Source organism: Miscanthus floridulus, chromosome 16 (genome assembly GCF_019320115.1).
Source record: "Miscanthus floridulus cultivar M001 chromosome 16, ASM1932011v1, whole genome shotgun sequence".
Lineage (NCBI taxonomy): Eukaryota > Viridiplantae > Streptophyta > Magnoliopsida > Poales > Poaceae > Miscanthus > Miscanthus floridulus.
In genome coordinates, this window is record NC_089595.1 from 111,063,379 (window position 1) to 111,133,622 (window position 70,244).

General features: G+C 44.3%; 5 protein-coding genes across 6 annotated transcripts; 1 reads left to right on the forward strand and 4 right to left on the reverse strand.

Annotated features, from left to right (window-relative positions):
- Positions 1–333: 333 nt before the first annotated feature.
- LOC136512693 (protein REDUCED WALL ACETYLATION 3-like) lies at positions 334–5,873 on the reverse strand. Its single transcript, XM_066506670.1, has 16 exons — positions 5,494–5,873; positions 4,473–4,564; positions 4,107–4,235; positions 3,955–4,011; positions 3,787–3,859; positions 3,408–3,566; positions 2,767–2,916; positions 2,401–2,656; positions 2,192–2,313; positions 1,933–2,019; positions 1,723–1,811; positions 1,564–1,626; positions 1,420–1,476; positions 1,104–1,200; positions 842–1,000; positions 334–763 (listed from the first exon to the last, which is right to left on the reverse strand). Exons 1-15 carry the CDS (start codon positions 5,524–5,526, stop codon positions 842–844), a joined length of 1,623 nt encoding a protein of 540 aa, XP_066362767.1. The 5' UTR covers positions 5,527–5,873; the 3' UTR covers positions 334–763.
- Positions 5,874–16,035: 10,162 nt separating this feature from the next.
- Positions 16,036–28,400, reverse strand: LOC136512719 (RNA cytidine acetyltransferase 1-like). Of its 2 annotated transcripts, none has more exons than XM_066506718.1 (26): positions 27,150–28,400; positions 26,159–26,663; positions 25,606–25,777; positions 25,390–25,512; positions 25,015–25,188; positions 24,707–24,817; positions 24,491–24,624; positions 24,320–24,413; positions 24,128–24,226; positions 22,770–22,906; positions 22,599–22,693; positions 22,374–22,497; positions 22,207–22,294; positions 21,969–22,068; positions 21,829–21,881; positions 20,715–20,891; positions 20,594–20,631; positions 19,817–19,904; positions 18,899–19,078; positions 18,690–18,798; positions 18,413–18,482; positions 18,193–18,340; positions 17,918–18,046; positions 17,701–17,826; positions 17,454–17,519; positions 16,036–16,926 (listed from the first exon to the last, which is right to left on the reverse strand). In XM_066506718.1, exons 2-26 carry the CDS (start codon positions 26,353–26,355, stop codon positions 16,684–16,686), a joined length of 3,075 nt encoding a protein of 1,024 aa, XP_066362815.1. In that variant the 5' UTR covers positions 26,356–26,663; positions 27,150–28,400; the 3' UTR covers positions 16,036–16,683. The 2 variants fall into 2 exon arrangements, with proteins under 2 accessions (XP_066362815.1, XP_066362814.1); XM_066506717.1 differs by having other exon boundaries at positions 26,990–28,400.
- A 2,543-nt stretch (positions 28,401–30,943) lies between these two features.
- On the forward strand, positions 30,944–44,257 carry LOC136511281 (mitogen-activated protein kinase 10-like). The gene is made up of 17 exons (XM_066505407.1): positions 30,944–31,387; positions 31,527–31,663; positions 34,032–34,159; positions 34,248–34,351; positions 35,218–35,345; positions 35,443–35,988; positions 38,537–38,684; positions 39,599–39,627; positions 39,936–40,344; positions 40,547–40,674; positions 40,758–40,817; positions 41,476–41,625; positions 41,718–41,873; positions 42,014–42,225; positions 42,342–42,440; positions 43,241–43,413; positions 43,661–44,257. Exons 1-17 carry the CDS (start codon positions 31,219–31,221, stop codon positions 44,041–44,043), a joined length of 3,159 nt encoding a protein of 1,052 aa, XP_066361504.1. The 5' UTR covers positions 30,944–31,218; the 3' UTR covers positions 44,044–44,257.
- An 11,568-nt stretch (positions 44,258–55,825) lies between these two features.
- On the reverse strand, positions 55,826–57,355 carry LOC136513833 (uncharacterized). Its single transcript, XM_066507808.1, has 4 exons — positions 57,229–57,355; positions 57,090–57,167; positions 56,719–57,030; positions 55,826–56,646 (listed from the first exon to the last, which is right to left on the reverse strand). The coding sequence occupies exons 3-4, from the start codon at positions 56,881–56,883 to the stop codon at positions 55,951–55,953; spliced, it is 861 nt and encodes a 286-aa protein (XP_066363905.1). The 5' UTR covers positions 56,884–57,030; positions 57,090–57,167; positions 57,229–57,355; the 3' UTR covers positions 55,826–55,950.
- Positions 57,356–62,948: 5,593 nt separating this feature from the next.
- LOC136511282 (uncharacterized) lies at positions 62,949–63,389 on the reverse strand. The gene has a single exon (XM_066505408.1). It carries the CDS (start codon positions 63,387–63,389, stop codon positions 62,949–62,951), a length of 441 nt encoding a protein of 146 aa, XP_066361505.1.
- Between the last annotated feature and the right edge of the window lie 6,855 nt (positions 63,390–70,244).

Genomic DNA, 70,244 nt, shown 5'->3' on the forward strand with positions numbered 1-70,244 from the left:
GATTTGAAGTTGGGTAGGGTTGCACCAACAATCCAAGATTGTCTCGCTCCATGATTGAGGCGATGGAACCTGCTACCAACTCCCACTGGCATCTGCCATAGCATTACCGCAAGCTGACCTTGATGCCCCGTCCGGCCGGCGTTAGGCGCGTGAGAAGCGGCGCCGGGCGCGACGACGACCACTACGCCACGGGCGGCTGGACTGCCTCGCCTGCGCGCGACGGCACCACCGAGCGTTTGAGCCGTGCCTACCACCGTCCACCGGTCGACTGAGCCCGGTCCGCACATACAGGATGAACAGACTGGATGGTCCAAAGCAAAGACGACGTAACAATTGGGAGAAGGAAGGGCTCTGCCTTTGTATTTTTCTTTTCAAGAAAGAGGAAAAGCCCGTCGTTTTTGTACAGCATCAAAATACCTATGGTTACAACACGGTGCAGTTCTACAGGATAACTCTTGCACGAGGTTGCATCAACATAGGCTAGCGAGCAGTTGCTACAACTTCCAAAAGAATGCGGGGATTGACTACTTGTTGTATACAGTAGTGTTTTGAACGAACAAAAAGATCAAAAATTGGACTTCTGTATCTGCAGCATCTGGTAATTCAATTTCCCAATTCCCATATGTCCAACTTAGCCGCTTCTCCTGGCATCCCCAACTATCTCCACAACAGCAGAAGGGAATCGAGGCCAGAGCTGAACATCCTATCAAGCAAACGTTTTACAAGAAACCTTCTATCAAGATTGCTTGGTGTATCTTCATCCCTGCAGATCCAAACAGCTATATCTGGGTTACAGGAATCACAGAGGTAACTGCAAACATTGTAAGTTTCAGATGTTTACCTATACAACAGGAATCTTCAGAAGAATAAGTGAGCAGAGATACAAGCACACTGAGATGGCGATCCCAGCAATGAAATTTTGGTATAGACGGCTATTATCCCTACTGGGTATAAAGGCCGCCTTCAACACGCCTGTGATCTCAAACACACGGTATGATAGCTGCATTTATTGATAATGAAATGAGTATCCTTTTTATGACTGTTGAATGAAATGGTTTTCTTTCCCGATAAGTAATGAGATGGGTTTGAAGTTGGCAACTTACAAGAAGATAGATCGCCGTAGTAAGCATGAAGTTAAGCATAGGATAATCTGGTATGAAACAAAGAAGCCATTTTGGCTGTCCATTTGGCATGCTAGACCTGCAAAAGAAGCTTGGTCACAGTGTGGCAAAGCAAAGGTATTTGAGCAGCATTTTTAGTTCAGTTGAATAGACTACTGCTATATGAGAAAAAAGATCGAAGTTGATCTTATATCCAACATGCTATAGGAATATATGCTATTTACCACAAGGCTAGTGAACTGGTAGTACCTTCTAATTAGGGGGAAAAATATATGTAGCAGTAACACAAGAGTCATACCTAAGCCAAATATGGATCTGAGAAATATAAGTCTCTAGTGTAATCTTGCCAAGCCATCTGTCACAAATATAGATTAATACTTAGCCACCAAGTAAGCCAAGAAAACACATGAACAACGTAGGTAGTAAAAGTTTTAATGCTTACGCAAAAAGAACCAAAGAGGCACTCCTCAACTGCTGAGTGCAATTACGCAGGCAGATATAAACACTGTAAGAAACAAAGTTCATTGTCAACTGCAACGAAGCATGTTGCTGGCACATGCCACATCGATTATGAATACATGCTAACATTTCTTATACGTACGTTATAGGGATCCATGACGTGTAGGGATGGTACTTGTTGTATGTAACTTTGTCTAGCTTGTATATATATTCGTACCACAGAAAGCCAGCCTAGAAGAAGAAACATGCACCTAGTTAGTACAGTAGTATCAACACAGTGGTGTCAAGTACTTGATTTAAAGAAATCCAACCTAGTTAACACAACAACAAAGGTAAGAATGGTGGAACTTACCGTCAACGAAAGAGTGACAATGGTTCCCTTGATTGATAATCTAACCTTAGTCTCAGATTCTTCCAGCTTCTCCATCCATCTTTCAACCTGTTTAGGATAAAAGGTTCCATGTTAGATTAACATGATCTGAACAAAAGGAACGATGCTTAAGGTATAAGAGAGATGGAGGAAGATATATATAGACGTAACCAATAAAAACTCGCAGATACGGTCTGAGAGGGCAATCAGGGTAATATAGATCCATATCTGAAGTACTTACATTAGGATGGAAGTAAGCATAAATCATTCCAATAATCCATATGTATCGATCGAGGCCAGATCGGAAATGCCACTCATGTAACAGGGGTAAGTGTGCCTTGGCCGGCGATGGATCTTTATAGCCTGAATAGAGAATAATTAAGGTTGGTCCTGAACTCCTGAGCGTGACTGAAAGGGACAATGTCATACAAAACTACAACAATAACTTACCTAGTACAAACGTAAAGGGGGCCCACAATAGTTCAAACACCCCAGGAATTTCCCATATCAAAATTACAGACAGGAAGCAGCAAGCAATCTTAATAGCCATGATTGACGGTATCTCATTGTATTTGTTAAACAGACCAAGTGATCCATATACCATAAGAGTAAATAGTGTGTGCATTGGGCAGATATAATAAAGCATGAGATCATTGTCAAGGACAATGCAACAGAATGACACAAAGAAATTCAGCCTCCACATCATCTGCATGAAAATTATAGTCATTGGTCAGTGTTTAAAAAGTGGTAACATGAAATACATGAGACTTAACTCATTGGGACATATCAGTAAGACTGATGAGGTAGCTTAGGCACCTGAGCAAATCTTGCAATGCTAAAATCTTTCTTGATATAGTAATATGAGAAATTCCCAAATCCAGTCATCCAGACATAGCAAGCAATGAACACACGGATTGCATTGTATATCTCCGAAGCAGCAAAATAATGGTACATCAGAAATAAGACCTGGCAATACAGAATGAATAATTAGTACACTCTTGCAACCAGAATGGATTAATACCAATACCTGTGTAAGGCAGACACCAAAGAGAATGCAAAAACGCTACTGCAGTAAGTACATTTTGATGGCATTCAGTTGTTGAAAACTTGAAATATACAAGTGAGAAGAAAACTATTGCAGTAGTTGTCACAATAAAAATATTCGGTTGATATAAGGTAATAGGCTTTTAAGTAAAGTCTGTGTACATAACACCATATTGTGACTAAGGATAGAAGGAACACCATAACAATGGATATATTATCTATATAGCAGAAGATGGATGCAAATTTACCAAAGGAAAAGCAGAAGACGTAGCATGCATGTCGTACAAAATATCAATGCCTAGCGAGTGCATTTTACATGTCATCATACTCACCATCTCTAAAATCTCAAATGATATAGATGCCTAAGCATCACAATATCAAGAAAAATAAACAAGTGAAGTAAAAGCACTAACCTGCATCCACCCTTTCCATTCCTCAGTCTGGTGGCGATTAAGATAGAGTATTGACTTTCCTGAAAATGCTGATTTTTCATGATGCTTCTTAAGTGAAGTAAGCGCTGATGCTATGATGAGAAGAATGTACAGAAACAGAAACAGATCACGGTTGTAGCTCTGTCAAATAAAAAACAAGGATTACAATGCAAGTAAAAGACATAAAGAACATATAAGAAACAGGTCATAATAGATCATAAAACAAGAAGTAACAAGGGCAATCTTCAGCACAGAAACATTATATAGTTACAGTTTAGCTAATCAACAGCTGCTGCAGTTTACATGTGCCGCTTACTGCAGTGCTGAGTGTAAGACTAACTGGCAGAGGTAACATCATTACCTTCTTGCTTTCTGGAAATATGTTTGTCCGGTCACAAATGTAAAAATAAACCAGGACAACGCCAAATTCAGCCCTGCAAAATGGTTACAAGGCAGAAAAGTATCAGCAGATGATCACATAGCCAGAAGGCTGAGAGTGCATGCCATTATTATTAGTAAATAATCTTACATGGCTCTCAGTACAGCACGGTTTTCAAGCAGAAAAGACTCGTCCATAGTTATAAACCTACAGTTCACAACCACAGGGATATCAATATTTCACAAATCACAAGTGTATGAGCTATAATTCCAATGTGGCTTGTGTTGGTCTTTAAACGGTACCGTAACAAATTTGCTTTGGTAGACAAATTCCTGAACTTTGTAGATGGTGATTTCAACTGTCCTCCTTCAAGTAATACTGACTTGTCATCCTCCTTGATGATTCCATTATCCAAATTAGCGTCTGAATGACTGCAGAAGACAAAACAATGCAAGAGCAGGGTGACACTAAAACACTGTTTTTCAATTTCTTCGTGCTGCATCTACTGCCTGCCTGATCTAAAAAAGAAAATTCCAATTGCAGTCTAGAATAATTTGGAACAGCAGTATGCAGATGGCTATAAACATTTACTAGTTAAGATCATTTACAATACGAATCTGTAGTCCTAATGCTAATTTCAAACTAAAGTTTGTGAAGAGAAATCTTACACTTTCCCATGCGACAAAGATTTCTTGTATTCGAGGATTTCAGAGTAGATCCACGCGATGAGGACAGGGAACAGACCTAGCAAAAATGACACCTGCAAGAAAGCAAAACATTTTGTTGCATAAGTCCATGCTACCATGAGTCCATGACAAATAAGCCTAGGTAGAAGTTAGTACATAAAAGCACCAAACTAAGAAAACTAAATTAAGATAGCTTTTATTTCATGGAGGTTGTAGCCACACTCAGATCCAAGTCACCAGAAATATGTGCTCTTAATTTGATGGTTTTGGTCCAGGAAATAAAGTTTTATCCCTATACATCCTGTCGTAATGGATTGAAAACAAAGGCAAATCTGTTCTATATCAGTAGTTCTCAGCAGACAAACAAACATCCTTGTTTCATATCACAGCTCAACTCCACACCCTTTTTCCGGTGAAGAACAGTAAAAAGAGTACAAGGACCATATGCCCAATGTTAGGTTTCTTCCCTGTGGTCTGTACTGTAGCCATTCCAAACCACAACCATAGAGAAAAAATTATGTATGCTTCGCGTATAAGTCATAAGTATACAACGTCAATGCTACTTGCTACGAAAGCTCCTCCTAGGAGCAGAAGTCCACCAGACCACCAACCCACCAAACTGGTTAGGTACGGGGATCATGTGCAGGGGCATTGCTTAGCGGGCACTGAATTCCCCCTCGAACCCTGGAGCTACCTTAAACCATGGCATTAATACTGCAACTACTACTTCGCTTCAATCCGACGCCAGCGTGCACAGCAGCCGGCTGCTTGAGTTGAGGAGTGCACCCACGTGCACGAACTCTGAGATTATGGCCAAATTTGGCCGGCTTGGGATTCAAATTGCGCTCGCGCAGGTGCACCTACTACTCCCCAGAGCAGAGCAAAGCGAAGCGAGGCAAGCTAGGGAGAGGGAGCAGCACGGCAGGGCCGGATCCCGCTCCCATGACGCTAAGCAAGCAAAACGGAAGGAGGGCGTGGAATTGAACTCGCCGCGCGCACGCACCTGTCCGGGCGTGACGGGGCCGAAGACCTCCATTCCGGCGGGCACCCCCGAGGCGAGATCCCGATCCTCCCTCCCCGCTGACGCGGCCGGCGACCGATCAGCCCAGATCCAGGGCCGCCTCACCGACCGCGGAGGGGACGTGCGTGCTGCGCAGTAAGGGCGCGGCGCGGGCGGGGAGAGGCGAGAGCGATGGGGATGTGGGATTTATATGCGCGCGCGCAATGGCGTGGCGAGCGGGCGGGGAGTATCCTGGTGCGGAGGAGCTGGCTGGTGCTGCTGGGGCCTCGGGGTGGTGGAGGAGGAGATCTGAAGCAACCGCGGGCGGGGCGGAGACGGTGGCTGGTCGCGGTCGTGCCGGGCGGGCGGGGAGAAATGATGGGGCAGGAAGGCAAAGGAAGGGGAACTCGGAAAAAGCGAGCGCTGCTGTGGCCTGTGGGTTGGTTGTTGGTTGGGTTGACGGGATCGTGGTGGGTGCGTTTGCCGTTTGGTACCAAAGCCCCACCCTTTCGCTCTCTCGCTCGCTTTTTTGGTCGTTTTCCTCGCGTTTCGGGCGAGGTTTTCAGAGTTTTCAGAGACCCCCGTCGTCGTGCGGCCTGCCGTATTGGCGTGTGCTCTCTTCTCTTCTCGTTCGTCTCCTGAGGCAGGCAGGCTCACAGAACAGTCAGGAACTGCAGGTGCACCTAGCCTGGTTTTGTTTTTCGGCTGTGGATCACACTCACACTCAACCACACACGGCCTCAAAGGAACTTTGGATGGATTGATTGGTTATTCTTTTGGGCGTTTGGTGAAGTGGTGTGGTTCACTATGTCATTCTCGAATCTCCATTTGAAGAAATCAAACATTTTCAATTTAAATATATATAAGAACTAGAAGAACGCTCCGCGCGCGTTGCTGCGAGAATCACGGGTGAAATTATACTACTTATATTTACTAATATTATTAAATAAATATAATAATAATAATAATAATAATAATACATTATATATATATATATATACACACGCGCGCGCGGGGCAGCGCCAGGTGTAAAATTTCTACACCAGAAGCCAAAATTGACCAAACAAATACTGAGTAGTACTGAACCGCGTTCAGTATCGGTCAGTACTACACCCAGTATCCTGAAATACTGAACAATACCAGAATAACAGCTTGGTGTAGAATAATAGAGTGTAGAATAGCGTGTGTGTATGTGTGTGTGTGTGTATATATATATATATATATATATATATATTAGTGCTTGGTGGAAAAGGAAAATGATAGAGCATGATGGTATTGGTGCTTAGGAATTTTAGAGGAGTGACATAGGAGAGAAAGCTAGCGACGTGATTTTCATGCATATCTTCTGGGCATTCTTTTCACAAATGTATCGCGCTTTTTACTTGACTGGGGCACTTTCGAGGTGTGACCCTTATTTTCGAAGGTGATATTCGGAAGAAATTATCTATAATTTAGACTTTAGCATATATTAAATGAACAATTATAAAACAAGCTATATGCCGTGCTCCTAAACAATTTAAACCATGTAGGTTTACTCCAAGGGTTAAGAGTGGAACCGAGCAAGCCTACCATAGAATATACCAGTGTATGCATGATAAAATATTAAACATGCAAATACACTCACACTCAATCACACACGGCCTCAAAGGAACTTTGGATGGATTGATTGGTTATTCTTTTGGGCGTTTGGTGAAGTGGTGTGGTTCACTATGTCATTCTCGAATCTCCATTTGAAGAAATCAAACATTTTCAATTTAAATATATATAAGAACTAGAAGAACGCTCCACGCGTGTTGCTGCGAGAATCGCTGGTGAAATTATACTACTTATATTTACTAATATTATTAAATAAATATCATAATAATAATAATAATAATAATAATAATAATAATAATAATAATAATAATACATTATATATATATACACACACAAGCGCGCGCGGCAGCGCCAGGTGTAGAATTTCTACACCAGAAGCCAAAATTGACCAAACAAATACTGAGTAGTACTGAACCGCGTTCAGTATCGGTCAGTACTACACCCAGTATCCTGAAATACTGAACAATACCAGAATAACAGTTTGGTGTAGAATAATAGAGTGCAGAATAGCGTGTGTATATATATATTAATGCTGGGTGGAAAAGGAAAATGATAGAGCATGATGGTATTGGTGCTTAGGAATTTTAGAGGAGTGACACAGGAGAGAAAGCTAGCGACGTGATTTTCATGCATATCTTCTGGGCATTCTTTTCACAAATGTATCGCGCTTTTTACTTGACTGGGGCACTTTCGAGGTGTGACCCTCATTTTCGAAGGTGATATTCGGAAGAAATTATCTATAATTTGGACTTTAGCATATATTAAATGAACAATTATAAAACAAGCTATGTGTCGTGCTCCTAAACAATTTAAACCATGTAGGTTTACTCCAAGGGTTAAGAGTGGAACCGAGCAAGCCTACCATAGGATATACCAGTGTATGCATGATAAAATATTAAACATGCAAATACAAACCTAGGCATGAAAGAAACTAGATGCTAATTGAGATTGCAAGAATTTGAATCTTGATACCAATTGTAAAGAATTAAATCTAGTTACCTAATATGGAAAGAGGAATTTGGATCCATAGTATTCATTAGCCCATTTGGCAATTACCTTGTCCATAATGATGCACCCCATGAAATGCACCCATACTTTGCCAAGTCCCCAAATTCCCCGATATCCATCAGACTTCTCACTCCCCTTTCGGGATCAAACCTTTTTGGTACTCTTTATATTTGAAATAATTTTCTTTGGCACCCAAAAGTGTTTGACCCCATTGTTGAGTTGCTTGTTCACCTTGATGGCCACCACCTTGTCATTTTTCTTCTTCTTTAACAAGTATGGTGTGGAGACTTTCTTGTCCACCTTTGTTGGTGTAGGTGTTAGAGAGCTTACTTGTTTGCTTTTTCTCTTTCTTATTTGCTCCTCCTTCATTCTTCACCTTGCACTCATAGGACTTGCGACCTTCCTTGTGGCACACGTAGCAAACCACGGTTTGTGCTTTATCAAACTTCTTCACTCACTTGACGGTGTTATCTTGATTAAGTTGGGCTTGCTTCGTTTTTGCTTTTACTTGAGTCAAATCCTTGGTAAGGCGAGCCACTTCTTGCTTGAGTTGTTCATTCTTCATTGTAACATCTTGTGTGCATGTATCTACAATAACTTTCTCAATACAAACTTGGTTGCACAAGGGTGAGTCTAAACATAAATCATTGCAAGAAGTAGAGGCATCCTTTTTAGGCATATTAAAAATTAAATTTTTCTTTTTAGGTGCCTTGGTGAGGGTTGTATCGACGGCATCAAGATTAGCAACTTTATTAGTTAGCTCATCATAATGTTTGCATATGGTTTTCATTTTAGCAAGCAAACTTTTATAAGCATCATGTGAGCTAGCTAACTTTTATTTTAATTTTTTATTTTTCTTTACAAGTTGCTCATCATTGATTGTGCATGCATTTGTTGTTGCACTAGTCTCAAGTTGCTCAATTTTAGTAGATAGTTTAATACTGAGATTAGCAAATGTCTCATATTGTTCAAGTAAGGTTTTGTATGCTTCTTGTGAGATGTCTAGCTTTTCTTTTAATTTTTCAAGCTTCTTTTGTTGACTAGTGCAAACTTTAGCAAAGTTAAGATTTTCTTGCACAATTTCATCATAAGAAGGTAGCTCATCATCACTATCACTATCATTATCACTATCACTAGGGATAGACTTTTTGTTACCTCGTGCCATAAGGCACACACGTGAAATGCTTGATGATGAGTGTTTGTGCTCTCGCCTCTTGTTGTGGTCTTCTTCTTTAGTTGAAGAATCATTCAATGACCTTATTGATGTAAGGGCTTTGTCCTTGCACGTCTTCTTCTTTGTCTTGGGTGTGGACTTGTTTAGACAAACTTTCACAAAGTGCCCCAACTCGCTACATCCATAGCATCATTTCTTTCATTGCTCATTTCTTTGATTTATGAAGATGAAATCTTGAATTTGGATAGACACACCCTTGATATTGAGTATTCGGATCATCTTTTCCACCTTGTTGATAAGCTTGATAGATTCTTCATCAAGATTGGAGGTGGAAGAGGAAGATTGATCATCATCACTTGAATCTTCATCATCATCATCTTCTTTTTCTTCTTCTTCACTTGAGGAGCTTGAGCTTGAGCGTGTCTCAACTTGCTTGCCCTTCATCTTCTTTTTCTCACTACATGTGAGAGCTTTGCCTTTGCTTGATGAAGAGGCTTCTTCTTGACCCATCTTGCGTGACATTTTAAATTCCACTATCTTGCCAATAACTATGGACGTGGTCATGGTGCTCAAGTCCTCCATATTTGCGAAGGATGGTGATAATGCTTGCATTTTTTTATGGTAGCACGGAGATGATCTTCCTCACGATGTCCGCATCATCTAGCTTGGTTAATCCTATTAAATGGAGCTCATTGATAATTAGATTCAAACGAGAATACATATCACGAATAAGCTCATCATTATTTATTTTAAATGAATTATAATTTTGTTTAGCTAGATAATATTTTTGCCCACGGACATTAGTTGTGCCGTCATGGAGCTCTTGGAGTTTTAACCAAATTTCATGTGCCGTATTTAAAGTGAACACTTGGTTAAACACATCCATGCTAAAAGATTCAAACAGATAATTTTTAGCTCTAGCATTGAAATGAATTTCTTTTTCTTCACTCTTTGTGGGTTTATCGGGATTCTTAATGGGTTTTATCCCGTCACGAGTGACTCTCCAAACACCTAAATCTACCGTCTCAAGATGACAAGTCATTCTAGCTTTATAGTAGGAGAAGTTAGTGCCGTCAAAGTGCGGAGGCCTAGAGATATCCATCCCAACCACTTTAAATAGCATCGGCTCAACGGTAGTGAAGCCAAAGGTTCAAATTGAGCCAACCGGCTCTGATACCACTTGTATGGGACCATGACGCCTAAGAGGGGGTGAATTAGGCAACTTAAAATTTCGACTCTAAACTAAGGTCTTTTTTTATCCTTAGCAAAACCTATGCAAAGGATAAACTATCTAAATGTACAACTATGAATTTGCTAGTGTGTTGATATCTCTACTGCAAAAGGAGTTATGCAAACAATGTAAATGCGGAAGCTAAAGAGTAAGGTAGAGATATGCAAACTCCCGTCGACGTTTTCGGTATTTTTACCGAGGTATCGAGAAGCGCGTAAGCTTCCCCCTAGTCCTTGTTGGAGCTCCTCGCAAGGGCCAAGCTCTCGGTCGGATAACTCCGTGGATAGCCCCAGACCTTTCCCACACGCAAGTAGGTCTCTAATGTGCCTTTCGGCAAGCCTCTCCCGGACCGCTCCCCGCCGTCTTAACTATTAAGCTTCTAGCCAAACCGCCGCAGATCTTGTTCCCTCCGGTACACGGTGGCGGCCACGCCACAAACGCGGTTGGTGTGATCTCACAAGACTATAAGCCCTCCGATGTACAACAATGGTGCGCGCAAGCACCGAGTGATAAGAGGTATGCAAACCTCACTAAATACTAGGCCTAAACCTAGAGCAAGCGCATAAGCGGTGGTCTAATCAACCTAAGTACTTCGCAAAGCACCTACGCTAATCACCTAATGAATCACTAAGCAATATGCAAGTGGATATCACTAAAATGATGTATCAACACCCTTGGTATGTTTCCTCAGCTCCACTATACTCAAATGGCCGATAGGGGGGATCTATTTATAAACCCCATGGAGAAAGTAGCCGTTGGGGACGAAACCCACTTTTCTGCTACTGACCGGACGTTGTTATCATCCTGATCGGACGCGTCCGGTTGTCCCGACCGTTAGAGCACGCGCATTGATCGGACGCACTGTCGAGTCCAGTCACTTTTGATTGGACGCGTCCGGTCACACTTTCGCTGCTCTGGAACCTCTCTAGACTCGATCGGACGCTGCAATTCCTACGTCGGGTCGATCACCCACCAGCGTCTGGTCAGTGCTGAGCTATTGTCGTGACAGTGAATAGTGTCATCATCGTGTCCAATCACTTTTAGTCCTCATCGTTGAAAGGTCCTTGTGTGGTTTTGGTAATTGAGTGACAACCTAGGTGGACTAATTGTGTTTATGTGAGATACACAGGTGATTAGTCCACAGGTACATATGTGTGAGCAACATATGCCATGAAGGTGAAAATGGCTTGGAGATGTTGCAAAGCTCACACATGTGATGATGAAGGAGCTCATTGCACATGAGACATGACATTGAGTCATGTGATCAAGGTGGAGAAGATCAAGACAAGGCTTGGCTTGATGGATCGGTTGCAAGCGTGAAGGGCAAGTCGGAGGCTTTGGAGCGATGGACCGCGTGGCAGTGAAGTTTGAGCAAGACTTGGCGCCGATGGACGAAGGCAACGGTGAAAAGCAAGTGATGTCAAGATTGATGAACCAATATGATCACGTGATGATATGAAGTCGATCATATCATTGTTGATCATGTTGGTGCATGTGTTGCATCAACATTGGAGGAGATGGAATGGAATGCGCAAGACAAAGGTATAACCTAGGGCATTTCATTTCACCGGTCATAGGTGTGTAGAGAAGTTTATGACCGAGTTTAGGATAGATGGTCGTACTATCAAGAGGGGTAAACTTGTTTGCATATCGGTCATCTAGTGCCACTCGAGTGATCTAACTTTGCATCGTCGCTAGGATTGAGTGGCGTGGCAAGTTGAGTGGCTAATCCTTTGAAAAATGATTGTGAAAATGCTAACACACAAACACATATTGGTGTACACTTGGTGGTGTTGGCACATTTACAAAGGAGATGAAGTTGGAGTTGATGTGGATCAACTCGGCGATGGAACGGAGGTGAGAAGGGTTCGGAACTCCACCGGCGCCCTATTCCGAAAAGATAGGGTCTCACAGAGTGGACCGGACCCTAGTCACGTAGTGACCGTACACTGGGTTCCAGCGTCCAGTCAGTAGTGGCAGTCAGCGGGTAGGCGTCGGTCTTTGACCGGACGCTGGCGCTGAAAGTGACCGGACGTTGACAGGGTGCGTCCGGTCAAGGTGACGTGTGATGACGCAGGCAGAGCAGTGTTGCTGGAGGTGACTGGACGCTGGTGCTGCGTCCGATCACGACCGACTGGATGCGTTCGGTCATGTCTGGTACCTTACTGGAAACGACCGGACGCTGGGGTTGCTGCGTTCGATCGGTTCAAGCTGCTGCGTTCGGTCGTCAGATGACCTTTGAGATCGGATGAACAACGTTTGAAGAAGGGGACAGGTGACGTGCATCGCACGACCGGACGCTGAGGTCTAGCGTCCGGTTGATCGGACCGGAGCGTCCGGTCGTCCTGACTTTTGCCTAGTGAAGGGGTAACGACTCTATTTGTTCGTGGGGTTATAAATAGAAGCCATGGTCGGCCTTGGGCCAGAAGTAGAGCACACTAGAGCCTTGGTGGCTTGTGTAGTAGTGCTTGGGAGCCCTCCATCTCACATATACTTGATAGTGATCATTCGATTATTTGAGAGAGCGATTCTAGTGCGATTGTATCATGAGGTTGCATTGAGTGGCACTAGGTGATTGAGTTGCAAGCCGGTGGTGCTTGTTACTCTTGGAGGTTGCCACCTCCTAGACGGCTTGGTGGTGGTCTCCGTCGAAGCCCGCAAGAAGCTTGTGCGGTGCTCCGGAGAAGAGCTTTGTGAGGGGCATTGTGCTCGTCCCGCGGGAGCCGCGAAGAGCAACTCTAGTTGAGCGTGTCATTGAGCTACCCTCACTTTTAGGGTAGGTTCTTGCGGTGCCCGATGTGCGGGCTTGACGGGTGATGCCAATTAGCCGCCAAACCACCAAGTGAGCGGTCGACACAACGGGGACTAGCGTGTTGGTAAACACGTGAACCTCAGGAGAAAAATCACCGTGTCAACCTTGTTCTTCCCGTTGGTTTGCATCCTCATTACACAAGCTTGTAATTACTTTTGCATACATTCTGCTTGTGTAGTTGCTCTTATAATTAGTTAGTTTGTGTAGCTTACTAGTTACCTTCTTGCTTGTGTAGCAAGAAGTAGCTCCCTTGCGTGGCTAATTTGGTTTGTGTAACCTTGTTAATCATATTACTTAGTTTGTGTAGCTAAGTAATTGCACTCTCTAATTTGGCATTGGTTGCCTTGTTATTGAGCATTGCTAGTGAGCTTAGGTGGCTTTGTGCTTTTACTTACTAGCTTGTGTAGGAGCTTCCTTGTCGCTTAAAGTACTAGTGGCATAGGTTTGTGTGACCTTACTCCTAGAATTAGTTTGGTGAGCTCTAGCTAGCCTGGCACCTTTATTGCTTAATTAGTATCTTTGCAATGTGCTAGAGAACATAGATAGAGGGGTGTAGTCTTGACTAGACCGATAGTTTTAATTCCGTATTTGTTTCGGCTAGCCGACGCGATAAATTTTAGAAATGACTATTCACCCCCTCTAGTCCGCCATCTCGACCCTTACAAGCGTCCGGTCGCTACTGCTGACGCCTGCAGTTGCCGAGCAACTGATCGAACACGTCCGATCGATCACCTTCCAGCATCCGGTCACCTCTGTGAAGCTCGTTTCTTCGTGATCTTGCGTCTGGATTGGTTCCTATCTTCATGCTTGAACTTTGCTTGATATCTTGGGTCTTCTCTTGTGCTTCTAGGGTCTAGCTTAAGGTGTTGATCATCAGATCGTGTCACATTTGTCCAAGTCACGTCTTGCACCCTATTGAACTACAAAACAATCACTTGCAAATTTATTAGTCCAATTTGGTTGTGTTGGTCATCAAACACCAAAATCCAAAGTAAATGGGCCTAGGGTCCATTTTCCTTACACACCGTCAAACTTTGTATTCAAACGGACACAGAGGTCGTTGAAGCTAGGAGGTTCATCAAACCATTCTAATTCTTCTTCCATATCCTCAAACATACCATTTTCTTTCCTAACACTTCCTCCATAAAAAACTCGGACACAACAATCAATCTACAAAAGCATTTGAGGAAACTTCATCAAGTCTTCTAAATCGTCGTACGTACTATCTATAGTAATATCAATACCTATACTAACTATAAATATACTAACTAATCCAATATTAACACCTATACAAGACTAACTACAATAACTATTTATACTAATTACACTAACTAACTAAACTAACTAACTATACTAACTAACGTCACTAACTATACTAACTTACTGTACTAACTATACTACTAAAACCTGTTGGACAACCTAAATAATCTCATCTGATTGGGACCCCAACTAATTATAGAAATCATTTCTCATTAAAACTAATTTTGCATCTTAACCCTAAGTAACAACAGTTTCAATTCAATCAACAAATAGACAATGGGAGTACCTTGACAACGAGAGGGAGATTGGGGCTGAACCAAATCCACCAATGGTGACGAGGTGGCCGCCGGCGGCGGGCTTCTTCTGGGAGTAGGAGAGAGAGGGAGGGGTGTGGCACACCGCCGGCCGGCCAGGGGAGGGACAGGAGGGCGCAGGTGAAGGAGACAATGGGGGGGAGAGGCCGGCCGACGGTGGGGAAGGGGCCGCCGCGCCGGCAAAGGGCATAGCTCCCTGGAGCGGTGGGGAGACACTGAGACAGAGAGAGAGAGGGAGGGAATGGGGAGAGAGGGTGGCGCGGGGGCGGGTGGTCGCGGGGGGAGGCGTAGCGACGACTGGCCGCGGGCGGCAGCGGGCGCGTCTCCTCCTCGATCCGATTCGACTGGAGTGAGAGAGAGAGTGAGGGGAGGGAGGCCTATCCGCAGGCCTGTATTTGGCCTTGTCGGGCCGTGCGCGATGGCGCGGCAAAGGCCCGCCACGTTACCGGTCAGCGGCCCGCCTATTGCCACGTCAGCAGCGTTGTCGCGCCACCTTGCATGGCACGGCAGCGTTGTTTGGCCGCGCCGTGGCAATAGGCGCGGCCAAAAGTGTTAGATTTAAAAATAAAAAACAGTGTCAGATTTGGAAATAGGTTTAAAAAAGGGTTAGAAATAAAAAAAATCTCGGCTATCACCCATCAAAACGGCCAGGAACTGTTGGTGCAGTGGTTTTGATTTGAGGCCTTTAGAGTCTGCAGTTATTGGTGCAAAAGGGAAACGATGGTGCGTGTTGACAGACACAAACATTGCAGCCTGTGTGCCATCAAGTCAAGCGGTCGCTCGATCGACATGTTGCTCTAGTATCACGAATTATGGATCGAATTTACAAGGTGTTTGGATCAGAAATGGTGATGCAAACGCAAACGTAAATAGAATACGGTGGTAACGTTAACAAATAGCCAACAGTGTTTTTCTCTTACACCAAACCAGTCAGCAGTAAATAATCTACGATCATTTACGGTCTTCCGAACAGGCTGTTTGTTTGTTTCACTTGGTGTAACGGTAATGGGGAAAGCTGGAAGCAATCAGAGAATGGGAGTGGCAGAGATAGGGATGGACGAGGAAGTAGATAACTGTAGCCTGTAGGACGCCAGCATGGTATGGAGGCATGGAGCAGCGAGCTAACCACCGGCGCATCGGCGGAGTTGCTCCCAGTGCTCCACCGGTGAAGGCGGAGCCGCCGGCGCAGGGTCGAGGGGAGACGAAGACAAATCGCGATCTGATTACGCTGGGGAGAGAGCGGTAATTACTTTTTTATAGGCCGGTATCCGATAACGGTGGGAGTTGATTACGGAAGGGCTGAAACAAACAGGTAGTAAAGGGATCGGTTACCATCGTAATCAAATCACGTTACAGTTTCCCCAACCAAACAGCACCTCAAGTCTTCGGTGTTGCATCGTTGTTGCTGCTTACCAACGACAGCGACATACGATGGCAACACACACACAAACGCCACTCTTCTTCCTCAAACCTCACCATAGGTCCCAGGCACACGTTAGGAACATCAGCAGTTGGTTAAACTAGGAAGTAGTAAGTTGCTTCTTTTCTCCAACAAAAATGAACTGCATGATAGTCAGCATACAGCAAAAACTAGGAGTATATTCTATTGAAGAAATGTTACATCAAAATTTGTGGACAGCGACCGGTCATTGGAACTTCGTCAGAAGTGCAAACCCACAACTAGCCACGTCGTTCAACCAACCTCTGCTGGGTGTCTCCTTTCCTTTGATCAGAGCTGGACCAGAGCTCCAAGACACAGGAAGTCAAATGTGTGACAGATACAAATTCAAGGGATAGCTTAAGACCTTTTCTTTTTCGACTCGGATCTGCCACCGTCTGCTCCTTCCCTTTTCGATTTGCCTGATTCCTTGTGCTTCTCTTTCTTGTCTGCCTTTGTTTTGTTGGACTTCACACTGATGATGCCGCTTGCAGACACCTTGGTGTTCAGCAGGGCTTTCTCCATCTCATTGTCGTCACCAATTGCATACTTTTGCAGAATCTTTGGGTCCACAGCAGCTTCATTTGCGGCTCTTCTCTGTTCCTGAGATTTTGCCCATACGGCGTTGACAGAAGTGTCAATAAGGGGTAAAACCTTCATGCTTGGCTTCATGAAATCAATGTATAGACCAGCCAAAAAACCTAGCTGACACGATTGCCTCTTTATATGAGATGGAGTAGATCAAAATCATATACACAATTGTAGGTATACTGAAGCTAGAATTTGATTTTGTGCACAAGACGATCGAACTGGCTATTCACTGGGTTCTTGAAGAAAGAAAGGGCAGCCCCAGTACACATAGCTCCCGCTTGCGCAGGGTCAGGGGAAGGGTCCGACCACTTGGGTCTTTTGTACGCAGCCTTTCCCTGCATTTCTGCAAGAGGCTGTTTCCAGGTCTTGAAGAAAGAAAGAAAGAAAGAAATAATCTATCTCTTACCTATTATAGTAACAACTAAGTATTTGCATCTAATTAGGATCCCTCAAGGTACATGGAATTCTTTGATCGTCCTTGTTACTTAGTACCAAGCTCAGAATTATAAGTATTTATTGATGGCAGTTTGAATTCTCACCTCAACTTCCTTGGCTGCTTCTGCAAGGTCCTCATCCATTGATTTGCTAAGAGGGGGCATTTCAATCTGGGTATAGCAACATAGTATGAGCAAGTCAAAGCACGACGCTTGCGAAAAAAACAAAAGAATAAAAAGGTGTTCCAGAGTATGGTCATACAAATTTCATGTGACTACAGTAATGCACTAGCTAGCATGCAATGTTTTATGAATTGAAATTTACAGAAAGAAACTAAATATATTTTCTTACCTCTTTCAGTCGAGGTAGGGTTGCTTCAATTTCTTTTCCTGCAATGTTATGAAGATAACCATACAACTTCTTCATTGTCTTGATGAAGTTTGATAGAACCTGTTCCCTTTCTATCCCGAGTTCTTCCTGTGATTAAATAAATTAGTGAAGAGCTGTGAGAAATCTTGATGAGAATGCCAAGTACTTTGGACTTGCTTTAGATTAAACATGAGCTTACCTTTACAGTGCCTATGTCTTTGTCCTGCAGACCCATACAGAACAAAACAGCTGCTTGGGCACCATGCAATGACACTGGAAGCCTCTCCGAAAAATACTGGTGTGCAAGGATGGGTACAAGGTCCAGAATCTGGAATACCAAACGCATTGAAATTTGGAGTAATGATTTAGATGCAAAAGACAATTATTCTCACAGCACAGCAGAAAAATATACTCTGCAAATGCATCAAAACTACATACACCTTATCTTCTGGATTGGATAACTGTGTTTCTTACCAGATGATAATCGACTAAATTGTTTGAATATGCTTCTAGCCGTTTCATGTCATGTGGTGATAACATGTCTCCCAATAACTTTGAGGTGCTATTATTATCGTATTCTGAAGGCTCATGGTTTGAGTAATCAATCTTCGAAGCCAAGACACTAGAAAATATACAAAACAAAAAATTAGAATGCGGAAAATTTACTGCGCTAACGTAATTTGAATGTTCATACCTCATTGCAAGCTTAAAATTGAGATGCCGGAAAGAAGTTCCCAAAAGCCGCCTGAATCTTTGTCTGAAATCTGAACATAGCTTTCAAATTTAGCTAGAGCACCAAAAATAAGCCTTTTACGCAAAAGAATGATGTAATAAGAAAAACAAAACACCATCTGTGCATCTAAGATTAGGAAGATTAAAACCCTTTTTTTTACTGAACTTGAGGTAAAGCACACTAAGCAGCTTCAGCTAGAAATGTAAATGAGATCGAGCAAAACGTGAAAAATTAGTACCTTGATAAAATGGATCAAAAAATCCACATTTGTTTGGCTCACTAACTTCAATATCATCACTATTTAAGGGCCTCAACACCATACAAGTATGCTCACCAGTAACAGCACTCTGGGAAAAAAAAAGATATAGCAATAAGCACAACAGAAGGTGAAACTGAAACACTAAGTTCTGTCAATCTGTTATGGCAAGTCTGGTTAGATATCATTACTGGAATCTGGCCAACATAGAACGGATAGAAGTTGTGCTTCCGCCAAAAGCGGAAAAGCTCTTGCGTTAGTCCAAAAGATACACCAAGATAATGGAGCTTCTCACGACGACGATCACGAAGATGAACAAGGAGTGGCGGAAGATTTGCTCTAGGTTTTATGTTCTCTTCTAGCAGTGAAGCCTGAAACAACATATACCAAGTTAAAAGTTGTTATACCAGTAAGGAAAAGAGCTGTACCAATGTAAGTGATAACATATTTATTATATGTTAAATCCTTTTTACGCCTTTATTTGCCAGCAGAAGAATAATAATAATGTTATAGACTATCCGTGTAACATACGCCTTCCTGGACGTATCCGTGTAACATAGGTTATAGTTGGTGATACAATCAAACAGAAGGGCATATGTAATGCTAAATATCCAAAGGAAGCGCATATAACAAATTCACTATTCATAACTTTCATGAGGCAAAATACAAAAAAATCAACATATAATTGAGATCATTCAACAAGTGCATTGTTTAACTCAAAATTGAGGATGAAACTTGCATAAAAATGGACAAAGTAAAGGAATGCGACTGAATTATAGTATGGATACAACCAAATATATCCTAAATAGAAAAGGCTGTATTGATAGTTATACGCCTGGACCACCTGGTAAACAATCGTATACTCCATATTATACAGTAGAAAACAAATGAAAACATGTGTTATTTTTCTACCAAATATTTAAGCTGTAATAGTAGTGGATATAACAATATAATTTTCCCTAGTTAGTGTCGTACGGTTTGCAAAAGTTAAAAATAAATTAGCAATAGTAATAGAAGGTATGGGAAATATATCCAAGTTCCTTTGTAAGCTTAGTTCCAGCTATTTTCTTTGAGCGTAATATTGAGTACAAATAGCTTTCCATTCGAACCTTCTCTGCAGCTTCAGTAATGTTCACTTCAGGCTCTTCTGTTTCCTCCTCATCGTCATCAAATTTTATCATTTGTCCTTCATAGTACCTTCAATTTTTTTTTAAAAAAAGGTCACGGTCAAATAAAATAAAAACAGCTATAGTTGAATTAGGTAGTTCAGTTATACAGTCCTTTTCAGACATGTGACGGATAAAAGATAAATTATGAATATATTTCCAAGAAATACTTCTGTACAAAAGTTGCGCATGGGTGAACAAGTGCCACTATGGTTGGAAAACATTTAATACAGGAAATCAGGGGGGTTTAATATCACAGCGATGGTTAAGACTGTAAGGGTTGTGTTTGCTTTAGAATAAAAAGCGAAGCACCAATAATCCTATATATCAGGTGCAAAGTAAAGCAGCGTAAAGAAGAGTAAAATTTAGAATCAGAAGCAAACCACCAGTAATCACTATATGCCATAAGGATACAAACGGAAGCAGCCAAAGGGCCTCTAGTCCAACTGGTTAGAGCGTCCCGGCGGCACTCCTGGATTCGACTCCCCGTGGGAGCGAATTTCAAGCTGGGGTTAAAAAAATCCCCTCGTCTGTCCCACGCCAAAGCACAGGCCTAAGGACCGGCCCGTTCTCACAGGGCGACGGTGCCGCTGTGTAAGGGTGGGGCAGGGGTTCGGGCCTGCGTGAGAAGGTCTTCTTCTTAATGCAATGCCTGGGGGTGGTCATACCCTCGCAGGTCCAGTTTTTTTATACAAACGGAAGCAATGTAAAGAAGAGTACCTTGTTAGAAGGTCCACGGCAGCTGAACCATACCCAAGCTACATTAGGCAAAGAACATAGAATGATATAGGATGATGTCAACATACGTAAACCAAGTCACATAAATGTAAAAAGAATGTACCCTCAAGGCGCTAGGATGGACAGCAATTCGCACTATACGAGCTCCTGAGAGACTTGGAAATACATTGTCTTGGAACTGTTCACAAAATTTCCATGGTATTTGATCGCCGGAAGGTGAACGGCCCTCACTTAGGCTTTTCATAGCTGACTTTCGAGATATTTGTCCTTCCAAACAAACCTGAAAATACAAATTAAAATTCTACATCTTATACGTAATATTTCTGTATTACATGACGCATATAGTATGAAATAACCTTAAAATAGGCCACAGACAATATGAAACTTGTTAGTGGCTTTGGTGCTTGATTAGAATATCTTAGACTGAAGCCAACAGCTAAGAATGCTAGTTCTCATGGTGATACAAAAAGAATTAAAAAAAGGGCGCACCCAGTGCAGAGAGCTCCCGCTCTGTGCGGGGTCTAGGGAAGGGTGTCGGTGGCAAGCCTTACCCTCGCCTGTGCAATGCGAGGAGACTGCGACTCGAACCCGGGACCTTCCGGTCACATGCGGTAAGACTCTACCGCTTGCACCAGGCCTGCCCTTCTTTTTGTTTTTGATACAAAAAGAATTAACTCAAACAAAAGTCAGTTAGGTCAATGACATATAACTTTAATAAAAAAACTAAGTACTGGTGCACTTGGTGTCTATGTAAGGAGAAATATTATGCATATATGTGGCAATGGTTCATGTGACCCGGTGCTGTACAATTGAAGAACCTAAAGGCCTCTCCAGTGGCAGTGAAAAGCGAGCCTTGAGCTGATGTGGAAGCGAACCATACTGAATAAAATTACTAGAGTATACGATGCATGAAAAGGCGAGAGAAGAACCAGCTCTTGTTTGAGTCGGTGCAAGCGCATTGAATATTATATTTTGGCTGCCAAGGCTTGTCCATAGGGCTACTTGAAGACATGTTGCACTATTTTCTTTACTTGCGTAATCTTGTTGTGGGGACTACTTGTGGAGTGATTGCCCTAGAATAACTTTTTATACCATGTCTGTGCGGTGGCAATGAATCGATGCAACCAGTGCTGATTCTCTAAAACAACAACGAGAAGAACCAGGAGCAAATTTCAAAATAACATCCAAAGGAATTAATTCAAGAAAGTTATCAGAACCTGGATTACACACAGGATATCAGGGAGCTGGTTTTTGGACTCATCAACAGGGCCTATCAAACATGGAAACACAAGTAAGTACTGCACAATTATAGTATCATATTGAACATCTATAATGGCAAGAGGGTCAGTCCATATACCAAGCAATACAAACAAATGATGTGCTGGTGCATCCGCCATTAATTGCAAGTCATTAGGCGAATTTTTGTAGTGGGAAGCAACATAAAGTGCCATCATCCGCTGAAAATATTAATGAGACCAGTATCCATTTAGGAAGATGAAATACATTCTCCTTAAATTTATATAATTGTTTTAAATTTAGCAGCCTAATTTTCCAAATATATGAACGGAGCATGCAAAAAGGAATGTTGCTGATACCTGTAAAAATATCTCACTCTCCTTGTGATATGAGAAAAGTGTGTCCCGGTTGACATAATACAGATCACATTCTTTTGGGTGAGGTAGCCTAAGAAGAAACCATAATTCTTTGTTTAAAATACTGCAAATTTGGACAGCAAAAAAGTAGGTATTCGGATGATGCTCACCTGCTGATATTTGGAATGGAGTTTGCAAGGTCCAAACAAAGTAAGTCATTAAGCCAGGTCTCAATAGGGTCACCAGAGGCATATCTAATAGATTCGTTCAATTCAATTTTCTTAAAGAGCCTACCTACATGACAAAACAGAGTAGACTATAAATGCAAAACAAGAAACATGGAGATTTCTTCCAAAAAGTAGTACAATGAAATTGAAAACTTAAACGACTCTTACTGGAATTAGATCCATTAGATTGAGCAGATGGCTGGCTTTGGGATTCTAGTTGCTGGAGAAGCTTCAGAGACAATGATCGACCTGTACCTTCGTACCTACAACACAAAATCATCATGGTCGATTACATCCATGACTGAATTATGATACCATATAAAGTAACTGAAAACATACCCATTGACAGTGGAAGAGAGGAAAACAAGGTATGGACCAAGCATGGACTTAACAATGGGCAATGGAATAGCAGCAGCTTCATCAATAACAAGGAGTTCAACTTGAGAAAGCTTTCCATGATCATGTGGTCTCAGAAACTGCAGACATTAGCAACTCTAAGAGCCAGGTAAACTCATATTAAGCAAGGTGAGTAGTCGCAAAGCAGTTTTCTTCATAAGTACATATATTCAATGTAGATGGAGAAATATAAGCTTTCCAAGGACAATGCATTTTTCCATTGGGATGAAATAAAATATAATCTACATTGCACAATAAAAAAAAACTCGACCGGTGGGGGAAAGACTGCCCTGACGATTTTGCACTAAGAAACCTCAGCCAAACCGGCCGAGAAAACCCTCGAACCCTGGCCTCACCCTATAGGGCCGCACCGTAACCTAGGCTAGCGACCACTGCCACTACCCCCAGGTAGGACTGTACCGTTACCACAGGCTGGCGCCCTGCCACTATTTTTTAGGGGCGGCACAGCAAGGGGATTTTTTTTTTTTTTGAAAGCCAGGATTTTAACCCTGGCTGGCTGTTACTACAACTCGGTGTCCAACCACCGTGTTACTAGTATTTTGATTTACGTAAATCTATTCTTTCGCCATTTACATTATTCAATGATAGGATACATATTTCTAGATTCATAACGAATTAGTGATCAATTGTTCAAGTTAGCACTATAAGTGTAGACTCCACATTCATATGAGATGCAAAGATAATAAGACGATACAAGCATTTTTACGTTATTGATTGCCAAACGAAAAAAGCAGATAGCATAGTAAACCATAATCTCAAGTCTCAACCAGGCAGCAGGTAACCATAAAATATATATCTTGAGTAATTAAAATTGAATCGATTTGCTTCCTATTAACAATCCCAGTGTATGTTCACACCTAACCATCCGATCAACCGCATAGGCTTAATCTTGAACTGCCTTCTGCCTCTCTCTAACAATTAATAATAACAGAAACACCACAACTATGGTCCATAATGATCATCATCACGATAGTTAAAAATGTGCATTGCGCTTGCTTAAACAGCATCTAAACAAGTTATTATTTTACAACATCTTGAGAAGTAATTACTGTTTGCCCTTCCCGAGGAAACTTGAGACTAAGTAATAAAATTTAAGCCCTCAAAAATGGGAACCAGCCCCAAAATTTCACAGGGGAGGCTAAGAGTCTTTAGAACGCATGAGCTGAAGTCGGTTTCCAACTTATCTGCGAAGTGAGCTTCAGGATGGAGCATCATCGTGGGTGCTTTGGATAGGACTATCAAACACAAATGGTAGGCTTGGCAAGCAACCAAGTAATTACCTGGATTGTCTGACGATGTTGCTTATAGACATTTATTTGAATTGTTGCTTTCTTCAGTTCTGGATCGGCACTCTTCACCACATCATAATGCAAATGCTCCTGAAAGAGGAAAGAAGATGCATTAAAAATTTAAAAGCACATGTAAAGAACACAGCTACACTTTAACAACAAAACCAAATAGCAGAAAAGCACCTTGTACTCCAATGCATTTATTCCCTTGCACACAAAGTCAAACAGAGTTTTTAAGTTTTCTGGACTTGGAGCGGTGACAAATATATTTGAATACCTAAGAAATCAAACAATTAGCACTAAGAATATTAGCACATTCGACTAAATATTGACTTCCATTGGATTGAGCTTTACCCAGCTGTTACGGCTCCAGCAATGGCAAGACCAAGGGCTGCTGATTTACCACGTCCACGAGCAGCAAGCAAAGCAACCGTACTCCTCAGGGACTTATCCAAAATAGAGTCAAGAAAGTTGATGACAGCTTTACCCTGCAAGTGACTTTAAGTTTCAACATATGGCACAAAAATCTTTTTTTGTGAAAATATTGATGGAATTAGCATCGAACTGCACCTGATCCAGTGTGCAGCACTTTCCAATTAAAGGACCAACAGGAAAGTCTTCACGAAATTGATCCTTGAGGTCTTTCAACTCCCTCTCTCGTTTCGACAATCCCTCAGAATCCTAGGCACATGATAAAATATGCACATTGCAGAGGAATCAAATGATATGAATTACAGAAACAAAATATCCAAGGGATTCACCAGAACATGGAAAACTCAGCAAAGCCATTCATCATAGGATAAAAGAGAAGAAATCCTATTAGGAAAAAAAGGAATGCTTAACATAACAATAAAGGAAATGGAATTAAGCACCCATACCTCATTGTTTGTAACTGGTTGTATGAATTTCATGTGAGATGATATCGGCAAAATGTTAAGTTCATCGTCCATCACAACACATGCTTTGCATGATGCTATAGACAGCAAGAACCTCTCATTGAACCTTGCGGCCGCTTGAGTATGAGACTCTGTTCGAAACCTTTCATGGACATCCTGTTGGCACAGAAAGAACCAAACTCAAAAATCTAATTCAGCACGAATGGGGCATGGGGCAGGTGGTATAGAGATTCTTCATTCTTAATAGACAACATGTGGTACCCAAAAAAAAACTATCGAAGCTATCGAGTTCCTTACTTAATTGAGTGTGTATGGGTGAAAGAGAAGTGAAATGCAGAGAGGATAAACGAAACTCACCATGACCATTGTATAGAGGCTCGTGAGCGAGGACAGCGAGCGGAGCAGCAGGATTATCAAACCACCACCCTCAACTGTCTCAATGGTCCGTGCAAGAAGGTTAGGCGTCAGCGCCTCAAAGTCCTGAAGCATCATCAACAAAGAAAATTCAGCAACAAGGAAGCCGAGGATGGCAGCCTCAACCAAATGTAATAGAAGAGAAGCTTCAGGCAGAACCTGTAGTATGCACATGCCGAACGTGTTACCAAGGACCCGCTCAGAGTCTCTGTAGAGGCAGTATGTAATGTCCGAGGTCTCCATGAAGAGGGAGAACGGGTCGGCCTTCTCAGGGTCCAGGAGACCCCGCTGCATGAGCTTCTTGATCTGCTTGCCGCGCTTCTTCTTGTGGCTACGGTACAGGATGAAATGGAGGACAAGTAGGGAAGTAAGTAAATACAGCACTGCACAATGCAAGCCGTGTCGTCTCAGCCAATTCATCCACCAACCGAGCAGCAAGTTAAGGGTCTGTTTGGATACACATGGCTAATTACTAGTTGGGGCTAAAAATTAGCCCAAATTAGCTATGGTTGGCTAGCTAGTTGGCTAATAACTAGTTGATGACTTGGCTAAAAAAGTAGCCCACCTATTAGCTCTCCTGTTTGGATGCACTAGAACTATTTTGGCTAATTTTTACCTAGCTAGCAATTAGGCCTTGTATCCAAACATGCCCTAAGTAAAGCAAGCGTGCGGTGGAGGAAGACGCGGCCAGTCGCAAGGGCATCACCATCACCTGCTGATCTCGAGCTTGTCGCGGTAGCACCAGAGGACGGAGGGGCGCGACTTGACGCGGAACTTGGTGAGCATGTAGTTGAGGTTGACGATCTTGTCGCGCGACTTGTCGCCGACGATGACGAACATGGAGCGGTGCCGCTGCCGCACGCCGTTCTCGATCAGCGTGCGGATGCGCTCGTCCACCTTCTTCCTCATCCTGCCGCAGCTCCTACCTGCTGTCGCCGGCGGCGGCTGTTTCCGAGGGGGGCGGTGGGGGGGGTTTAGCTAGGGTTTAGCCGCCTCGCAGACGCCGGCCTGAATCGGTGAAGGCGCGGGCGGGAGGACGGAGAAGGGGACAGGGGATGATGTGTGATGGGAGCGTGGACGGCGGGATGGGGGCGCACGTTTGAGATTGCCCCCTAGTTTTTATTAGGGAGCGCGATACTGGGCTGTAGATTGGGCTGGGCTTTTTAAGAGCAGAGCAACTCCCAATTCCTGTCTTTCTTTTTGGCAGCGAGGTAAGCCTACAACAGAAAAAATAAAACAAGTGCTCAAAAAAAAATACAAGCCTATTTGCATGTCTATTTCTAACGTGGATGTTAGCATGGCTATATTATTATCGGTGCCCAAAAGGCCATCGAGTCAATGTGATCGCTAGCTTTGGAATTGCGTAATAATCCCTATTTGCATGTCTGACATTCCATAAAAAGGACGTAAACACCGCTTTGCTGAAAAAACAAGCCGAAATACTGTTCCGGCTGATTTGTTGGGAGAGAAAAACGTTGTTTCAGCTGAAAAAACAAGCTGAAAAGTACGGAACGGGGGAGAATTTTAGGGGCTGTTTGTTTACCTAGCCCATGCCCTCCGCCAGGCCCAACCCATGCAACACGTTTGTTTGATCCTTGGCCGCACGAGCGTTAAAGCACCCACGGGCCTGGCTCCAGAGTTTCGTTTCTACTGGCCCTGGGCCCTGGCTGGCTTGAGCGCTGACGCGTGAGATGGGGCTATACCTCCTTTCAGCCACGGCCCCTTCTGGACTTCTCGCGCACCACGACCGCTACGGCACCGCCGCCTCCACCGCGCCTCTCTTTCTCAGCTCCTCTTTTATCTTGGCCGCCGGACGGACAGGGCTGGCATGCAAGGAGGATGAGAGCGCTCGCCATGGCCGTCGCCCTCGCCATGCTTCGTGTCCACGGGCTGCACTTGGGAGCGCCGACGCGGAAGCTCGACGCGGAGCGCATGGAACGCCGCGAGCCCGAGCAACGCCTGTCACGCCACGGCGGCGATGGGGCGCTCCCCCATCGGGCGGCCCAGCTGGCGGAGTAGGCCCACGAGGGAGCCCCCGGGCATGAGCTCCAGCTTAGAGACGCACAACGTGGGGGTCGTTCGCCGCGCCGCGGCCGTCGTGCTCGCTCTGCGTCGCCACGGGGCTAGCTACCGCGCGCGAGCTGCGGCTCGAGGGCCACGCGCCCATCGTGTTCGAGCGCGCCCACGCTCGTGCCGGTGGAGTTGCTCAGGCCACGGTAGTAGAGTGTTCGATGAAATGGCTTGAAGGGTGAGGTGGTAACATTACCAGAATTTCCTATATGCATCTGTGCAGCCAAACAAACACAATCTCTATTTGGCTCGGCTCATTTTGGTTCAGGGAAACAAACGCGAGAGGTTGTACCATGGGAGCCGAGCCTGGCCAGCTGGCCGTGTTGGGCAGAACCTGCATGTCTGCATCCGGCCGTTGTGTTGCGGCGACGCAGAAATTCCGTGCCGCGACGGCGAACTACTGGTCTGTTCTTCGCCGAGGAAAAGAAGAAGACACGGCAGCTGGGTCGCCTGGGCCCCGCGGCGGCGACGTGTCTGGCCAGCGTCCCGGCGCACACACATACCCGGCCAACCATCTCCGTTTGCCCACGTCGCCCCTTCTCCCAGCACACGTTTCTGATTCATTCATGTTTGGCCCCCGCCTCCCCGCCCGTGGCTACTGAACTGGTGTATGCAATTTTGAAATGAACTCACGTTGTTTTTTTTTAAATTGACTAATTTATAATGCAGGTTTAGGCAGGAATGGAGATAGTTTGAAGGCATCTGCCCCTGGTAGCGACTAGTGTGAAGACAGAAGAATGGTCGAGGAAAAGACAGGAAGCAAAGGTGCTCGCACACCACTCGGAGCTCAAGGAGTGTGTACCATTCTCAGACACTAATCCCAATCCCATACGTCAATTTCGAAAATATCTTATGTGGCATTTTTGCCGATCCGGCCCCTCAGTGGCATGCGAAATTCGTTAGTTGTGTTGCGTCACGTTCTTGTACTATGATAGGAAGAATTGTGTTCTTGCCATTGTTCAGTACTTCAATTGTGATTTTGCCCTTATTTTTTTAACTTTGTGTTTTTGCCCTTGTTATTTTGAACTGAAGTGTCCGTATACCCCTACTTTGGACGTCCGTCAGATGGCCATCGAATAGATGAATTAAAAAAATTCCAATCCTGAAAAGGAAAGTCCAAATGCCAACACTGCCCCTTATCCTTTCTGGCTGTTTCTCGACTCCATCGGACCGCATCGGAGAGGGAGGGAGCGGGCGGCGCAGTTCCAGGCGGCGGAGCGTGCGGTGTGGGTGCGGCGGCTCGAAGCAGCGTCGGCATTAGGGCGGGCGGAGCAGGTGCGGCATCGGGGCGACGTGGGCGCGGAGCGGGCCGGGGCGCAGGGGCGGGCGGAGCGGCATCAGGGCGGGCGGAGCGGGCGGCGCCTGGCCGCGGGTCTCCGCGGCGCCCGTCTCCGGCTCCCGACGGGTGAGCGACCGCGCCCGCCTTGAATTGAATCCTTCCTTATTGGTGCGAGATAGGCGCGTGGCTTAGGTCTGCTACGTGGATGGCGCCGATGACAGCTTAACGCACGGGATCTGTCATATCGACCAACATGGAAGAGCAAAGGTGGTTTCAGCAAACCCTAACCATTATCTACTGTTGGGTTTTTTTTGCCAGAGTGAGTGCATTGTTGATGGTTTGAGTTGGATAAACTAACCGCATACTACTTCTGTGGTTTGTAGGCCAAATCACAGGGGTATACGAGTTGTAGTTAGAATTCGATATTTTTTCAGCTTGTCAGACAATGGTCCAAAGTCATGGTAGCAGGGTAAAACTTTGCCAACTAAAGTTGTTGATGACATACATAGCTTTGGGCTGCTGCAGTTGGTTGATTTCGTAGCTGAGCATTGCATGTGGGGGTCTAAGCAATACATAACCTTATGGCGTGATTTAGAAAATGATTCATTTGAGATGAAAACTGATGAACATCTTTTAGAGTGGTTTGTACTCAATGTAGACAAGGGGGTAGCTTGCATCAATGCCCAGATAAATGATTTTGAAGGGCCACTGCAGTTTCACCAACCAAACGTAGGTGTCATCCTAATGTGAGGAGTAGAATACACCTAATTGAGGGGAGCACAAATGAGGTAGCCACCACAAATGAGGGAGCAACAAATGATGATGATGATGATGAGGGGGTAGGAGATGATGATGAGGGGGTAGGAGATGAGGAGGAGGTTGGAGATGATGATAAGGGGGTAGGAGATGAGGAGGAGGTTGGAGATGATGATAAGGGCATATTCTCTGACAGCAGCTATGACACTGATTTAGGAGCATCTTCCGACTCTGATGATGATTACTCTGATCCAGAGTTTGATCCTGATGGTGAAATACTTGATGATGTAGATGAGTATGATGCTCCCATGTTTTCGTATGATCCTAATGATCCATGCATTGATGTAGATGTGGTGTTTCCAGATGTTGATCAGTGCAAGTCTGCAGTTACACATCACGCTATCTTGCATGACCATGCTTTTAAGGTTGTCAAAAAAGATCAAGAAAGATTCAGAGCCATATGCAAGAGAGCTGATGAGGGTTGTAAGTGGTCTTTTTCGCGTCTACAAGCAAGAAGTACGTTTGATGCAAGGTAATTTGATCCTCTTTCCATAATGTAGTGTATTGACTTGAGATGTAATTTGCTAACAAAATGTTGGATTGTCATTATTATGTTGTAGGTGAAGACAAGTGGACCAAAGCACACTTATGGTTCTTTCAACAAGTGTGGTCAGTCCATGGCCTCAAATAGATGGGTTTGTGATAGAGTTGTGGACTTACTGCGGGATGACCCTGAAATGGGTCCAAAGGGATTGCAAGATGAGTTAAAGAAGAAGTACTCAGTGGATGTTCCATATGATAGAGTCTATAGAGAAAAGATGAGAGCACTTGATATCATATATGGGAAGTGGGAAGATTCTTATGACTTGATTCCTACTTATCAAGCTAAGCTTCTGAGGTCAGTGCCTGGCAGTGTGGTTGAAATGGAGACTGAAGAGCACAATGGCCATGTATGTTTCATGAGATTCTTTGTTGCTCTAAAGTCATGCATTGATGGGTTTTTACAAGGATGCAGACCATACATTGCCATGGATGCAGCTCACTTGACAGGCAGGTTAAGAGGTCAGTTAGCAGTAGCTGTTGCAGTAGATGGTCACAATTGGTTATTCCCAGTGGCATATGGGGTGATTGAGACCGAGTCCAACTAGGTTAAAACTCTATTTTCTACGCTACTAGTGTCTTGATCTCACTTTATGACATGACATTGAAATTATTATCATGGGTCAAGCTGTAAAAATGTTGACGGTATATAGAGAAACAAAGATACAAAGAACAGTTTCTTCCTGAGCGAATGACCTCATGCAAAACCCCGGATCCTATGGCCAGCATAGATACACAAAGCCCCCTTTCTACCTTAAAAAAAAGAAAGAAAGAAAGAAAAAGCCCCCTTTCTCCTCCGCATACTCCATCCATATTTAAATGGCGCAGTGCGTGCTCCGTGCTGTGCTGCCTTGGAGCTCAGTCCGCCTCCACCTCGAGGAGACGGAGAAAAAAATCCCAACCACCTGATTGATTCGCACACGAAATCTATCACAGTCAAGTATCATCTCAAGGTCCAAAGATTTTGGTATCCCTGGTCCTGGGAGCTCCAGCTCCAGCTCCAAGCGCTTTAGCTCGATTCAATTCCTTCTTCAATTGCTGTGTGGGCGTCTCCATCCCTGCCCGAGATGCTGTCTCTGAGCTGCCCAGGGGTGTCGTCCATGAGCAAGACGGCGTTCGACTTGGGGCAGCTGGTGCCCCCCTGCGGCAGCCGCTGTCCCAGCGCGCGGGCGGCGCCCAGACGGCGGCGCACGCCATGTGTTTGCTTCGTTGCCTCACTGGCCACCGCCCAGCCTGGTCTGCTCCTCGCCTCCTCTCCTCTCTCGTTTTCTGCTGCTTAAGCTTGATTGCCTTGCCGTGTAAAATCCGAGTGCTTTAGCTTGGTTTCAGTGGCAGTGCTGGACTGATGTGCTTACCGACCGGTGTGTCTGTGCAGGAACTGCGGCTGTTGATGTGCCGGCACGGACGATTCCTGCTGTGACAACAGCAAGCGCCCCTGAACGCATTTCTGTTTCTTCTCTGCTCGAGGTTGTCTCGGACGACTTGCTCAGCCTCAATAACAATCTCAAATCGGTGAGCTTATTCTAGAAGCCATATAGTTTAGGTTCCTTTTTCTTCTCCTTCTTTTCAGAATTCAGAGAACGCATGTTTAGGCTATGCGCGCGTGAACTGTCAAATTTATCTTTTTTCGTGATTGCAATTGATAACCATATATAGTTATGATTGTGACTTATGGGGAAGGCCATTAATGCATACTCATATTCTACATTTGGCTGCACATTTGCTTTGGTGTTTCTTTAGAATGTGTTTTCAAATCTATAGCCATCATGTTAACAGGCTACATCATTCGAAATTACCTTTGTCTTTAAGTAAAATATTCCAGTAGAATGTGTTCCTCAAGGGTTCCTAGTTCATGGAATTTCCGGTAAAATATTCAATGAAACTCTAAAGTAAAATAAGTAACCATCATATGCTCACCGTGAGTGTGCATGGTTGCACCTGATCTTTGAAGTGCCCTGCAAGATGACAGGAATACAGAGATGACTAAAGGCATTAAAAGCCGCCTCCATCCCTTTCAAGGGGATATGTGTTTCTTCATGTATTGGTCTCATATTTTGATGACTTGGAGCTTAGAGCACCAAGAGTGGGCTGAAGGATTTTGCAGTTCTGCTCGCTCTAACTTGTCATTTTTTTGTGGCCTCTGTAACTTCCACCACTGGGCTTTTCTGTCCTTTTCTGCAAACTTCAGTTTATTTCTTGAATTTTGACATGCTTCGAGAACTTATATATTTTTTAAAGTTTCATGGATCCATCAATCCAACTAAAATATCAAATAGGGCTGATTTTTTTTTTTGCTCGAACACGTATAGTATAGAACTGAAAATAAGAAGTACAGTCAATACTTGAGCACTTTCCCAGTCCTCATGATTCCTAGGCTCCACCAGGCCTCAGAAGTTTTTTCTTTGACATGTTCCTCAAGCGTTCCTAGTTCATGGAATTTCTTTAAGACAAAATATTCTCATGAAACTCCAAAGTAAAATAAGTAACATCATATGCTATCAGCAACTGTCCAATTCCATGGTTGCTCCGGGTCTTTGAAAGTGGCCTACAAAATGACAGGAATGCATATATTATTAGACATTAATAGTTTCTTCCATCCCTTTCAAGGGGACATGTATCTTCTTCATGTAGTGGTCTCATATTTTGACAAGTTGGAGCTCAGAACACCAGAAGTGACCGGTGGAGTTTGCAATTCTGCTTGCTATAACTTGTCAATTTTTTTGTGGCCTTCATAACATCTTCCACTGCCCTTTTTGTCCTTTTCTGCAAACCTTTAGTTTCTTCAATGTTAACATGCTTCGAGATTTTTTTTGAAGTTTAGTTTCAGGCATCCATCTATACAACTAAATCTCAAGTAGGGCTGAAAGTAAGAAATACACACACTCATACTTCAGCGCTTCCCCACTCCTCATATAGTCATATCTAGGATCCACCAGGCCTATGACATTGACTCAAAGTGAGTCACAATTAGTCAATTATTATTTTCTAAAGTTGTGATGTCCAGTGGCGTTAGGACCAAAGAGGGCCATGGCCACCCCTAAGCTAGACAAATTCTTAATGGAGTATTTATTTTCATTCATTTAAGCGCTGACAAGATACTAATCTGTCCCCACTCTACTTCCATTTCATGATATATTGTCCCCACTCTTTTCTTGTCCAAGCTCTACCACTGGTGATTGCCATGTCTTGGACTAAGACCTTGAGCTTTGACAATATAATAAGTTTCATGACACAACAATTCTCCTAAACGCTTAAGGTTTTGGGAAAGGTGGACGATATACTCATACTACACATTTTTGGTTGGGCGTACCCAGTGCAGAGAGCTCCCGCTCTGTGCGGGGTCTGGGGAAGGGTGTTAGTGGCAAGCCTTACCCTCGTCTGTGCAATGCGAGGAGACCGCGACTCGAACACGGGACCTTCCGGTCACAGGCGGTAAGACTCTACCGCTTGCACCAGGCCCACCCTTCATACTACACATTTTTGGTTGAATGCAAAAAATATTTTCCTTAAGAACTTCTTGGACTAAGGCCTTGAGCTTTGACAACATAATAAGTTTCATGCACACAGCAACTTTCCTAAACACTTAAGGTTTTGGGAAAGGTGGACGATATGCTCATACTACACATTTTTTGTCCTGAATGCAAAATTTTTTTTTCCTTAAGAACTATATGATGATACATCGCAGCTTTACAATCCATCTATAGATCTTTGTTCTTCATATAAATAAGGCCTAAAATTTCAGAGCATTAAAATCAAATAACATGCCTGCTCTAATTTGCAATCTGCAACAGCTGTACACATGACTGCTGAAGATTATTTTAGCACTTCGTGCTTAATGAGCTCCTATCTGCCACAGTGATAACTGATATAACTTCAACAGCTTGTTGGTGCAGAAAATCCAGTTTTAGTTTCTGCAGCAGAACAAATTTTCGGTGCTGGTGGAAAGAGATTAAGACCAGCATTAGTTTTTCTGGTGTCCAGAGCAACTGCTGAATTAGCTGCTTTGTCGTAAGTTCCTTTCTCTGCTATAGATGTACCACTTTGTATCAGGATTTTTTGATATTGAACACACAGATATTTCGGTTTTGCAATCCAGGGAGCTAACTACAGAACATCAGCGCTTGGCTGAGATCATAGAGATGATTCATACTGCAAGTCTAATACATGATGATGTCATAGACGATAGTGGGATGCGAAGAGGTATGTACAATGTTTTTTTCAGGAACAAGTCAGCTGTATTGTCAATAGAAAACCATTCTTTCATCATGCTCTTTTCTATTTTTATTTTAGATCTCTTAGAAACGTTTGTTTAATGTTTTCTGGGCATGGCTGTGCATGGTTGTACTTCAACCTTCTATTGTTTTCTTTTTGCGTTTGAACTCTGGAGACATATGTTACATTGAAAATTCATTTGTCATTTTTACACCTCTCTTTAGTCTTTGCTATTCCTTGTTGCACTCGCAATACCGGAAGCTTTTTTTTTTCTTCTCGAAAATCGAAATGAAGGAAGCATATTCCTTCAACACATTGACATTCACTTCATCATAATGTAATGGTTTTGTGAGGGTATCAATAAGTTGACCGGTTTATTCTAAATTAGATTGGATCGTTTGCAAGAAAAGAAACAAATCCATCAGCTTTTCTACGTCACAGGGTAGCTGTGCTTACTAGTGATCTTGTGTACAGTGTTTTTCATGAGCAAATCAGCCATATTGTCAATAAAAAAGCATTCTTTCATCACATTATTTTTATTTTTTAATTTAAAACCTCTTGGAAGCATTTGTTTAATGTTTTCTGGGCATGGATGTCCATGGTATTTCTAAATTCTATTGATACTCTTGGCCCTTGTACTTTGGAGACATAGGTTAGTTTGGAAACCCGTGTTTCATGTTTATCTCTCTTTACTAATTACCTTGTTGCATTCGTGATACAGGAAGCTTCATCTTTGTTTCCTTTACGCTCAATGCTATTCATCTTCATCATACTTCATAATGTAATGGTTTGGTGTGGGGACCAAGGCCAATAAGTTGACCTATTTATTCTAAACTAGATCTGATCGTTTGCAGGAAAAGAAACAATCCACCAGCTCTATGGCACACGGGTGACTGTGCTCGCTGGTGATTTTATGTTTGCACAGTCTTCTTGGTTTCTTGCAAACCTAGAAAACATTGAAGTCATCAAGCTCATCAGCCAGGTACTAAAGTATCCGAGCAGGCTATGATCTCTTCATTTAAATAAAAATGACCGTGCTCTGTTTACCTAAAGTGGGGAAAAAAACGATGTGCTAACAGGTAATCAAGGATTTCGCCAGCGGTGAGATAAAGCAAGCATCAACACTCTTCGACTGCGACGTCACCCTCGATGATTATCTGCTGAAGAGCTACTACAAGACTGCTTCTCTGATCGCGGCAAGCACAAGGTCCGCCGCCATATTCAGCGGCGTGGACACCACCATCTGTGAGCAGATGTACGAGTACGGCAGGAACCTGGGGCTCTCCTTCCAGGTGGTGGACGACATCCTCGACTTCACCCAGTCAGCCGAGCAGCTCGGGAAGCCAGCGGGGAGCGACCTGGCGAAGGGAAACCTGACAGCCCCCGTGATCTTCGCGCTGCGAGACGAGCCTCGGCTACGTGAGATCATCGACTCCGAGTTCAGCGAGCCCGGGTCCCTGGCGGCCGCGGTCGAGCTCGTCCACCGCAGCGGCGGGATCAGGAGAGCCCAGGAGCTCGCGGAGGAGAAAGGTGAGCTGGCCATACAGAGCCTGCAGTGCCTTCCGAGGAGCGAGTTCAGAAGCGCCCTCGAGAGGGTGGTGCACTACAATCTCCAGCGGATTCAGTAGGTATACTTACCGGCTCCACGCGGTTTCTCTAGTTCTCTGAAAGATCCGGGGGGCTCCATGTGGATGTAGAGCAACTCCTGCCGGAATCCATGTTGTTTAGTGGCACCATGTTGGCTCCGGGGAGATGATTGGCGCAGCAGCATCACATGCGAGTGTGCAACCGACACTGCCGCGTACCCACCAACTTCGTGGGAACTGGAGCATTTTGTTTCTGCAGCTGGTGTCATTTGTACGTATAATGTATCTGCAAGGGGAATAGAAAAAAAAAGGCAGGCAGCATATATTGTATAGTTGGCTCTCCATTTCTTTGGGCACTGGCATAAAGCTTGGTGTGCAGTAGTTCTAATGTTGTATTGGTGTTGTAACTATGAACAGAGAAGATGTTTTGGACGACCACGACGTTGATAATTTAATATACATCCCGATCAGTCATCGTGGAATATACTGCTGGGATATATGCATGAGCAGGTTGATCTCACCATCATCAGCTGATGCTGATGGGCATGCCGATTCTGTGTTGCCTACCTGTGCGCGTTGCCTACCGGTGCCAGCCATTCCCCTGTGTTTTTCTTCTGTGGTGGTGGTGCTCTGCTGTCTGGTCCGTCCGTGTGAATTAAGGCGCCACGCCACTCGCCACTGACTCTGCTGCGCCTAAACCCGTGGTTCTGCTGGGTTGGGTTTCTTTTTCTGGTGGTCGGTGTTGCTGGCCATTCTTTTTGTGATTTTGTGATGAGTGATGATGAAGTGAGGGGCGATTCCGACGCGACGTCCAACGGATTGTGTGACGGTCACGGCCGGTCGTCCTCTCCTTTTTTGCAGACGACTGGTACACGACGCCTGCACAATTCCTATTTTTGCTACCACCATCAGTCCGGCCAGCACGGCGGTCAGTAAATAAATATATAAATATACGTCCACGGCCCGTGTGATCTCCGCTCCGGCCAGTCAGTTAGTATAAAAACAAACCGATAGATTTCCGAAAAAACCCCCTGAAAAATAGATAGATTACAAGACAAACGAACACGCCCAGCAATCAATGACGCGAGGCGGACACCGCACGTGCTGTAGCTGTACAGCGCTCGCAGGTCCGATCCGGCGCAACAACGCAGCTGGGTTCCGGCAGATCCTACTGCCCTCTCGCGGCGTCACGGCGTCAGGCACAAGAGCGCCTACTAGGGCATCACCTCCAAATTCCAAGTTTTTTCACTCTCTCTCCATCACATCAATTTTTGGACGCATACATGGAACATTAAATGTAGGTAAAAAAAAATAACTAATTGCACAGTTTGGTTGTAAATTACGAGACGAATCTTTTGAGCCTAGTTAGTCCATGATCGGACAAAGTTTGTCAAATACAAACGAAACGTGCTACAGTGTCCAGATTGTAAAAATTTGCAATCTAAATAAGGCCTAGGAGTAGGAGCAGGTTACTATTATTGGCGGCTGGTTGCACGGGCACGGGTCGCCAAAGTGTGATTTGAAGGCAAGCCTGCCATTAGTTGGCTTTTCAATTCCCCACCTAATGACGGGCGCAGGGTGGTGCTCCAGCCTCCAGGTAAAGACCGGAGATCCCAACCTACACCCGTCGCGAGTGCAAACGCGAACGTCATGCGCCGACACGAACGCAACAGAGACTAGTTATCTGTTACAGCGACGGTTCGCGGCTGTTGTGGCGTGCCCCATTAGGCTATTATATACGTCACTGGATGTATCATCGAGCTACTTATGTAGTCGTTGAACCTATGTTTAGTACAATCATCGAGTCTTGTGTTAGCTTCATGCCGTGCTTTCTCTGTCACCGAATCAAATCAACTTCTAGAGTCATCTTACATAAGACTTCTATAGATGTACTCCTACTAGCCAACTTTGTAGGAGAGATTATAAAAAACATATATTTCATGATAATCTAATGAAAGTGATCTTGTGTTATGAATTTTTGTATTCTTTTCTATAAAACTAGTTAAAATTGTTACTCCCTCTATTACACATTAGAAGACGCTTTGACTTTTTTGATACGTTTATTTTGCTAAAATGGATGTAAAAAAAAGTCGAAGAGTAGGAACGGAGGGAGTATTTCGCATAACTTTAGGATTTATTTTTTGAGGACGGTACGAAAGCGGCAGATAATGTCAAAATGAAATTTGGGCATCGTGTTTTCAAAAGCCACTAGGCGTTGGTAAGCCCAAAGGAGGTGGCGGCGGTGGATGGATCACACAAAGATGCAGATCGGACGGTGGGCAAGCGTCCACACGCCACCCACCCGCACCCACTGCCCAGGCCCCCACCGTATATAACGGCAACAAGCCACGAGCAACACGAAAGAAATCTCCCGTCCTCCCCCTCCGCCTTTCCCTTCTTCCCCCCGCTCCGCCTTCCGCTTCCCTTCTCTCCTCTCCTCTCCTCGAGGGCGCTGCACGCCTGCACGCGGCGCGCGGCGAGATCGGGTGGAGGAGCCCTACCCCCTTGCCGCGCGTCCGCCGTCCCACGTCCCAGCGTGCTCGGGGCCTTGCTCGCCCCCTGATCCCGACCGCGCGCGGCGTCTCGGGGCCCGGTGAATGCGCTGTGCCGCCGCAGGCCGCAGCGTAGGCGGGTGCTGAGTGCGGCGGAAGCGAGGGGCGCGGGGTTTTCGTTTGGCACCGGCGGTGGGGCGGGAGATCCGGCCAGCGGGGATGCAGCAGGACCAGCGGAAGAAGGTGGGCGCTTCTTCTCCTCCCGCTTCCTGTTGGTGCTTGCTCGTAAATTTCGCCGTTAGGTTGCTGCGCGCTAGCGTTGATTCGGTTCTGGGCTGCTCATAGAGTCAGTGTGCGTGAGCCATCTATTCCTAATTTTCGGAACCTCTACTTCACCTTTATTTTCTTTTTTCTTTTTAAATCATGTCTGTTTTTAAAAGTTTTGACGGGACTCGACGCGACGCGACTCATCCATGTTCATATCAATTGGTGGAGTCTAAATTCGATCTGGACATCGCTTTGAATTGATGATGTAATGAAAAGGTCAAATACCGCGTGAGCTGAACGGGGCGAGTTTGCGGTCAGCTCTGATCTCCGAGATGCCATCTGTCCCCCGGATTAAACAGCACGGCGGCCTGTTGCCTTAGCCCTGTACTCCTGTCGGCGCGCATAGCTGTTCGTTCCCTTTGCTTGCGGTGTTCGTCGGGCACGCCCACGAGGAGGAGACGATTCGATTAGTAAAAGGGGAACTGTTACTTTTTGTGCACACGGTTACTGCCTTATGACAGGTTCTGTCCGTTCCGAACCTATTCCTGTATCTGCCTGCAAAGGTTTGGCAACCCCCTTCCATTTGCTGTCCCGTTTCGGTTTCCCAAATTGAGCATTCAAGTCTGCAGTGGGGGTTCCTTGAAGAGAGAATTCCTTATTTGACAATGGGAAAATGAGTTGTTCATTTTTTTTGGCCCTGAAATTTTCTTCGTTCCCTATTTGACACTCACTTCAACTTTCATGCCTAATTTGACACTACCGTCAAATCCGTTAGCTAACAGTGTTAACCGGCCGTTAAAAAGACTTTTTTGCCCCTAGAAAAAAAAGCGGTGAGGCAAATTTGAGAGGAAAAAAAACCTGAGCCTTTTTTTTTTTTTTTTTTTTTGCAGCTGGGCGCATGCATCAGAGGCGGGCGCAGGTTTTTTTTTCCTCTCAAATTTGCTTCGCCGCTTTTTTTCTAGGGGCAAAAATGTCTTTTTAACAGCCAGTTAACACCGTTAGCTAACGGATTTGACGGTAGTGTCAAATTAGGGATGAAAGTTGAAGTGAGTGTCAAATAGAGAACGAAGAAAATTTCAGGGCCAAGAAAGGAACGACTCATTTTCCCAGTGTCAAATGAGGAATTCTCTCTTCCTTGAAACAGTTCCAAATTGAGCATTCAAGTCCTCTGCAGTGGGGGTTTCTTGAAACAGTTCATTGATCTAGTGTGCGCAATTCGTGTTGCAGACTTCTGCAGAGGTCGACTTCTTCACAGACTACGGGGATGCAAACCGGTACAAGATCCAAGAAGTCATTGGTAAGGGAAGCTATGGGGTTGTGTGCTCTGCCATCGATCTTCACACCCGGCAAAGAGTGGCGATCAAGAAGATACACAATATCTTTGAGCACGTCTCCGACGCCGCGAGGATCCTCCGTGAAATCAAACTTCTGAGGCTCCTAAGGCACCCTGATGTTGTTGAGATCAAGCACATTATGTTACCTCCCTCGCGAAAGGACTTCAAGGATATTTATGTTGTTTTCGAGCTTATGGAGTCCGATCTCCACCAAGTTATAAAGGCCAACGATGACTTGACCAAGGAGCATTACCAGTTCTTTCTCTATCAGTTACTTCGGGCCCTCAAATACATTCATACTGGTATGGCACTTCTCCCGCTGTATATGCCAGCCATTTCCCTGAATCTCCCAAAAATGGGAGTGTGCATTTTAGTTCAGTCATGTATGGCTGGTCATAATCCCTTTCATCTCCTTTTATGTTGCAACCCAGAGTGAACATTTGATTGCATAGTGTACCTTTTGTAGCCATACTTTATGCTGATTCTGAACTTACATAATTGCAGCTAATGTTTATCACCGTGACCTGAAGCCCAAGAATATTTTAGCGAACTCTAACTGCAAATTGAAAATATGTGACTTTGGACTAGCCCGAGTCGCATTTAATGATACCCCAACAACAGTCTTCTGGACGGTATGTAAGAAACAAAGAGTCAGCTCTTTTTTCATTGGATTCAGATATAATGTATGTCGTGTATTGATACATATGCCCTGCAGGATTATGTTGCAACAAGGTGGTACAGAGCTCCAGAGCTCTGTGGATCCTTCTTCTCCAAGGTGAGCTTTCTAGTTACATATCATTACTTATTATGTTCACTAATAAGCAATGTTTGGTGGTCCCGTAATATGAATTACCAATTATGATTATTTGATAATACTATTCGCTTATGTTTTCCAACTTGACAATGAATTCTATCATGGTATGCTATTGCATATCTTCACTTATGTTTCCTCCTTGACAATGAACTCTATCATGGTATGCTATTGCATTTTACTCTTACCGTTGCCTTGTTACTTTTTGGTAGAATTTGGTAGGAGCTCCAACTCATGGAGAGATGCTCTTTAGTGTCTTCTTTGAATGGTTCTATCCAAATACTGTGAATCTGGATAAAGATTCTCATAGTAATTTCACACGAGAGATTTCATCAAACTTGTCATTTATAGGTACAGATATAAATGTTCTTTTTGGTTCTGTATGCCATTTTCATTATGTTTTTTATTTTTATGCATGGATCAATCTGATTGATATTTACCTTTTTTTGTCCCTATTATGCACAAATCGGAAGTAGGAACCAATAACCTGCTGAATTGCAGCATTACAATAATCAAATGAGCATTTCTTACTATTAAGAATGCTTGCTTTTTATATAAATTATTGCCAGACTGTCTATAATCTGAATGTGCTTTATATTGTTGTTATCCCCCAAAAATGCAGTATACACCAGCTATTGACATTTGGAGCATTGGATGCATATTTGCTGAGGTGTTGACAGGGAAGCCTTTATTTCCTGGCAAAAATGTTGTTCATCAGCTAGATTTGATGACTGATCTTCTAGGCACACCGTCAATGGATACAATTTCTCGGGTATAGTGCTATAACCAAGGAAACTCTATTTTTAGTTCGTCTCATGGCTCAGTGACTCCAAAGTTGAACTTGTTTTTTTTATTCCTTTTCAGGTTCGGAATGAGAAAGCAAGAAGGTACTTGAGCAGCATGAGAAAGAAGGACCCTGTTCCATTTTCTCAGAAGTTTCCCAGTGCAGATCCTTTGGCACTTAAACTATTAGAAAAGCTATTAGCCTTTGATCCAAAGGACCGTCCAACAGCAGAAGAGGTAGTCCTTGCTGCTGTATCATCTTAAAACCTTTTGTGTCTAATTTTTCTCTATGGAACTAGATCTGTGATGTTGCTTTCAACCTTACTTTGTAATCCTAAGTATTTGCGACATTTCTTTCAATATATGTATTGTTTCAGGCATTGCGTGATCCATACTTCAAAGGTCTTGCCAGGGTTGAAAGAGAACCATCCTGTCAGCCAATCAGAAAAGTGGAATTTGACTTTGAGCACAAAAGAATGTCAAAGGAAGAGATAAGAGAGTTGATATTCCGTGAGATGCTGGAATATCACCCACAATTGTTGAATAGCTACATTAATGGCACAGAGAGGACAACCTTTCTCTACCCAAGGTTTTAGCTTTTCTGTGTTTGCACATGTATGTTGCTTTGCGCATGCATGTATTTACTCATGTATTCGTTTGTTTCAACCCTTTGATGGAAACACTTGCTGGCTATTTTTTATGCAGCGCTGTTGATCAATTTAAGAAGCAGTTTTCTCATCTTGAAGAGAGTGGTGGTAACGGCCCATCAGTTCCAACAGACAGGAAACACGCATCCCTTCCCAGGTAATAGGGCATCATAGTCTTGATTTCATCCGCAGGCTGCTTTGAGGTGCACTTTCAAGTACATGTACATCTTAGTTTGTCTCCATATTAAGGTTCTCCCTTGTGGCCTGAGTGCCCAATGGTAAGAAGAGTCATCTTCTGGGTTGGGTATGAGTTCGTTGTTAGGAGGTTGATACCTGAGAGCGAAGTGACCAAGGCTAGATGATCATGGGAGTTCAAACTTCAAAGATAAAATCGTAGTCCTGCTGGATAATTTCAAAGTTCCTATACATGGTCTTGAATGCAAGACCAGAGGTGTTTCCAGCAGTACTCAGTGGTGTCAATGTTCTAGGATTGAGGGTGCACATGTTCTCAAATTCTGAAGTCAACTGTACAATGCTTCACTGGCATGGTACAAGTCATGTTTTTTTTTTCTGAAATCAAAACTGACAGTTGATTAGGGCGTGTTTAGATCCAAAATTTTTTGGGTTTCGGCTACTGTAGCAGTTTCGTTTTTATTTGGCAATTAGTGTCTAATTATGGACTAATTAGGTTCGAAAGTTTCATCTCGCGATTTCTCACCCAACTGTACAATTAGTTTTTTTTCGTCCACATTTAGTACTCCATGCATGTGCCACAAGATTCGATGTGATGGGTACTGCGCAAAAAATTTTGGGAACTAAACGGCCCCTTAGTATGCGTTCAGAATGTTCATAAACAGTTGCTCCACTTGTCTGTGCTTCTGTCTTTTTGTCACTGTAATTTAGTTGAGTGAAAGCTTTTGCTTTTTTGTTTTGCTAACCTGCAGCTTCATTTTGTAGGACTACTGTTGTTCACTCGAATCCAATTCCTGCCAAGGAACAACCTCTTGCTGCCTCATCAAGGGTTAGACCAGTCTCTGATGATTCATGTAAGAATCCTTGGGAGAAAGGAAGTGGTCCTGGAAATGTTCCCAGGGCATCTCTGGCTCCACAAGGGCTGCAAGCACAAGCAGGTATTTCTGTGTTCACTTACTACTAGTTACTCCTTCCGTTCCAAATTGTAAGTCGTTTTGGCTTTTCTAGGTACATAGTTTTTGCTATGCATCTTGATATACACCATGTTTAGATACAGAGCAAAAATTACATATTTACAAAAGCGAAAACGACTTATAATTTGGAATGGAGGGAGCGCTAAAAATGATTTGTTGATATTTTTCGACTTACCATGGCCCTTTTCTGAGATTGTTTTCTATTTGCCAGCAGGATCAGTAAGAGTTAATGGCTCAGTGATGAATTCAGGGTATCCTCATCAACAAATCCCACAAGCATACGGTTACCGTCAAATGCCTGCAAGATTGGACAGTACCAACCCATCACAGGCCATGGGAGGTTACACACAGCAGTCGCAGGCTTATGCTTGTGCAAACATCAAAGGCTCGCCTGATGTGGCTATGAACATGAGAGCACCCCCCTTCCATCTTCCAGCTGGACCGAAGAATAACCCATTAGATAGGATAGCATCTGACACTGACATTTACACAAGATCCCTTAACGGCATTGTTGCTGCCGCTGCGGCATCAGTAGGCGCTGGCGCTCACCGAAACGTTGGCGTTGTGCCATCTGGCATGTCAAGGATGTATTAGCTGCTGATATGCTGGCCACAGCTTCTCCAGGACTAGCCTGCAAGAAGTGGCATATGGTATAAGTAGTGATTCATAAGAGGTGATCACATAAGAGTCTTGAACTCTTCAACATGTTGTTTTTACGCCATATATTGAGGCGAAAATGGTGCCAGTTTGCGCACAACTGAAGGTTTGATCAATTCATTTAATTCAATGGAAATTACGTATTTGTTAATAGTAGAAGGATGCTAATCCAAGGGAAAGTCAGGAGATATTCTGACATAAATGCAACATTTATCATTGCCCGTTGCAGACTTGCAGTGGTGCGCCCCTTTGCAACGTCGAATTTGTTGAAGGCTGGAGTGTCAGAGTTCCAAATTTCTTGAAAGTGAACCTTGGGGTAGTCGAGTTCCAAATTTCCAATTGCCATCGTCCAGCGCCATTAAGCTTGCAACTCCAGCACCAGCATGTGCATGTCGTCGATCACGGTCGTGATGGAATCAGGTGGTTCCCTAAAAAGTCAAAACACACACACGCACACATTGCCCCGGCAACGTAGCATGGTGGGCCTCGTAAAAGGTCGGCCCAAACCAAAATAAGGAGATGTCGAGGGCCCAGGATGCGACTAATAAACAAGGAAACCATACGGCCGGATCGCCTTTTTTTTTTTTTGAAAATAGAACGGTTCACGATTTGTATTTGTTGTTTCCTGACGCGAGAAAAGAAGTAGGAGTATAGAAAAGAGGAAACAATCAATCAAAATCGCAAAAGGATGTTCACTTTTCCTTGTATATATATACATACATGGCAAGAGGCAAGAGGGAATCATTTTTTTTAAAGATTAAGAGGGAATCAAAATCGCAAAGGCTGTTTATTTTTCCATGTATATCTATACATCACTAGTACCTCATGCATGTGCCCTATATAAAAAACCCAATCAATCCTTGCTTAGCTTTACTACCATACGTACAAACATTCTAATACGTCGTCGCTCCCTATCTAAAGGATCGGATCCAATATGGCGGCCAGGAGCTTCAGCGTCGGCCTGGCGGCCGTGTTCTTGCTCGTCGTGCTCTTTGCTTCGCCTGCACAGTGTAAGTGTGTAGATTACAACCTTTGCCTGTCTCTGCATGTCATTTATGCCATGTACAGATATCGACATATATATTTTGTGTGACAATGCATGCATGTCTATCTATGAATTTGACTTGCAGGTCGTCGAGGGCTACTTGATCAGGTCGGAATTGCAATGAGGAGGTACCCAAGCGATAACGCTACAACTACCGCGTCCGTCAACTCCACGGCGTTAGATGGGAGGAAAAGTTCACGGTGATATTTTGGCCTCGTTTTTTCAGTCGAAACAGTGTTTTTTTCTCACAACAAATCAGTCGGAATAATATTTCGACTTATTTTTTCAGCGAAACGAACGGAGGAAGTCCCAAGGCTCTGTAACAAACGAGACTGCTATTGTTGCGAGACTGGAGGCTACTGTTACTACTCATGGAAACAGTGCCAGGCCAACTGCGGCAGCTGTGCCCGCCGCCGCGGTTGACCCTGCAGTAACCGATCGGCGCAAAGGGCATGCCAGTCCGCCACACAACCGTCTGATTCGGAGCATCGGCTCATGTCTATCTACCTTCTGAAATCCATCATCTTGAAACATCCTTATGTCCCCAAGATTTGATGTTTTAATATTTTTTATTAAGGTTAATTAGTGCTTCATTGAAATTACCCATGTACCTCTATTTATTAAAGGTGATTCGTGCATGATACCTGCGAAAAACCGCTTGGAGGCAGACATAGATACGACAATCTTAAACTTATATGGGCCCAAACTAGTTTTATAAGAGCTAAAACATTGATAGAGAGATTATAATCGAAAGATTGTTGTTTGGGATGAAAGTATGGACACAAAAGATAAAAATAATAAAATAAAAATAAAGAAAAATGAGCAGGGAAGCATGCATTTTATTAATTCCATGAACAACAAAAGATAAGTTTCCTTTTGGATTTTTTTTGCACGCAATAGTCTCATAAGAGCGAGACTTTCTAAAGTTTATACTCTCTAAATCATAATTTGGAGAGTTATTTGTGTAAAAATTGCTTTCTATATCTTTGTACCCTTCAATAGTTTTTCTACATCTCTTGTGCACTCTAGAGAGCCATCCTCGCTCTTCATCTTTGACTAATGAGAAATCTGGAGTAGAGGATATTTATGTTTAGAGATCCAATTAAAGAGACTGTTGGAACATATTTTTCACCAAAATCTCTATTCCTATAAATTAGGAAGGATATAAAGAGTTTATCGGAGTTGCTCTAATGTAAGCCGTTTGATACGTGTAATGTGATATCTTTTGTTCCCAAGATTCAATACAAGCTCTCGAATGTGGGGAAGGCCCTTGTACGGGCGACACGAAGTTATCTGATCAGGAGCTCTGGCCCTTGCGAGAGGCAATTGAGCTTTCGCACTTTTATATTGTGTGCTTATACTATTCTAGTTTAGCTTGCTAGTCTAGTTGATAGAGCTTAGACCTTGTGAGAGGCAATTAAGCTTTCGCACTTTATATGTGTACCTAGGTTGTGTGCTTATTATTCTAGTTTAGCTAGTCGAGTTGTTAGGAATGGAACCTAGGTTCATAACTCTTTTGTGGTAGAGATAACAAGGCTTTGATAAATAGAATTAGAGACCAAATTTAGAGTAGAAGTTTTGGAAATCTATAATTTAAACTCGGCCGAAACCAAAACAAGAAAACGGCGAGGGGCCTGGATGCCGCCTTCCACAATTTGTTGTTTTCTTTTTCATTTGGAAAATAGAAGAGTTCACGATTTGTTTCTTTCCTAACGTGAGAAAAAGTAGAGAAAATAGAGGAATAAAAATTGCAAAGGCTGTTCACTTTTCCTTGTATCATGTCAAGAGGGAGTCTGATCATGCAAAAGGCTGTTTATTTTTCATCATGATCAGAGGATCATGCAAAGGCCGTTTCCATGTATGTATACATCATGATCAGAGTACCTCATGTATGTGCCCTATAAAACCCGAGCAACCCGTGCTTAGCTTTACTATATAATAACTATAAATAAATCTATAATATACAGATAATAATAAATATAATTCCCCAAATAAATAAATCTATAATAATAATAATATACATATACATATACCTGGATCGGAGCTTTCAGCGCCCATCGGCCTGGCGGCTGTGTTCTTGTTCCTTGTGCTCTCTGCGTCGCCTGCACAGTGTAAGTATGTGTAGATTACAACCTTTTCTGGTCTTTAATTTGCATTTCACCGAGTAATAAGTTTATGCCATGCATATACAGATATCGACATGCATATGATCTGTCCTTGGATTTGATTCGCAGGTCGTCGAGGGCTACTTGAGGTTGGAAGGGCTACTACTACCACCGCGGTCGTCAACTCCACGGCATTAGATGGGAGCAAGTTCACAGTGAAACTTTGCGTCTTAAGACTATGTGACGGTGTTGATTGATACTGTTGCATGAATGGAGAATACTGCGCCCCCACACGGAAAGAGTGCCAGGCCATCTGCCCCAGCTGCAACCCCAAGTGCCCGGAGTCGCGGTGGCCCCTGGATGCCTTCAGATTCCTAGGATAGATTAATGATCAAGTTCTTCTGTGTTCTTCTGTTAGACTCGATCATCCACGGAAAGTATGAATTTCAGAGCTGGCCAGATCGCCCATTCTTCAGTGTTCACAACTTCGCATACAGTGACAAGTGTGCAGTCTGAATGTTTCAAATCAACATGCTAATCTGCCCTTTATTATACAACTCACGCTGGCTAACCTATAGCTCAGCCTATTTTACAAAAAAAAAAAAAACACCATCGCTAGGCACATCTTCAGCATCCACTAACCCTACATCTCTGAAAACCCTGCTTATTTCAAACATTTTACAAGGGGCACGCGTGACAAACAGAGCCACCATCTCCTGATCTCCAAACATACTTCTGAACTGTAATGGATACCTCTAAAATACAGATCGTTACATGCCCTGCTGCCTACACTGCCAGCTATCCTTTTTTTTTATTTGCAGTAAAACATCAGGCTGCTTGTTCATCTGTTCCACCTCACCAAGACAACATAATGGATGGGCATTGTGTTGACACCGTTTTTTGCACGTGTCAAAATGATCGGAGTGGACTAATCGGCAAGGGGAAAGTTACTGTATATTCTGATAGCCGATGAAAGCCAGCTTGTAAAGATGGTTGCCGATAGCTGGTGGTGGTCGATGGAAAGGTTGATTTAGACTCGGGCGTTGCCGATGAGGTTGGAGGTGTTATTGTCGATGCCGATGAAGAAAGACTTGAAGACTACTGCCGATGAAACAGGGAGTATGCCGATGGGAAGGAGGACGGTGAGATTTCCATCGTAATTGAGGCGGACAGGGAAATAGATAGGAGTTGATTTCCTTTTCTATATTTGTTAGAGTATGATTCATGTAAGAGTCATGTGTTTCCTTAGATATGGGCTTGGTGTCCTAGTTGTGTTTGGTTGTGTCTCTTTAGATCATGGTATAAATATGGAGTGAGGGGCAATGTAATAGATATATCAATCAATATCAAAACCAATTTTTACTCCTATTTGCATTTACTTACTTTTCGGCGACTTACGTCAATTTGCATATTTTTCTTTCTCACGAGTTCTCATTGATTCGGCGAGTTGCATCGCTTCAGTGCGACCTTCGGCGATCCTCGAGTTCCGCGTGAGTACCTCTTGGCCGTGACTTTCGGGCGTATCGCTGTTGTCAGGACCAAAGTGCTCGTATCTTCATCCTTGTCGATTAACAGGTCAAATCGACTGACACGCCTTGGATATCGATTCGGGTATTAGCCCTTTGTGTTTGCAGATCCACTTTTGCATCAACACATCTTTTGGCACGCCCGGTGGGACCAATCAATCCGATCAGTATGTTCAATTCCGAGATCGATGCGGGGAACATTATCGCGGTATCCGAAGAAGATCTTAAGGAAGAGCAGAGGCAAGCTATGGAAAAGGCTGTAGAAGAATACAGGCAGCTTTGTCTGAAATCGTTTAGCCTGAACAAGAGTGGACAAGTCATCCAGAAGCAAGATTTGCCGTTGCCTCGGCAGGTTACCTTTGACTCCAATCCTGGTAAACTTCAAGAGATGGTTAATTCTGCAGTAAATCATGCTTTGATTAATCATTCCAATGTGCTGTCCAATACTGTTCATAATGCTGTGGTTCGAACTCTCAAAGAAGGACAAGCGTCACCGCATTACGTTGGGCCTGCCTATCACCAACCAGAGCCAGCATCTGTCAATACTCCATCGGCTCCCTCGGCCGTTGTGGGTACAGAAGTTACTTCTTCTCCAGTATCGGCAGGTTTACCTAATATTCAATCTACACCGATACGATCAGGAGGACGAATTTAGCTTAGTACAGATCTATCGGCATCAGCTATGTCAGGCCCTGTGTCTCAGAATAGCCAGATTCCTACTAATTGGTGAGGATATGGTATGCCTCCGGAGTCATCTGCTTTCAATCCTGGATTACCTCAAGTGTTTGACGTAGTAGGAAAAGCTCCTATACCATCGGCTGTTTCGCCGATGGCCCAAGTGCCTCAATATGCCACAGCAACTACTGTGCGAACTAACTCCAGGGGGTTTCCAGATGCCTTTGGTTCAAACGCCCAGTTCAAATCCATCGGCAAGCTTACTGCCGATGCTAGCAGAAAGCCCCTGTTATGAGTCAAACTGGGGTTCAGTTTATGCCTCAAGCTGGTTATAATTATCCAACAATGTCAGCAAATTACCAGCCATCGGTAAGTTTTGTACCGATGAGTTCTAATAATGGTTGGTCAGGACAGTTACCTGTTCAGCATACTAGTTCAGCAAAATCAACAGGTTGCAGGGATTCAACAAGGTCATATGCAAGCTGGTTTTCAGAATCAAGCATCAGCAGCTCAGCCGATGAATCCTTTCCAACAGGTTAATGGACCACAAGTAACGGCAAATATGCCGATTGCTGGAGATCGTGGGCCACAAAGATATGTGGAAGGATATCAGCAGGTACCTCCTGTAGAAATTCAGCCAGTTCATCAGCAGGAGGCTGATGCTTTTTGGGCCGATAAGATAGCAGAAATTATGAAGGATCAGTTTGGGATAAAGCCTAAGGTCAATACTTATTCTTATCGGACTCCATACCCTCCTGCATATGATTTAATTCCTCTCCCAAATCGGTACAAGGTACCAGATTTCACTAAATTCTCTAGGGCAAGATGATACATCAACAATGGAACACGTCAATCGCTTCATTATTCAATGTGGAGAGGCAGCTAGCAGAGATGAATTAAGAGTTCGATTATTTTCATCATCTTTGTCTGGATCGGCATTTACATGGTTCATTTCATTACCACCAAATTCTATTATTACTTGGGCTGATCTAGAAAAACAATTTCATAAGTATTTCTTTGCTGGAATCCATGAAAAGAAGCTTACCGATTTAGTAAAATTGAGACAGCGTAATGATGAATCGGTAGAAAGCTTTGTGCAAAGGCTAAGAGATGTAAAGAATAAGTGCTACAGTCTGGTGCTGGATGATCGGCAGCTTGCCGATCTGGCTTTCCAAGGGTTATTGCCACATCTTAAAGACAGATATGCTTCTCAGGAGTTTGAAAGCCTCAGTCATCTTGTGCAAAGGATCTCTGATCAAGATACTAGGATCTTTGAACCTAAAAAGAATTGGAGTAAAAAAGTATCATTTGTTGAAGAAGTAGGAGATTCTGATTCTGATGAAGAACCAGTTATCGGCTTAGCTGAGTGGGTTAAGAATAAAAAGCCGATATCTTGTCCCTTTGGTCAAAAAGAGCCAGAAAAGTTTACCTTTGATATCACCAAGGCCGACAAAATATTTGATCTTCTGCTTCAAGAGGGCCAAATTAAGCTGTCACCTAATCATGTGATCCCATCGGCAGAAGAGTTGAAGAAGATCTTGTACTGCAAATGGCACAATGCAACTTCACACAGTACAAATGAGTGCAAGGTGTTCAGGCAACAGTTACAATCGGCTATTGAATCTGGGAGAATTAAGTTTGGTACTTCCAAGGCCCAGAAGCCGATGAAAATTGATCAACACCCTTTTCCAGCAAATATGTTGGAGGCCAAAGGGAAGACTAAAGGTATTGACGTCAGAGGCTGCTGAGAAAAACGCGTCAGTAGATCCCCAACATCGGATAACTACCGATGATGCAAAAAGTAAGGGCTTGCTGGGAGAAAGCAGTAGTTCCAAAAATCCTCCTCGACCTGGCATTGTGATTACTCATCGAAGGCAGCAGGAGAGGTTGGCGTCAGCGAAATGACCGATATCGACAACAGCAAGAAGAGAGACGTCAGGAAGAATGGCATCGGCATAAAGATCATTGGAGGTGCCCGTTTTTCATCCATTGCTGGGAAGAAGGTATTAAATTGCCAACTGTTGAAAATTGCCCTGAGTGCAATGGTTATTATGGGGTCAATCGGTCAGAAAGGAGGTTTCAACCTGGCAATCAGGGTTTATTTATCAATGAGCCGATCAGAGGCAGAGCATCAGTGCATGATCGGCTGGGGGGCAGACTTAGTGTACATGAAAGGCTTGGTAAACGCGCTGGATATTTTCCAAGGAATCAAGAGGAGCTTGAGGAAATGGCAAATGCAAGAGTTCCCGATGAGGAAATATTCTACAGGGACCCTAATATACGCCGTGTAGAATCGAACTAGGACCTGTTATCAGCCGGTTTGGAAAACCAAGTTTCCTCGATGGTGCCCGGAGGGTCTGACAAAGACAGCAGAGAAGGAGGATGCAACGTGAGCGTCAGGAGGATTTATACCAAGAGGAAAATTCCTCCAATGAGAGGTCCGGTCATCAGCAGTGGCAGGTAAAACACAAAAATAAGGGTCCATCGGCAGATGTTAATATGGTATTCATGTTGCCGATGGAGTTTTTGGCACTTATCTGATAATGAGGAAGAAGTTGTTCTCTCTGATCAAGTAGCTCAGTTGACACTAGATCCAATGATGGCTGTTTTTGAGAAACCTACCGATGACGAGAGACAGCATCTTAAGGCTTTGTTTGTGAAAGGCAGAGTTGATGGGCAGCCTGTATCTAAAGTACTTATCGATGGAGGGGCTGCGATTAATATTATGCCTTATGTGATGTATCGGAAACTTGGTAAGGGAGATCAAGACTTGACCAAAACCGATATGATGCTGAAGGATTTTGAAGGCAATGTGTCACCGGCTAAAGGGGCAGTATGCGTTGAATTGACCATCGGCAGCAAAACCTTGCCGACGACATTCTTTGTTATTAATGGCAAGGGTGCATATAATCTGCTTCTAGGGAGGGATTGGATTCATGCTAATTGTTGTGTTCCTTCTACAATGCATCAATGCCTCGTACAGTGGATTGGGGATAAGATTGAGGTTGTCCCTGGTGATTCTTCTTATATCATCGCATCGGCAGAATCAGATACTTATGAGCGAACTAAATGCATATCAGGAGAAGCTTGGGAAAAAGAGTTCCTTAGAGTTGCTGATTATGAAATTCCACCGATCCAAGCAGTCGGTTCTGAAGAAGAGTTTTAATGGATAGGTTTGCCGATGATGGAAAATTAGGTCAAGGGTTCACATCGGCAGATGATTTAGTAGAAGTAGATATTGGTGAATGGCGATAGGCCAAGACCTACTTTTATTAGTGCTAAGTTAGATTCCAAGTGTAAGCAGCAAATAACTGATTTGTTAAAAGAGTATAAAGATTGTTTTGCTTGGGACTATACTGAGATGCCTGGATTAGACCGATCGATAGTTGAACATCGGTTACCTATCAAATCTGGATTTCGGCCACATCAGCAGCCAGCGCGCCGATGCAACCCTAATATACTTCCTGACATTAAGGCCGAAATAACTAAATTAATTGAGGCGAAGTTTATTCGGCAGTGTCGATATGCAGAAGTGGATCTCTAATGTGGTTCCTGTTTATAAGAAGAATGGAAAACTTCGTGTTTGTATTGATTTCAGGAATCTCAACAAAGCCACACCGATGGATGGCTATCCAATGCCGATTGCTGATTTGTTGATTGATGCTGCAGCCGGACATCAAATTATCAGCTTCATGGATGGTAATGCAGGTTACAATCAAATATTCATGGCTGAAGAAGATATTCCCAAGACTGCTTTCAGATGTCCAGGTCATGTAGGGTTGTTTGAGTGGGATAGTCATGACGTTTGGCTTGAAAAATGCCGGTGCTACTTATCAAAGAGCTATGAACTTTATTTTTCATGAATACATCGGCACATTAGTGGAGATCTACATTGATGATGTGGTGATTAAGTCTGGAGATATCACAAAACATCTAGCCGATCTACGAAAGATACTGGAGTGCACAAGGAAGCATGGATTGAAGATGAATCCTAATAAATGTGCATTTGGTGTATCGGCAGGTCAATTCTTGGGTTTTATGGTGCATCAGCGGGGCATCGAAATCAGTAGGAAGTCTATTGATGCGAATTAACAAGGTGGTTGCTCCTGCCAATAAGACTGAATTGCAATCTTTGATCGGTAAGATTAATTTCATTAGAAGATTCATATCTAATCTGTCGGGTAAGATCAAGGCTTTCAGTCCATTACTTAAATTGAAAGCCGATCAGGAATTTGTATGGGGAGCTGAGCAGCAGTTAGCCCTCGATGAAATTAAGAAATATTTAACAAATCCTCCAGTGCTAGTTCCACCTCAACACGGGAAGCCTTTCAGGTTATATTTGTCAACTGATGATACAGTTATCGGTTCAGCTCTTATTCAAGAATTTGAAGGGAAAGAACGTGTTATTTATTATTTGAGCAGAAGATTAGTGGATGCTGAGACGAGGTATTCGGCCATCGAAAAATTATGTCTGTGTTTATACTTTTCTTGTGTCAAATTAAGGCATTATTTGTTATCTGCCGAATGTACGGTCATATGCAAAGACGACGTAGTCAAGTACATGCTGTCGATGCCGATATTAAGTGGTAGAATCGGCAAGTGGATTTTAGCATTATCAGAATTTGAACTACGTTACGAATCGAACTAAGGCAGTTAAGGGCAAGTTATGGCTGATTTCGTCACTCAGCATTGTAATACAGTGGACTCTCTGGAGATTGCTCCCTGGACACTTTTCTTCGATGGGTCCACATGCGGTGAAGGAGCAGGTATCGGCATTGTGTTGATTTCACCTCAAGGAAGGAAGTATGAGTTTTCATTGCCGATTGTTGCTACAGTCGACGAAACAATCAGGCTGAATACCAAGCCTTGATAAAAGGGTTAGAATTACTGAAGGAGATACGTGCCGATGCTGTTGAAATCTTTGGTGATTCTATGCTAGTTATAAATCAATTGGCTGGAATTTATGAATGCCGAAGTGAAGCTTTGATTTCGTATTATGAAAGATGTTTGCAATTGTTGAAAGGATTTAGAGATTTTCGTCTTGAACATATCTCTCGATTGCATAATGAGGAAGCTAATCGACTAGCTCAGCATGCTTCAGGGTATCAGCCTATTCAGGAAGTGCTAACATCGGCAGTTGATACCGATGACTGGAGGAAGGAGATTGTCGATTATTTAAAGGATCCATATAGAAAGGTTGAGAGACGTATAAGGTTCCAAGCTACCAAGTATGTGCTCCTCGATGATGAATTATATTATCGAACTATAGATGGAGTTTTACTTAGATGTGTTAGCAGTGATGAATCGAAAAGCTTGATGGGTGAAATTCATGAAGGAGTGTGTGGGGCGCATCAATCGGCTTTCAAGATGAAGTGGATGATCAGAAGGAATGGGTACTATTGGCCGACTATTCTTGAAGATTGTTTTAAATATTTTAAAGGATGTCAGGGGTGTCAAAAGTTTGGTAATATTCAAAGAGCGCCTGCATCGGCTATGAACCCTATAATCAAACCGTGGCCGTTCCGGGGATGGGCTATTGATCTCATTGGTCAGATTTATCCGCCATCGAGTAAAGGACATAAATTTATTCTGGTTGCTACCGATTATTTCACAAAATGGGTTGAGGCAATTCCTTTAAAAAAGGTGACATCGGTTAATATGATTGATTTTGTGAAAGAGCATATTGTTTACCGATTTGGTATTCCTCAGACTATCACTACCGATCAGGGCACTATGTTTACATCAGGAGAATTTGATGAGTTTGCTGTAGGTATGGGAATTAAAGTTTTAAATTCTTCTCCATATTATGCTCAAGCTAATGGTCAAGCTGAGGCTTCTAACAAAGGGATCATCAAACTCATTAAGCGCAAAATTGAAGAAAATCCTAGGAGGTGGCATACAGTATTAAATGAAGCCTTGTGGTCATATCGGATGTCATGTCATGGTGCAACCAAAGTAACGCCTTATCAGTTAGTATATGGACACGATGCAGTATTGCCTTGGGAAATTAAAGTTGGCTCTAGGCGAATACGTTCTCAAAATCAGCTGACAGCCGATGATTATAATACTCTTATGAAGGATGAGTTGGAAGATGTGGCGGGTCATCGGTTAAGGGCTTTAGTTAGCATCGAAGAAAATAAGAAAAGAGTAGCCAGATGGTATGACAAGAAGGTGAAGGTAAAGGAGTTTGCCGATGGAGATCTGGTCTGGAAATTGATTTTACCGATTGGGACTAAAAGTTCAAAGTTTGGAAAGTGGTCTCCTAATTGGGAAGGTCCATATCGGATAAATCAGTCTGTTCCTGGTAACGCATATATTCTAGAAACCCTCGAAGGGGTTGTGTTTCCCAGAGCATTAAATGGAAAATATTTAAAGAAATATTACCCTAGTATCTGGATGGATGCATAAAAGTATAAGTGCCGATAACAGTCCTATCGGCTAGAATTATGCAAGGATGTCAATGTCTCATAAAGTGCCGATACAATAAACAAGATTACAAGTTCAACAAGGATTGGATAGCTAATATCGCACGCAGGCGAATCTGGTCGGCTTCCTCCATTTCTTTGATATCGTCATCGGCAGCACCCTCCACAGGCTTGAGTTTTTTCTTCATGGCCAAAGCTTTGCGAGCCTGGATATCTCTTTCTTGCTGAAGGGCTTTGATGGCATTGGGTAGCTGGCTTTCTTCTTGTTGAGCATGAGTTAAGGCTGCATCGACTTCTTTCAATTCAGCCAATAGAGCCATCTTCCTTGCCGATAAATCCAAGATTTTCTGCTTAAGTTCAGCACCCGAAGTCTGCAAGTTGCCGATGCCCTTGTGCTTCTCATCGGCAATTTGTTTCAGTTGTAGCATCTCTTCTTTGAGTTGAGCCTGAGCTGCTCTATCGGCAATACGTTGAGCAGCCCGTTGATATTGTAGTTGGCGGCTTTCTAAATGGGCTGCTGGGAAGAGTACTTCTTCAACATCGGCAGGGACCTGGCCACGGATTGTTTTGAAAATTGCCTTTGCGGGGTCCGAGTCATCTACCAGTTGGGCGGTATCCTGCTGTAGCAAGTTCAGGAGAGCTTCCAACTTGGACTTAGTTTCTGCCGATATTGTTCCCAGTGCAAGGGAAGAACTTGTTTCCTCTCCATCATCGTCAGAGACGTCAATAGCAAAGGAGAATAGGCTGTTTGGGGAGTCTTGTTCCTGAGGAAAAGAAAAGGAGGTCAGTTAAGGATAAGTATGAGTATTGTAAATCAGCTAGGTTAATCGGTTTACCTGTTTCAAGGCAATTTCCTGTGCTTGACTGGAGGAAGCAACCTGGAGTATGCCGTGTGGGGGATCGGCTGAGCTTGCCGATGGGATATCCTCTGTGACTTCATCGGTGGTTGGCTCTTGAGGTATGATGACCGATGACATTGGGGCAGATGTAGGGATCGGCATGGACCTTTGTCGTTTTGGCTGTGCCTCAGCATCTGTTAAAGCTTTGCGCTTTGCTTGGGCATCGGCAACGATTGGCTGGGGGGCATCGGCACTTGTTGGTTGTGAAGCTTGGATATCTGGTACGCTTGCCGATGTACCCAATTGTTGCTGCAAAACAAGTGTAAGGTATGATATTTAACAGATAAAATGAGAAGTCAAGAGGATACCTCTGAAGGTTTGTCAAAAGAAGTGGTGCTTGATATCGGAGGAATTGCCGATGACGATCCAGCAGCAGCTCTTACCCCCTGATGATTAATGTTAATACAGTTTGTGATCGGCATAAGTAGAAATAAACAAGGTTGTTACCTTGAATGCCTTGACCAAGGTTGTAGCAGCAGCCGATGGAGTGGCCCTAGCTGTAGCCAATTTGGACTTAGAGGTGATGGTCTTGGTACGGATCTTCTGGTGAGTCAAAGCAGTTAAGGTGGGGGCGTTGTAGCCGATCGGATGATATCGGGGAAACAGGCTGAAGATCGAAGGGTTTCCCACTTTTGCTCACAGATGGTGCTGGGTTGTTAACCTGTCATAAGAGAGTCAGTTACTGATATATGAAGGGAAAAGCAGAAGGGAGTTAAAAGAAACTTACTGCGTCGTCAGGGATGGCATATTCAGGGTCGATCATGTGCCGATATGTGTGAGCAGAAGTTGCAAACAGTTGTTCCTTCCACTCTCGCCACCATTGCTTATATGACTCGGTGATGAAGGATACTGGCGTCCAGGTGGATATATCAACATCTGTAGTATCGGCATCGGGGGAGAGTTGTACTACCTTGTTCCAATCTGTTCCACAGGTGATTGTTTCCCTGGGTTTGATCACATCGGCAAAGCAAAGTTTGATTGGCAGTTGCCCAAAAGCCAATTGACGGGATACTGCCGATGGGTTGTAAAATTCATACGTAATGTTGGTGTTTTTCCCGCTACCAAATGTATTTACTGGAATTGCCCTGGGAGTAATGATGGCCATCATGAGTTCCTTATCCTGATTCAGGGTGTCATCGGCAAAGTTGAAAAGAAGGGGGAATCTGTTTTCCTCGTCAATATAAGGTACCCAGGCCCTATGATCACGAGAAAGACCATTGTAGAAGCTTTGGAAGAATCTGCCGATCTGGTCTTCATTGGCCTCTGTTCCAGGAAGGACAATTATGGCTTCACCAAAATTGAGGGGTGAGCGTGTTGCCGATTCATCGTCCCCGAGCACATGGTCTTCAGCAATTTCTCGTGGGAATTGTTGGGCAAAAAAGTCCCATTGCAAACGTTTGTGCATATGGGCATTCAGCCACATGTTGATAAACCACCACGGGCCTCCTAGGTTGCCGATGGGTTCGCCAAGCAAAAGTTTCTGAGACACTTGATGAAGAAGATGATAAGTGGAGCTCAGAAGGTATCGGCCAAGAGGAAACCTTACACCATTAGCCAAAAGTTCAGCTGCGGGGAGGAAGGCGTTGGTTGGTCCTACTGATCGACCACAGAAGATAAATTTTTCTAACCACATATTCAAGAATGTGGCATGTTCCCTCTGGTTAAGTGTCCCGGTCTTCTGGTATTCTTGAATGTATCCCGTCCAACCGCCGATGTTGCGGGTATTCACCCTATATTCAGATTTTCTACCATAGATGGAGCCTTCATCGGCAGTTGAAATATCCAAGCCAGTGAGCATGTGGACATCGGCAAGTGTGGGAGTAGCTGGGCCATGTCCAAACATAAAAGTGTTTGTTGTGTCTGACCAGAAGTAAGCAGCTGCAATCATCATTGATTCATTCTTCTGCATATCGGCAATAGATAGCCTAATGCATTGGTCTAACTTCCGTTCTGCCCAGTATACTTGCATCGATCTATTAACCCTCAAGTACCAATCTTTCCACCCTTTGGTGGTTTTGGGCCAAGATCGGAATGTGTCTTTCCATAAATTCAGAGAGAAATTTTGGGCTCTAAAGGGGATTCTGTTAACCTCTGCATTAATCAGATCAGTTGGATCTGGGTTGCCCATTGGTCCTAGGCATTGGACATGCGGCTGATCGGTTGGAATAACTAATTTGTTGCGCAGTTCCTAAGTTTAAAGGATCCGGAGAACAAAAGAAAGGAAAAATCACCAACTGTATGGATTTGCAAAAACTAGGGGAATCAAAGTAAAAGGTAATGGAAGTGGAGCGAACCGCAGGGACGTCGAAGTTGATTGCCATTATCTTGAGGAAGATGGGGGCACGAGCCGGAGACTTGAGGTTAACGCTGGAGAAGAGTTCTTGTTGGTTGAGGTCGCGCAGTTGTTCGTCGGAGTCGCCGCCGGAAAGAGAAAATGTCAAAGATTGGAGTCTGAGGGTAGAAGACGAGTGTTCCGGAGGAATCTATTTATAAGCCGCTTGGAGTAGGGGTATTTTGGACTTATCTCTATACCGCGCGCATGTAGGTCGAGGTGGTTCAGATGGATATGGTAACTGTTCGCACGATAATCAGGGGATTGTACAGATGAGTTGATGGCAAGTAATCATGACTTGGAAGAGATATCGGTACAGGATATTTTAATTCTGAAAATGACAGCATTATCATGTTAAGATCTTGCCGATGGGTTATTGTTTCGGTATCTTAACCATAATCAAGGCAAGAGTGGTTGGCGATTGTGCGATATTTACTGAAGTGCGTGAATCAGGATTAGATTTGATTGGATTTGATAACAGATCAAGTTTTGGCTTGGAGAATGAGTTACGGTAATCGGGCGAAGGCAAACGTTATCTGGAGTAAATTTCGGAGCATTAATGGTTTTATACTCCGAAATTGGGGGGCATGTGTTGACACCGTTTTTTGCACGTGTCAAAATGATCGGAGTGGACTAATCGGCAAGGGGAAAGTTACTGTATATTCTGATAGCCGATGAAAGCCAGCTTGTAAAGATGGTTGCCGATAGCTGGTGGTGGTCGATGGAAATGTTGATTTAGACTCGGGGGTTGCCGATGAGGTTGGAGGTGTTATTGTCGATGCCGATGAAGGAAGACTTGAAGACTACTGCCGATGAAACAGGGAGTATGCCGATGGGAAGGAGGACGATGAGATTTCCATCGTAATTGAGGCGGACAGGGAAATAGATAGGAGTTGATTTCCTTTTCTATATTTGTTAGAGTATGATTCATGTAAGAGTCATGTGTTTCCTTAGATATGGGCTTGGTGTCCTAGTTGTGTTTGGTTGTGTCTCTTTAGATCAGGGTATAAATATGGAGTGAGGGGCAATGTAATAGATATATCAATCAATATCAAAACCAATTTTTACTCCTATTTGCATCTACTTACTTTTCGGCGACTTCGTCAATTTGCATATTTTTCTTTCTCATGAGTTCTCATTGATTCGGCGAGTTGCATCGCTTCAGTGCGACCTTCGGCGATCCTCGAGTTCCGCGTGAGTACCTCTTGGCCGTGACTTCCGGGCGTATCGCTGTTGTCAGGACCAAAGTGCTCGTATCTTCATCCTTGTCGATTAACAGGTCAAATCGACTGGCACGCCTTGGATATCGAATTCGGGTATTAGCCCTTTGTGTTTGCAGATCCACTTTTGCATCAACACATTGGATTACTGCACGTTCTCCTCCTTCCTTCCTACCGCTGTTTTTTTTGAACGAAAGCGGCAGGAGCTCTGCCATTCAATTAAGGAGGAAAGAGTTATATTTACAGGAGGAGCCGGAGCTCAGCCAAGGTCTAGACAACTAGGAAGACTTAATGCAATTGAAAACAGTGTGCTTTTTTATGAAGATCCACCATCTCTTTGATCCTTCCTGCGACTTGCAGGGCCGTGGAATGGGTGTTCTAAAAAATCCTCCGATTCCGCTCTTTCCAAAGGTTCCACACGGTGTAGATGGCTAGACCGTTGAAAGCCCGTTTGCGCTCTTTGGGGATCAAGCGCAAACTGTGATCCCACCAGTCTGCTAGAGTGTTGAAGTTTGCCTGTTGTGTTACATCAATTTCTGTGAAGTGCTCCGAGGAAGTAATATGGCTCCAAACCGCCTCTGCGAAGGGGCAGGCAAGGCATAGGTGGTAGCATGTTTCTAATGGTCCATGGCACAGCGCACAAGCATCGTTATGAGGCCAGCCCGGCTCTGAAGGTTGTCTGCTGTTAGAATTTTGTTTTGAATGAGGATCCAAGCGAAGAGTTTACATTTCTTTTCAGTTTTCGCCTTCCAAATGTTATTTGTGCAGAATCTGCGGTATGAACCCAGGAACTGTGCTCTATAGGCTGATTTGGAGGTGTATTGTCCATTGGTGGTCCATTTCCAAACAATTTTGTCGTCGTTCCTACTGCTGCTACTCATTGCCTTGCTTGTCAGAACATACCTTCTTTTTCTGGACTCTGAATTTGCCAAGACTGCAGGTGCCTCTGATCTATTATTGTGTAAACTAATAATCTACTACTAATATGTAGCACCACGTATGCCCATGGTTCTCTTTCTCTGCATAAACTTGCCATTTGCCAAATTTCTCCACCGGCCCACTTGCATCCACTGCTCCATGCCAGAGTCCTATCTGTGACTAAAGCTTTCTTCTCTTGCACCTAAAATCTGCCCACTGATGAGATGGCTTGTTAATCACATCTCTGCAAAACTAAATCTACTATTCTATACAGTATATAACAGGACCTCTTCATTAATCATCACAGCCTCCGAACATCAATCATGTGCCGGCCACCACTTGCAAGATGGCTCGTGTGTATCTATGCACTGATTTGCGACTGCTCAGACTGCTACTTTTCTTTTTGATCTGCAACTGAACATCATAACAGTGGCTTCAACACACCTTCACGTTGTGATACACGCACACCATGCCAAGGCTCTCTCCTTTGCATCTCAATCTACACCACAACACCGACTAATATGTAGCAGACATGCCCCTCAAACTCTCTTTCTTTACTGATTCTGATTTCACGACAAATCAATTCTACACTGCTCTGCCACATCTTTGTACTACTTGCAGTACTCTCATCCCTTGAGTTGTGGCAACAAGGTCATACTCAGCCCGTTCGCTTGTTATTTTCAGTCAGGACTTATTAGTCATGGTACAATATTTTTCTCTCACAACAAACCAGCATCAGTCAGACTTATCAGTCCAGAAACCAACCAGCGAACAGGTTGACTAAGGAGTGTTTGGTTTCCCCCTCCTAAAGTTTAGTCTCTGTCACATTGGATGTTTGCACACTAATTTAGAGTATTAAACATAGACTAATTACAGAATTAATTACACAGATTGAGACTAATTTACAAGATGAATCTATTAAACCTAATTAGTCGATGATTTGATAATATGGTGCTACAGTAAAAATGGTAATGATGGATTAGTTAGGTTTAATAGATTCGTCTCGTGAATTAGTCATGGCTTCGGTAATTAGTTTTATGATTAGCTTATGTTTAGTCCTCTTAATTAATATCTAAACACCTGCTAAACTTTAGTCCCCGAATCAAACACCCCCTGAATATATGCTTTCCATTTAGAAGATGGACGTTCGCAACTTCAATCAAACCCATGACCAGTCGCTGCAGTGTCACGGTTCAGTACCATGGTAAAGGCTTATACTCCGTAGCGCCGCCTTAGTTGCCGTCAAATCCAAGTGGATGGAGCGTTGATTTTTTTTAAGGGAGCTCTGACTTTATTTATTCAATAACATAAGAACTACATGCTTCATCGGGAGACTCTAAAAATCAAACATGTCTACCTATCGATAAATTTATAGAGCCTCTAGCTAATAAGTGAGCATCGACATTTGATTTTCGTCCTTCATGGACGAACTCCGCTCTAATAAAGCTCCTCCTCACGTTGATCTCCCGCACAATTGGTCCGTATCTGTCGAACCCCTCGTCCAGTAGACTCCTCACCACATTGGCACAGTCACTTGCAATCCTGAAAGAGTGCAAGCCAAGATCGCTGGCCAATGCGAGACCTTCGCAGTAGGCCACGACTTCCATCACCTCCGGGTCGGTGTGCCCTTCCACCACCAGGGCAGACGACCCCAAATAGTTGCCAGCATCGTCTCGGGCTACAGCTGCTGCTGTTGTCTAACCTGAATTCTCGGACATCGCCGCATCAACATTAATCTTTGCCAAGCCACTCGGAGGTCTCACCCAACGCGAGACAGCCGCCGCCACCAGGCGCACCTCTGGGCTCCCTTGGTTGATCTTCTCAAGTTCCCCGATGAACCGTTCAACAAAAGCATGTATCGAGAACGGGCTCTGGAACTGGTTCTCGTGGATCGCCTTGCGTCTTGCAAACCATATTGCCCACAGGCGAACAACCACCGGTGTGATCTCTTCCTGTTTAAGTGAGCTCATAACCTCTGCTAACCAAGCACGGGCGTCCGAACAATGAAGCTGGCCCAGGAATTCGATAATATTCTCATTCTCTAGAGCCCACACACATTTAGTCAGATTGCACTCCAGAAGAGCATGCCTCCACGAATCAGCAGCACCGCACAATACACAGCTCGCATTCGGAGCCATGTTCCTATGGTGTCGCACATCTCCTGTTGGGATCGAGTGTCTGGTCAAACGCCCAGCCTGTTCGGTTGGCTGGTTCGTATCGTTGCTGGTTCGTGAAGAAGTACTGCTGGCTGGTTTGTGTGAGAGAAAAATACTGTTCCGGCTGAAAATTTACGATCGTTTACGGCAAGCCACAGCCAAACGAACAAGCTGCGTAAAAACACCCGAACCTTCGAGGGAACCTCGGTTCTCCACAGCTCGGTCCATTCGTTCTCCTGAGCGCCAACATTTGATCTGCTCGGCCTCCCTTCAGTCCAAGCCGCCCACGACTCTCGGCTTGTTACAAGCAATCGATAAGCTGATCGCACTGAGAAGATTCTGGATTTTTCATAGTGCCATGTCCAGTAATCTTCCTGTGGAAAGGTAGTAAGTGGGATGTTTCCAATCAGCTCCCAATCCGGCGTTGACTTGTGTGTCTGTCAACTCGATTATGGCTACCGCTCGGCCCGCGCTGAGATTGGTCGAGCATTATTTTGTCCCATTGGAACATTCGAGCATGATCCTAACGTAAAGCTCTAAGCAAAACTTGTAAACTGTATCTCGACATCCTACGGACTGTTTTGGGCCTTAAAAATTAACTAGGCCTCCGTGTAGCGCACTTGATCCGACGGGCGATATGACCCCAACCCTACACGGTAAATCAAATCACTACCAGCGGCGTCGGTAGCGTAGCGTGTACCGAGCGAGCAGGTTGCAGTCGTTGCACCGTGTTGGGCTGTTGGCCATTCGCCGGCCGGCGAGGCCTCCCGGACCCCAGTTCGCCGCCGCCGCGAGCTCCTCCCACCCAGCATCGTCGGTGTCCGCGTTAGGTTAAAAGCCAAGGAATGCGTCCGTTTGCAGGTGCGCCGCCTCCGGATTGTATTCTCGATCGTCGCCGTGTCCGATGGCCAGACTGGTAGGACGCGCGTGGCCGCCGACCGGCGAGATTTTTTCTCTCCCGAGTTCCGGTACAGAACGGGATGGAATAGAATGAAATCCATAATTAGTATATAAAAAAGGATATTGCTACCGTGCGTGTGAGCAGGCGCAGCGACTTTCGCTCGTATGCCTCCTTCGTCTTCCTCCTCCCCCGCCTCTTCCCCAACTTCTGCCTCTTCCCCGCCCTCTTCATGCCTGGCTCCGGCGATGTCGCCTCTGCCGCCGCCCTCGACCCCCTCCAGATCCGGCGACGTCGCCTCCTCGGCCTCAGACCTCTGACAAAACCCAAGCGAGCCTGCGGCGGCCTCTTTCTTCAATTCCCATCCCCCCACCCTCACGCTGCCGCCATGGCCATGGGTGCCCCCGCCCCGACCTGGCCCGTCTGCCTCCACCGTCGCCAGGACCCTAAAGCCGCCCTCCCGCCGTCTCCACCGTCTGGCCGGCCTACCTGCCCCGAGCCCCTTCTCTTCTAAGACCACCGGAGTTGGGGAAGAAGGGGGTGGCGCGGGCCGCCGGAACCCTAGCCGCTGCCATCTTCTTCGTCGGCGCAAGCGCGGGCGAGTGGGGCGCGGACACGTGGTGGGGCGCGGGCGGTGGCTTCTTCTCCGTCGGCGGCCACGCTTATCTAACGGCCACGACGCTCGCGACGCGCGCATTGGACAGCGGCGACAGGTGTGTGCTCCGAACGACTAGGTCGTGCGCGCTCGGAAGTAAGCATTTCCGTATAAAAAAAAAGAGTGAGCTCTGTTGCCACATGTCTAAAGAAGAGTTGGGACGCTATCAAGCTGGTTTTAAATTTAATATTAATTAAAGATCCGATCGGATGCATTGCGGACATCCTGAAGAAATACAAAAAAAAAAATCTATGGAGGATGAGAGTTACACGGTGGTTGGTTGAAGTGTATAGCTTAGATTGTTCTCTCTATGATAGAAGTGCGTGGGGTTGAAAATATCTGTATTGTTCTGCAAAATTTGATCTTTAAACCCTAACTCCTCTACTTTGCAGGATGATAGTATGCTTGGATTTATATCCAATAAATTGTGGTCATATAAGCCATGTTCTCTTGGATGCGTCCGAGAAAAATGTGTCAAGCTGAATACCGGACGGCCAACATTCTCTTGTACATATATCTTGCTGGCTTTTAGTTTGATAGGTTAAACTTTTGCTTTTGCTTTATGTTTTTATTGCTTACTTAATTCCAGTCTTTGTTTCAAGTTTGATGGTTTTTCTGTCTTTTTACCTTTTGTAATATACTAGCAAATATTATATTTTGTTTCTTATCAGAACTATATCAACAACCGGCATCTCTACCAGCTTTAGGAGTTTTTTTTGTGTGCTCCTCCATCTCTGCCGCTATGGCAAGAAGCGCAACGGAACCATCTGTTGAGTTGCACCTGAACATGGCCGTGTGATGGAGCATGCGGGGCTTGAAGCACGCACAGGGGAGGGCACGACCAAGCTCGCGAAAGCCGGAAAGCGCATGGGTGCGCGGGACTGCGGAGCCCCGGAGGCACTCATCTCCCATGGTGCAGCGGTGCCGAGACTGAGGCGCACTGCGGGTTGTTAGGAGCTCTAAATGCTCTGTTTGTTTGGGTTTGTTTGGTTGATAAACCATGACTGAAAGTATTATTGACTGATTTGGTGAGAGAAAAAAATAATATTTATTGGCTCAAAAAAATATAGCTTATAAGTATGGTTGGCCGTTTGATCTTTGTTGGTTGCATTCGTTTTGCTGACGATTGAGAGTGGATGGTGGAGCTGCCCCTGCCAACTTGGCGAGTAGTACACGCTCCTTGCCCGCTTCATGATTTGTTTCGTCTATGTTTTTTTGGCAAAACATACGATATGCTTTGATTTTTTGGTTGGGTGTTTGCTTCATTGGTTAGATATAGATATATATCACTATAGCAGACGTGTGTTTTGCCGAGTGCAATTACACTCGGTAAAGAAGGCTTTGCACTCGGTAAAGCCTTTGCCGAGTACTGCACTCGGCAAAAAGCTGTCGGCATATCCCTTTATGGCAAATGCTTCTTTGCCGAGTGCCGCATATCGGGCACTCGACAAAGGATTTTCCGAGTGCTACGACGACACTCGGCAAAGAAAAGCCGCCATGACGGTCAGGTCACTGTGACGGCCCCTTTGCCGAGTGCCACGCGTCGGCACTCGGCAAAGAAATGTGTTTTTTATTTTTATTTTTTAAAAATGTCTGGCACTCGGCAAAGCTTGTTTTCTTTTTTTTTATTTTCTTTGTCGAGTGCTGTAGGTAGGCACTCGGCAAAGCAATTTTTTTTTAATTTTCTTTGCCGAGTGTCTTGCCCATGGCACTCGGCAAAGCTGGGAAGCTTAGTGTCCCAGATTTCCAGCTTTGCTGAGTGTCATGGTCATGACACTCGGCAAAGAAGTGAAAAAATTCAATTTTTTTTTGGTTTTTAGTCTTCCATCGTTGCAAACAAGATATACATCCTATATATATATAACACAACTATATATCACACAAATGTATATCACAATCCACCATAAACACAAACATAGCATACAAGTATCACAATCTCAACTTCCAGGTCCAAAGTCCAAACACACAAGCATAGTTCACAAAGTTCACAAGTGCATTATATCACAACGGTTGCCATTTAAAGCTCACGGCGACGGTCCGGGTTGGGATGGCCCAACGTGCGATCCCGGCGACCCTCTGAGGTGGTTCGACGCCGCCCCCGATTGATGCTGCACAAAATAGAAGAGATTGCACATGAGCGACGAGAGAAGAGATAAATATGCAAGATAAATATCCGCCACCACCACCACCACATCACCGCCATCACCAACACTTTACCACCACCACCATGACCACCACCACCACACCACCACCACCACCATGAGCACCACAACACCGTGACCACCACCACCAACACCACACCACCACCACCACCATGACCACCACACCACCACTAGGTTTCTCTAGGTTTCTCTAAGTTTTAGCATAGAAAGTAAAACTTCGTACTTATACTCATCGGGGTAGAATCAGGACATTGTGGAGGTGGATCTAGAGCAAGCAGCGTCTGTGGGATCGCCCAACCTTGTTGCTGGCCAATTTGCTGCATGAACTTGATCATCTCGGCCATCTGCCGCTGATCTTGCTCCCGCTGGGCCTCCAAAGCCTGTAGCCTCTGTCGCTCGGCCTCCCGCTCGACCTGCAGTTCCTACACCTGGGCCTGCAGCATTTGACCCTAATGTTTTAATAATGCATAGGTAAGGTATGTAAAAGTCAAAGAACGACGAATGAAACAGTAATGCTTACCTGGAGTGCCGACACCACGGTCGGCCGTTGGCGTATGGGCACGCTTGAGCTCGTGCTCGCTGCTCGGAGCTGGTGGAGAGGAGGAGTAGAGGTTGTGTCGAGGACGTCGTCGCCAATCTAGAACCGCCCATGCTTCTTGCCTTGCCCCACCCTCATCATGAGCTGAGGATCAAGGCGCTCCTCGGTTCTCGGATCGTAGCCCGGCCCATGGACTGACCTTGCCGCCTCCGTGTACAAAGAGAGGCGGGTGTGGACGCTGGAGTTGGTGTACGCCTCAAGCGGGCATCTGGGTCATACTCGATGTCGGCCGTCGCCTTGCCCATGTGAGCCAGAGCATATGCCTTGAGTTGACCAACTGGCTGGCCACCGTGTGCATCCGACTACGAGAAAGACAGCAACATGTGGTTAGAAATGATGCAGAATTGAGTGTGGCTAGATTAGAGCAATGACAGAGACTTACATATGCCTTTGCATATTTGCTGAGGCTGCGGCTGCCCTGATGGTGAGGTACACCTGGCATCTGCAAACGCCTGTCGTGGGCCTCCTCGTGCTTCTTCTGCCAGTCCCCATCCAACCAGGTGTCCACAATATATTCCCAGCAATCGGAGTGGGTGGCGCACTAGCTTGGAATCGCCTACAGGACATCAAGTAGACGACATATCAGAAGATCAAATTAGGCATACTTAATCTCAAAAGAAATGAATATTCATGGTTTGTATTTACCTGTATGTACTACTCCCTTGTCAACGTCATCCGTCTTGCCTCCTCTTTGTTGACACGCCTGAGTAGGAACTTGGCGTTGTAGTCTATGTGGGCCTGGAGGCGGGACTCGTAGTGCAAGTCCGTGACACGCCTTTTACAGGAAGCGTAAGCCACCTGATACGCACTTTTCTCCTATCCCTCCTAGATTCTAAAGAAGTCCTGCATAAAGACACGAGGTATCCATTATTTTATTTCAAGAATGTCCAATGAATGCGAGGAATTTAGGAATGTAGTGCAAGAAAGACTTACCCACAACTCCCTAATCACCCGATCTGCCTTGTTTCTGCAGCGGATGCCATTATGATCTGGAGCATCCTGCATGAAGGGCATAGTGGTCGAACATCCAGGCCAACTCCCAATCCTGATCTCCTTTCCTAACCAGGCCAGGGAAGTGTTCCCTGCATAGAAGTCCCAAGATGCCATTCACATTGCGTGCCGGGGCCGCCTGGTCCACAAGCACCCAGTTCCTGCATAAGTGGTCCACAATAGTTATTAGTTGTTATTATGATTTTTCAACATATCAAATGAAGAACATATGAAGTTACTTACTTATCGCCCTCGGGTGCAATCAGTGGGCGCCTCTCAACAGGTATCGGTCACTTTGGGAGATTTGCAGGACCTCGCTGGTAAGGCTTCGATGTACCAGAGGAAGTGGAACCCCCTACCGTCGCCGCCTCCTCGTCCTCCATCGCTGGAACCGCCTCCTCGTCCTCCGTCCGTGGACCCCTGTCCCCGTCCACCATGTGTTGAAGGTCGTCATCGTGCACAGAGTCGCGTGAGGAGCCACGCCCGTGGTCAGTCAACGGTTCCCGCCTGGGCCTACCTCTCAGCCTCCTCGGCCTCTCTGACGCCTCCGCCTCCTCAGCCACCGCCATGTCCCTCCGGTTGGCGTAAACCGAGGGGCAGCTCCTCCTAGTGGGCCCCATCACCTGCAATTAAAAAGAGTAAACCAGTAAGTACAGATAAACAAGACGTACTTAGTAAGAGATGCAAAATAAAGAAAATGTAATTACAAAATAACATAGTATTACATGTATTTCTAATATTCTTCATGATCGGGATTATCTGGACGATAGGTATCATCATCACTATCAAGATTGTCCAAATCATCAACAGCCTCATCCTCATCGTTGTCATTGCCTAGTCGTAGTCCGTCAAGCATTTCCAAGTCCTTTGGATCATGCACCTCATTTGCAACGTCCTCGTCAACAACCCATTCCTCGTCTACTTCCATTTCGATCTCTCCGGTTAAGTCTATCTCAAGCATCCCTAGTAGCCCCTCTTCTTGTTGATAGAACTCTCCGTCACGTGTGTTTGGGTTCAAGTTGTAATCATCAGGGTTTGGCACGAGGTAATCTACCGTGTGGTGATACCTTGTGCACAATATACCAACTCTGAAGATGTGGGTCGGTTTTGTAAGCATATGGACAATAATAAACTTGTGTGGCTTGTTGAGCCACAATATAGACATTTTCTCCTGGATAGAAGGAATCCTATCGAGTTTCGACTATCCCAAGTTGATGGGACTTTCTCGATACTGTAGGATCAAACCACTGACATTTGAATATGATAGGATTAAGTGCTTTGGAACCACGGTAGTCGAGCTCGTATATTTCTTCAACTGTCCCATAATACTCCTCCTAATCAATGCCGGGCATAAATACTTCGGTATTCGTGGTCCTTGGATTGGGACGACTCAGCTCGTACCTTGTTGTGTGGAAGCGATATCCATTCACGTCATAAGCATTAAATGACAAGACCTTATAGTCAAAGCCATTGGCCACCTATCGTAATTTAGCACTTATAGACACATCCCTTTGGCACTGCAAGTTCAAGCAGG

Coding starts and splice junctions, on each gene's coding strand:
- LOC136512693 (XM_066506670.1), bottom strand. CDS start 5,526: ATGGAGGTCTTCGGCCCCGTCACGCCCGGACAG. Junction 2,314..2,400: donor CCCCTTTACGTTTGTACTAG/GTAAGTTATTGT, acceptor TTCTCTATTCAG/GCTATAAAGATCCATCGCCG. Junction 1,627..1,722: donor ACGTCATGGATCCCTATAAC/GTACGTATAAGA, acceptor TGTTTCTTACAG/TGTTTATATCTGCCTGCGTA.
- LOC136512719 (XM_066506718.1), bottom strand. CDS start 26,355: ATGAGGAAGAAGGTGGACGAGCGCATCCGCACGCTGATCGAGAACGGC. Junction 22,069..22,206: donor AGAGTGAGATATTTTTACAG/GTATCAGCAACA, acceptor TAATATTTTCAG/CGGATGATGGCACTTTATGT. Junction 18,047..18,192: donor ATTTAGTCGATTATCATCTG/GTAAGAAACACA, acceptor TTGGTATTCCAG/ATTCTGGACCTTGTACCCAT.
- LOC136511281 (XM_066505407.1), top strand. CDS start 31,219: ATGCTGTCTCTGAGCTGCCCAGGGGTGTCGTCCATGAGCAAGACGGCG. Junction 31,664..34,031: donor TCAATAACAATCTCAAATCG/GTGAGCTTATTC, acceptor TAACTTCAACAG/CTTGTTGGTGCAGAAAATCC. Junction 39,628..39,935: donor TGCATCAGAGGCGGGCGCAG/GTTTTTTTTTCC, acceptor TTCGTGTTGCAG/ACTTCTGCAGAGGTCGACTT.
- LOC136513833 (XM_066507808.1), bottom strand. CDS start 56,883: ATGCCGATCCCTACATCTGCCCCAATGTCATCGGTCATCATACCTCAA. Junction 56,647..56,718: donor AGGAAATTGCCTTGAAACAG/GTAAACCGATTA, acceptor TCTTTTCCTCAG/GAACAAGACTCCCCAAACAG.
- LOC136511282 (XM_066505408.1), bottom strand. CDS start 63,389: ATGGCTCCGAATGCGAGCTGTGTATTGTGCGGTGCTGCTGATTCGTGG.